Source organism: Grus americana, chromosome 9 (assembly GCF_028858705.1).
Source record: "Grus americana isolate bGruAme1 chromosome 9, bGruAme1.mat, whole genome shotgun sequence".
Taxonomy (NCBI): Eukaryota; Metazoa; Chordata; class Aves; order Gruiformes; family Gruidae; genus Grus; species Grus americana.
Window position 1 is genome coordinate 24,701,414 of NC_072860.1, and position 72,089 is coordinate 24,773,502.

Here is a 72,089-nt window from a genome sequence, read left to right on the forward strand (position 1 = left end):
ATTAAACATCTCCTTATTGAGAAAATAGCAGCTGAACATGCACTAGAAAATGCTAATTGGGCACTGCATTATCATGGTTTGAGCGGTAGAGAGACATCGATAAAATCCGCCAAACCGAGTGAATTATATTATTAGATTCCACAGTTCAATCAGGGCAATAGGCATCTTTCTTATTAGAAAATTTGGCTAAATCAATGAAACTGAGATTCATAATCCGTTGATTTAACTGCCTGTCTCTAAGGTATATGGAAAGCAACCACTGCTTTAATGTATGCAATCTGATCACGAAAGTATAGAAACATTTATTGAACTAGTAAAGTATGTACTTGAAAAGGGAATGACTTCTGTCTTAAATGGTATCTCGTAACATGAGGATCAATAAAACACTTATGCCGTATGAATCCTAAAGATGATTGTGTATCTCTGAGCTGTTTTCTAGCTGGTTTATGTTCTCAAGTTGGTGCAGACAACTGTACAGAAACACGGAAGACTATCATTTAAGTAAGTTTGTTTCCATCTCAGCATGATAAATGAAATCCCTTACTTGAATACATTTAAAGGGCAAGAAGGTCTTATCCACTATTTTGGAAGAGTGCGAGGTTGAAATGAGGATAAGATTTGATTTAATTTATATTTAATCTGTATTGTATATTGTGTGTGTGTATATATATATATAATTTGTAATGTTTATTTGTTTTGTATATCGCATTAACTTTGGATTTAATTTTGTCAAGAAGCAAGGAAGACAATTATCACACACTTGTTTAGTTTTATACCTGTGTTGGCAGCTGGGAGGCAGAATTCTCTGATGGGACTTGCAATTAGCAGTCTGAAGACGTAGCTCTTCTCAATTCTGCTGGTTATAGCATGTTTTGTGAAATCTCTTGGTAAGTTCCTTCTCTCTGTTTTCTTCTTCCACTTGTTTGGGGTTGGTTTTTAGTTTTTTTTTTTTTCATGATCTTTTCGTGTTTCTGGTCTCGATTGTAGGATTTTTGTGTGTGTGTGTGAGACATCCAGGAGGAATTGAAATATGAATAATTATCAGTTAAATATGAGTTGTTATAAACAGTTGTTCAGCAACTAAGTGTTCATTGTACTGCCTAAAGCTTCTGTCTTTATTAATAATATTTGGAATGGTTTCTCCATTGCATTTTACACTATATTCATGGATCAGAAAGATTTTGAAATGACTAAAGCTTTCCCATACAATTTGTGCACAGTTATGCACTGTTAATCCATGCTACAAAATTGGTGAAATATTCAGTTTATTTTTTACAGCAGTTGAATATAAATAATTTTCACTTGTGAATGGGATTTCTTCTCACTCTACAGATTTATTTTTTTTTATATAGCAAAAAGTTTTTTCTAGACTTCATGTACACTTATCATAATTGTAGTGGAAAAATACAGAATTATCTGGAAAGAATTAACATCAAAAGAAATTAAATAATAACCACAGTTCTTCATATTTTTTCTTTTTTTTTTTCTGTGCAGGAGCTGAACCCTGCAACTTTTAAATATGCATCTAAAGATGTCCATTGCTAATTTTATCAAGTGTAGGATGGGCTGAGAAAATCAACAAGCATTTGGGTTGTACAGTCTTTTTTTTCATGAATATGTTTTGGCTTCTGGGATGATTTACCGAGAGGACATATCAAGATAAGTGTTGCAATATATTTACATTGACAAGAAAACACTGTCAAGAAAATGACTTTTTTTATGTATGTGTCTATATATACAAACACACATATATATACACTTATATCTAAGTATATATACTTAAAAAATACATATGCATGAAAACAGTAAAACGTATGTGCTGCTTTGAATTGATGACATATGTAAGGATTATACGTGTATGCGTATAAGGGGTGTGTGCGTGTCTATGTAAATATATATTGTTTCTGAAAAGCTGCTTCTTACCTCTTATTCTTACCTCAATTCCCAGTATGCCTCTTCCATCTCAGTGTCTTAGTTTCTTGCCTCTTAACTTAATTTTCTATGTATCAGCGAGTTCTGCATCCCCGCAAAACAGTAGGCGAAGCAATGAAGCTCCATAAACACAACTGTTTCCTTTATCCTGATAGTTTAAAAAATTATCTCCTGCAGTAGACTGCCAGATTGAGACTGGGGCCATGCAATTACAGCCTAAAAGAGCCCACTAAATAACCATGAATAAACAATTTTTTGAACGTACTATGTAAATTATGTTTCCTCACCTCGACAAGTCCCTGCTCTGTTACTCTTTTTTTTTTTTAGAAAAGCTATTTTTAACAGGTTTTAACTTCCTTTCATTTGCCACTTCCCGGTAAGTCTATGAAGTACACAAGAACACACATAGGAGGATTTTTCTGGGTTTCTAATTCAGATTTTGACAGGAAGTAAAGACGTATGGTGTGGTTTGACTGCTATTAAGTCTTATTTTCTAGTATTTTTTGGGAAGCAGAGATCACCCAAGATCTTGGTCCCTCACCATCTAAAGCTTAGGAAAAGAGGAAAGGAAGTGCAGATCACGAAGGGAATCAACAAATAGCGCTCTCTTAATGTCTTGGCAAAATGTTCTCTTAATAACACGATTGTTGATAAATTATGAGAATGGTTGGGGGGTGTGTGTGTGTGTGTCATATTTTAGACTTCCTGCTCCAAGGGGAGCTGGAAATTCTCATTTTGAATGAAACAAAAACGTGTTATGCAGTGTGGCTGGGGGCCGGTTTCTTGACCTCCGATCATGTTTGCTACTTTGCTACTGATGCAGGACTGTGGGATATCTTTGCTAAGGTTTTGCCGTCAGTATCTGTAGAGATGTAATCTTCCACTGAGACGGGATTTTGCAAATGACTCTGGAAATAGATTTAAAATTAAAGGTAATATCATTCTGAAAGTTCAAATATTATGAGAGCTGCTCTTTAGATGTGGCCATAAATTCAGTATTCAAACCAGAGTTTCACACTGTTATTGATGTTTCTAGGTGAATGAATATAATAGCAAAAAATAGGGAATTATTCAAATTATTTTAAGATTGCTAAATATTTATCCTAGAGACAAACTGGGCATTAAACTGAAAGCTAAACACTTGAAATGCACTGCTAGATGTTGAAGCAAGTGTTGAAGCAGTTGGTTTGCCCACTTTTGCTATCATCTGCTATTTTAGAATCATCCTGCTCTTTGGAAGAATGGATATGAAGTAAAATAGGAATCAGCCGGATAACTAAGATCCACAGTATTTTGTTATTTGCTATTCAGTGCTTTTGCTGCTTACCGGAGTGGAGATCGACTATACCCCTGATTCAGGTAGGCACAACTTGTTAGTGATAGTGGTGACTGGCACTAGACCTGGATTAAAATTCCTGTGCTAAGGGTCTATAAGTTAAAGATGACCTCTCGAGTCATCTGCTGAAGGAAGTTATTTATTAAAAGCAGGAAAAGAACCATGTTCTTAGAGTCGTTATTTTAAGTAGTAGGAAACTGGGTTGAAATGTTTTTAAAGAACATTCTCACATCACCATTAACCATAACCATCCTCATTAACGCACATTAGCAATACACATTTCTGTTAGTTCAAATTATATTTTAATAGTCCTCTTACCTGAATGAATTTTGAGGTGACAGCTACACTTCCAAAACTGATTATATACTCCGATCTTTTACTTTCACCTACTGCTGTTGTTCTTTTCATCCCAGAACCAGCAATGTGAGTTCTCTTTGGGCAGGATGATCTTCCAGCCGTTCCTCTAATAGTTCCATCTTCTCTACTTGCCTCCTTTCCACTCGTTTCCTGTGTAGTTCTAAATCTCATCCATCCTTTAAAGTTCAGTTTGAGATCCTGAGAACTTTTTCTGCTTCTCTAGATTTGTATCCTCAAAAAGCGCTCTGCCACAGTCTGCTCCTCAGGTTTCCCTACTTCGCTTTCCTTTTTCTGCTCTGTTCTTCCTCTTTTCCATTTGATCCTCCTACCCTTGAGCTGAGCAGCAAATATCCTTATGATATTTACAGGAGAAGTAATATTTGGTTAGTTCTTTGTTTGGTATTTCCATTGGAAATATCACAAGCAGTCATGTTTCCATGATATTTCCATTGACATTAACTTCAGAACGACTTCCTTTAATCGGGCTTAGGGGAGAAGAAGCTTCATATTCATTGCCAGCTTTGTGTGTTTACTTTCTCACTTTTAAAATAATTTGGTAAATGAACAGGGAGGAAAAGATCACAATCAGTTGGCTTGTCTTTATTCAGATTGAAAACTAAAGCAAATGTAACTTCTGCAGCTACGTAATGTTATATACAGGAAGAATATAGTGAGGTGATTTAAATACTTATATATAGAAAAGCTTAAGCTGCTGAAAGAACACATTAAAGAGAAGATGTATGCTAAGGTTTGAAAACTAACAAATCATTTCATGCACCAGGAAATTTTAATTGTTGTCTAGATATGAGATGCCTTGTTTTAAGGCCTGAATTGTAGAGGATAATTATTCAGAGCTTTCTGAATAATTAGATTATTTCTTCTGGGGAAAGCAAAAATCATTAGTTATAATTTAACATTTTAGTCATAGATCTGTATTGTACTAGGAAGGCTTTTTTTTGTTTCTTTGGCTTTGGTGTGGTGGTTTTTTTTTTTTTTTTTTTTAGTAAAACAATGTATGAAATCTGAGTTGTTAGGGGAGCAGAAATGGAAAAGATGTGGTAGAAATCTTCCATGACCCATGCTGTTTTTGATTCAGTTACAGGAAAATGCTGACATGGTTATCCAGCTGTGTGCTGATCAGTGTAGTTCTCCAAGCGTGAGTCTCCTTGAACAGTGCCTGATTTTTGCAGCCTTGTACTCCACGTTTTTTGGACTGGGACTGATAGCTTGGTATTTGTGGACTTTTCTACCTGTGGTCCTTAACCATTCTTCTGAATCAAACCCCATGGTCTAACCACCCATCGCACTTTGCAGAGTCTCTTACAGTCAGGTCATTTCATGATGGCACGTAATAGTACGAATAAGAATGAGAAATAATCTGGGAACTTGTTACAGCTGGTAGTATTTAACTTTATTGATGGTAATCAGCATATATATGCCATAAATTCAACCAATATAAGGTATGTCACGGTGTTCTGAATAAGAATTCTTTTTTATTGTTAAACCACTTGAAATAAAATATCAAATTTAACAATGAGAAAGTTATCTTGCATTAGGACAAAATATTAGCTTTAATTCTGAACAAAAATTAAATAGGTTTTATTGGACAAGAAATGAGAGAAATTAACTTCTGCATTTAAAACGTACAGCTGCACTACGCCTGGAAGAATGGTTTTGTGGAGTTAGTCAGGAGACCTGGGTTCTGCTCTTGGCATTTTCCCAAAATTACTGAATTTCTGTCAGTCATTTAATCTCTATAGTTAAGTAAAATAACTTCACTACTTCACGGGAATATGAAATGAATATTATTTTAATGATTGTGGGGTGCCAGGAGTAATGTTGGCTGTACAAATATTTAGCTAAATCAATGCTTTAGGATGCGCATTTGCGTAAAACCATACTAGACAATTAGTTAGAGCCAGCCATACTGCCTGTTTTAGGCTCTGGGTAATATTTTACCTTAATTTACACCTGGCAGGAGTAATAGGCACAAATGCATTGGAAGTTGGGTGAAATCTCGCCCACTTTAAATGGAAGATGCATCTTATTGTAGCAGGTGCTCAGGCAGATACCAGTGAATCAAAATACTGAACCATATGGTCCCTTTGAAGTTCCTCAGATTCCTCTCATTGCCTTTGACATGTTTTTGATTACTTGTTTAGAAATACTAGTGTCCTGTGATGAACGGCATCTAGCTCACAACATAACCCTGTTTTTACTCCCAGCTTCCTAAAACATGAATTCAATATGATATAGAAAAAAATAGAATAGAAAGCAAGACTGAGGTCTTTTGCAGGAGTTTCTCCCTTCCCTTCCCTTCCCTTCCCTTCCCTTCCCTTCCCTTCCCTTCCCTTCCCTTCCCTTCCCTTCCCTTCCCTTCCCTTCCCTTCCCTTCCCTTCCCTTCCCTTCCCTTCCCTTCCCTTCCCTTCCCTTCCCTTCCCTTCCCTTCCCTTCCCTTCCCTTCCCTTCCCTTCCCTTCCCGCAGCTTTGGAATTTTGCTTTGACTTTTACCTAGTATTTTTGAAGCTCCTTAAAATCCTCAGAAGTCCAACAGTTCATGTGAATACCTAGCCATTGCCACGAACACTTGAAGGAGGCTGCTAAGGAGCAGAAACGCTGTTTTTCCAGAACACAGTTAGGAAAATCTCATTAGGTAGTCGGAAGATGAGGATCTTTATGAAGCCTGGATACTAAGGAGCTGTGAAAGCTTTGGCTGAAGATCCTTATGACTCTGAGATGCTTCTGCCTCTTTAGCAAACTAACTCTGCATCTTTTTATGCAAAACATGGTGTCTTTACATTAACATTCTGCAGTTCTTATATGCTTTTTAATCAATCTTTTAATGAGATGATAATTATGTTCCTATACATTTCATCTGACAGATCTGACTGAAATTGGCTAACAGTTCCAAAAATTCCTTAGGAACCCGCATGCAACCCACAGACCTTCTTTTCTGAGAAAAGTCAGCCATATTATTAGCTCATATTATTTTATGTCTTCTTTTTGCATCTCATTAATTCAGCCAACCTTAATGATGAAATAAGCCCTGATATTGCCTCTTTGAGACATGTTGCAGTGGCTTACCTGCTTCTTTTCTGTTGGCTGTCTTTCAGGCTTGTATTTTTAATGTTGCCATTAGCTAGCATGTTGAATAGTGAGAAGTTATAAATTCTGTGAATCAATTTTCAGGTAATCTATCCTGAGCGCTTCATTGAAAGCATAATATGATTCAGAATCAGAAAAAGCCTGTGAAAGTCATAGGATCATGTTTATTCATCAGAAACAGAAATGTCAGTAGCAGGAGGACTATTTTAAACACTCCACCTCTCTTGACAAAGTTGTGACAACCATCCCAGGTTCATGAAACCTGTGAACTCACAGAACAGCTTAATTAAAGACCAAGAGGATTTGTATTTGAGAGGAAGAAAAAGTAGTGATGGATCCAACTGAAAATCAGAGGTGTGGATAAGCTGAATGTAATGCTTTGACAAGATACACTGAATTTAATCCTTTATCTTTTGGTCAACCCTTGCAGTTGATCACTTTCCCCACCTCGCATGTCTGCACACAGGAGTGAGATTTTCATGTAATAACTCTCTCCTGTTTGATTTCTGTTTAGAACATCTGCAAACAGACAGTGTTGCTGCGGTAGAATCCTGCCCCTGGGATTACCTCTAGTAAAACTGAAGAGATCGAGGTCATCTGAAGAGCTTCCACTCTCTCTCTACCTCAGCTGGAAGGTACTTTGTAAACTAGTATCATATATTTTGAACCTTTGACTGGAAGGATGCCCAGCAAAAACCTTTGAGTGATCGGATTAGTTTACATTAGGATTTCTTTTCACAAAAAAAAAAAAAAAAAAAAAATGGTGCTGGAAGCTATAATTTAGGCATTTGTTTAATCAAAACAGTATTTCAATTTAAAATAATCTTTTGTCAGAAAATGAAGAAATGGCAAAAATAAAATTACAGAAGATGCAGTTTAAGGAGGGGAAGAAAAAAATAATCTAGCAGTGCGCTGTAACGGGATTTCCTTATCAACCACTTCCCAGATGCTGTAACTGTCATTTAGGCCATGCCAGTGGCTGGTCTCAGGCCAACCTAATACAAGTTCGTTCCACTTGTCACCCTTTCAATTTCCCAGCTGGACTCAGTTTTAAAGGGCGTATTGGCATTATCAAAGTAATCTTTAAGATATGTGTTGGTTTTCTTTTAAATCTGTTTTGTTTCTAAATCATATTAGTGCAAAAAATAAGGAAATACTGGAAAGATCAAAGGAATACTATTGTCTTTGTATGGTATCAGATGTCGTGCTCTGAACGGATTCTCTTCTTTCAAGACATGTGAAATGTCTTGTCCAACACGTGATGGTAGGAAGCACTTGTTTAAAGAGTGCTGGAGAATCCCTTTTGCAGTCAGAAACTCAAGTAATATATATCCCTGGTTATTAAAATAATACTCATTCAATTATCTGAAAAATGTCATTGCTTACTAACTTTAGAAGACCCTATTTTTATATTCAAAAATTTACACTCTAAAATAGTGGAAAATAATGAAAATAATTGAAAAGCAACAGCTGTCTAAGAAAATAAAGTTATATAAACAGCCAGGTAACAGAAGATATTCTCTGCTTTTCCATCTATCCTATCTCTTTTATAAATTCTGTCTAAAATTAATTTTATTTGGCTTTTTCTATGACCTTTTTGAAATTGCAGTGTTGGGGCGGCCTTGTTGGTAGTGAGGTTCTGTTCAGATAATATATTTGCTCTTCTTCAGTTCTTACTGAGATAATTAACGGAAATCTGTTGGTTACCCGGAGGCATTATTAGAGGTATTATTCACAAATATCAAGGCTTGCAGTCTAAAAGAGAAACTGAAAATAGTGCCGGAGACAGGAAGTGGCATTTGAAAAGAAATGATGAACAGAGTAGACTCCATGCAGCAATCATCAAGAAAATTGCTACTACCAGAGCAGTGCCGTGAAAGGATGTTCTGTGAACGCAACTAGAAAGGAACGATGTCCTCCATTTGTTCTTCCTGATAAGGTGAATGAGATGATGTTTAAACCAAAGACAGCTGGAGGAGTGGGCGTAATGAGATGGAGGTTACACCAGGGTGAGGAATATAACATTTAATTGCGGTAAAGTAGTCACATAAAAGCCAGCAGTCCAATAAAAGGTGGAAGGGAAGAGAAGCGCCTGCCTCCATTTAAACAAACGCCGATAAAAAGTAAACTCGCTATAGTCTGTGCTCTGTGCGTTACTCTGAAGTGCTGGGACGCGGGTGAAATCACAGCGCAAGGGGTTTGCTCGTCCTCAGACTTTCTTGCCCTTGTAAATATCGAGGAAAAACTTAAATTCCACAGAAATTAATGGAAAACTGGATTTAATTTCTATGGTTATTTGGGGTTCTATATTTTAGTCCATTCTGTATTGGAGTGAATGTTATAAATACAAGTCTTTAATCTTTCCCGCCTCTCTTGTTATTTCCCCTTTCTTTTCCTCTTTTTTCCTCTTGGATCCAAATGATCTGTTCCCATCCTTTATAAAATATCCCATTGTGCTAATTATTTTATAGCCGAAATAGGCTCCCAGTCTAGCTGACTGTGCAGCTACATAAATACTTCCACCTGCACAGTTCAAGCTGGTGAGAAGTAGTTGGAAAGGGAGGAGGATGCTGACCTCTTCAGCTGATGCAGGTGGTATTGCTGCTGAATTTCCAGCCATAAACTCACCCTCCCATAGCTTTCCTTCAGGCATTCCCTTTTTCCCCTTCCCTGGGCATCAATCTCTGATTCTTTCTGAAAACAGAACTTTTCTTGGCGAGAAAACAAATCATTGCTTGCTTTATTTTAACCTTTCTTGTCACTTTCCAGATCATGTAATGGTGTGAAATTCTATTATTTCATCTGTCTGTCCACGTATCAAATTATCTAGCTAAAGGGTGCTATTTTTTCTACTCTGTTGTATCATTATATTTTACCATTAAGTACCCTGAAGTCAGTAGAATTTTGCCAGTAAAATACCAGGGCTGGTGAATATTGGTGATATTTAGTCTCACTTTCACTTGACTAAATCTAAAGGAATTGAATTCCTACAAAACTAATAGGAAATCCGCTGGTTATCTCTACGGTATTGATTAGCATCTAATAAAAAATGTTCAACTCCAATTACTATTACTTTTAAGAGCTTTTTTTTCTTTTTACATTTTCAGTTTTCCTCTCCAAAAAGCATGAGAAATGTGAAATTAAGGTGCCACAAGTCAATTAAGGATTAATAGAATTATAGAGGTGTTTGATAGAAATATTACACAATTATTCATTATTAAATTTACAGGTGCAAATTCTGTTCCCATCAAAGAGGATACTTCAGCTTAATTAATTTTAATTTATGGAGTATGCTGGATGGCACTGCTTGAGCGGGCATATATTTGCTTAGCAGTATTACCTCCTCATGCCGCTCTGGAGGATGGCACTCTGAACGGTTTTACATTGTTGCACACAACTTTTTCACACAATACTGGCAACATTAATTTCAAAGCACTAGTCATATTAATCTGAAGGCACTCTTGGTTTTTTTGAGCAACTGTCTAAATCCACTTTGAAGACAAAAATCAATGTAGCCATTATCATATTTGAGCAACACATTATAAGCATGTGCCAATAGTTACCACAGAGTCAGATTCATATTGCCTTGATTGCATTTGAATACTACGTGTTCTCCTGAGAGCCTGTTTGGATTAGTTTTATGATAATTCTCATATCTTACACCTATGAAAGGTGAAATTCTCTGTAGCTGGGAAGGCTGATGCACCTTGTATTTGCCATAAGACAGCTCCTGTTTACTGAGTTGCACACAAACCACTGTACGGGGAGCAAGCCTTTTTTCAGCCCTGCTGATCATAAATTTCATAGAATATCTTCCCAAAGTAACCATCAGTCCTATGTATCAGGCGGCAGAATCTAATTTTGTCAGCAGCTTTCATGTTGCTGGTCCCTATCACATTACTCAGCACATAAGCTTTCCTTTATGTTCCGGAGCCATATGTGATCCCTCTTGATTTCTCCTTGGGTTTCAGGAGGATTTATTCTAGATGTGGGATAATGTGAGATGAGACTGAACTGAGATATGTTACAGATTATGGAGCAGAAGAGCATTTGAGGGATGTGTGGGTGGGAAAGGAGACACTTGTGTGCTGATTCTGAGCATTACTGTACCACACTTTAGTTTGAGATGTGTGGCAGTGTTGCCTATAGCAGATCATAATATAGACAGAGCATATGGCTCAATAGAAGTGCCTGCTTTCTTGAGAAGTGTTAGGGATTGTGGCTTCCCTGTCTTCAACTCCAGTTTATACGCAGCAGTGTTGCCCTCTGGGCAGAAGTTTGAAGACTGTAGCTGTGATTTTGTGTTGAGGGTCAGAAAGAGAGGAATGGCTCGATCTTTCTCGAGCTGTGCATTTTTATGTGCATGCTGGATGAGTGATTTTATTGTTATTTTAATGTTTATGCTTCCATTTGCTTTCTCATTGCATAAATAGCAGCAGATGAAAAGTCATTGAGTGACTGGAAGAGAAAAATATCTGTCTGGAGTGGACTCATCAGGGCAGAGTCAGAGAAGGTCAGTTCTCTGTCCCACTGATGAGGGCTGTTTAAAAAAGAGAATGCTATGTCTGGTGCAGAATGGACCATGATGAACAGACAGCAGATACAAGGAAAAGATTTTGAGGAGAAGTGTGGCTGTGTGCTTGCCAGTGCTTACACTAACCATCTCCTCTTGGCCCCCACTTGCAGACAGGATAACAGGTCAAATGGATCTTAGGCCATACCATTCCCATGTTTCATGATTTTTTCCTTCCTTGATATGGAATCTTTGCCATATCAACATATATTTATGTGTAGGGGGGTGTGTCTGTGTCCCAAGAGAAGACATGGTTCTGCATCTCTTCATAGTGCCAGTCCCTGTCTCTGTGTTCAGCCTTCTTGTGGACTGCTCTCGGACCATTGCGCTTGACTCTGTGCTGTTCCAAGGTGCGTTATGTAGGTAACGCTGGGAACTTTGGAGAGCGAAGGAAAGGATGCTCAGAAAACATCAGAGCTTTTATAACAAGTGCTAGTTACCTGGTAGCCAAGAACGATATTGGCCGGATGATGCTAAAATAGTGCTCTGTCAGTTCAGTGCGGCAGAAAACAAAGGTTTAAATTTGGCAAGTGTCCTGTTCAATGTACAAAATAAATTTGCATACAAAGTGGAGAGTAGAGTCATCAGAGATTCATTTTGGATACGAGAGAGCAGGAAGAAACTAGGGAAAAGCATTGGGACCTTGTCTTTGAGGAACTACTGGAATAATTACTGGAATAGGTGGATGGTACCAAATCCAGGGCAGTAGATACTGAATCTGAGTTACCTGAATATTTGTAGCTTTATAAAAATATTTGCCTCTTTTGTAGTTGAGGGGTGTACAGCTCTTCCAGATCCTCACATTGATGCTGATACAGAAACACAGAATTTTAGACTTAGCACATTTTCTTCACCAATCCAGCATTTTTCCCAAGTCAAAGGGTTGACTGAAGCAACTCTACTTTGATCTTAATACATTTAGTTTTTAAACTGTTTTTTTTGACTGGTTAGGAAAAAAATACTTATATGATTGCATTAATAATAATGATAGAATAATGAACAACTAATAGTAATAAAGATGAAGTGGTATTATCCAAAGATGTGCATTATTTCAGTACAACGTCTGTTGAATTCACAAGCTTTGCTTTTTGGTTGGCTTGAAGTTTTGCTGGGAGTAAGATACTTCGGGTCTACTTATCCTCCCACCAGACAGCTGACAGCAGCTTGAGCAGATGCTGAAGAGTCTTGTTCAAATACCTTCAGCTGGAAAGAGAGTGCCTTTTCCCTTTCCTCCTTCCCCCAAGCCCTAAGAGAAGTTTGAAAGTCCTAGAAAAGACCACAGAATGCCTAGAGTATTCTGCAGTCTAAAGTGTAGATGGAGACATATAGAAAAGCATCTGTTAGCTGGGAGAGAAGGAATTAAAAAAGGGTAGTACTTCTGTCCTTTGGCCAAAGTTCGTAGTTAGCGTTCTCTTCTGTGCTCACATCCTGTAAAAGTTTTAAGATGTGGTTGTCAGCCCAGATTCTCCCCTTCTTTCTGTCTGTCTGATTTGTCAGACGTTTAGCTCACCAGTTGTAAAAGTAAAAAAATCCAGCTATGAAGGAGAGCCTCACCGTGCTTATCTCACTGAGTATTTTTGTAACTCTGTTGGGATCGTGCTGTGGCAGTTGTTTGAATAATAGCATCAGGACGGCTGAGTCGGTGCCCCAGTTTCTGCCTTTCTCCGCTCCAAACCTAATGAATGATACTAAGCTCACAAAGGAGGGCAGATCTCGGGGCCCAAGGGCGGCGAGTTCGCTGGCTTAGGGGACTGTCATTGTTGCAGTTCGAAATGCTCTCGTATATCATGCTACTGGTAATTTGAAGTAGTGGATTTGCTACTGGCCAGTAGCAAACTGCTTTGGGTGTTGAATAGCGGCTTCTTATCTCCAGATTCACAGATGGGATTGTGGATGTCCCACTTCTGATGGTTAGCATTGAATAGGAAGTTTTGTAAATGATTCTTGGCAGGAGTACTCATTACATTTCTATTGAGATTTATCTCCACAGCTGAGTTTTCCTTTGCTTTTTTTCTCTCTGCCACGCAATTAAATGGGTGACCATCCTATGCAGAGGGAACTGCTTCTATTACAGATGAAAAGAACTGAGAGTGAAGCCAGCCACACACGACACTAGGTTTTAAGCCAGCTTTGTTTCAGTTTTTAGAAGAAATGAAAAAATGCATATCTGTTACATATTCCTGGTCTCTGAGATACCACACACAATATTTTCATAAAATACATGCTCATAAATGTATTGCATTCTTACATCAACCTTTTGGACTGGAAAAATGTTATTTCTCTAATAGGAAAAAATGTTCTCAGTGTCTAACATTAGGTAATGAGAGCATATCTGTTGCTTTGCTGACAGCAGTAAATATTTCCTGTAGTGTTCTTTATTGCCATTTTAATGGCAGTACTCCCAAAGCTGAGTAGACACTGCATGTTGTTGTACAAGAAACTATTCTGAGATACACACTATTGATTGGAGAGCACGGCTGTATTTGACAAGCTGATCGTAATGCGTCTGTGAATTCATATTTTCTTAAACTGTTTTGAAAAAATAAATATTTGGAAATAAATAAGAAAACCTGAATATAATTTAAACTATGTTTCTACTCATAGATGATGTATCCCTAATTTTTTTGCTAAGCAGAAATTTAAAAAATGAGAAATGTGACTCAGGAGAATGTTTTCAAAATCTTAGAGTATTCACTGTGGACTTTCCTGTTTTTTGTGGAGAATGGGGAAGTTTGCAGCCTGTTTTGGAGCACTGAATTTGTGGGTGTGGGATGTTTTTTCTTTTCTTCTCTTCTCTTCCCTCCATTTTTTTTTCTTTTCCTCATTTTTTTTTCTTTAAACTCAAATTGAAGTTCAACAAGTCCTTTCAAGACGCATTGCTTTATTTTGGAAAATTTTCTAAATCAAAAAAAGCCATTGTGCTGCTTTTCCTGTGAGATTTACAGCCACCAAAGTTATCACTACCTGTCTCATATCTTTCCACGACGTATGAAAAGAAGTTTGATGATGTTCTCTTGAGTTTGCTGCAAAGTGTTGGTTAACGATATTGGAATGAGTGTAACTGAAGCAGATGTTATGGCTTTGTCTGATACTACTAAATACTTACAAGTGGTTTTGATAGCCTATGGTATATTTAGCCAAAGGTTATACACATTGCCCATGGAAATCAACTGCTGTAAATAAAAGCAGACTACTAGCTTTTTCTGATCTTTTTTTTCCCCGTATTTATTATCCATTATGAATATGCAGCTTTGTAGTTAAAATATTTAATCTGCGCTGATCAGAAATCTGAACTCAGATGTGACTCATATGTAATTTGCCAATAGGTGGCATGAGTGCATTACCAAGGTTTACAGGTATAAACTGCAAATAACTGCTTATATTTAACTTTCTGAAGATGCAGCAGAAGGCAGCGTGTCTCATGTTAGCAGTCACCAGCTCCCAAACAGTAACAACTGGCTGAAATCTACAGTCTGTGATGCGTGCTGCCAACGATGAATGAAGTATTTTTGTTACAGAATTGAGAAAAAACAACAAAGTTAATGCACAATAGCAATACGAAACAGGAATGAAGTCAGCGCACAATAGCTATGCAAAAAAGGAATGACCTGAAATCAACCGCAACCACCACACAGCAGCGTGACCAAAAAGAAAAAAAAAAGGCATTTTCTTATCAATTAATAAACATTAATTTATGGCTTCTCTTAAACAAACAACAACAAAAAATAAATGAAGTTTATTTTAAATTATGTAAAACTTGAGAAGAAATGTGTCCTGAGCATAGGTAAGAGGAGTTTATTAAGAGGAGCCTCCTCTGTTGGCCCTGAGCAACCCCCACCCTGAAGATCCAGCAATCAAAGCAGCTCGCTGTCCCCTTGTGCCCTGCGCCTCAGTGCAACACTGACCTGAAGCCAGTCGTTTCCAATTGGCACACAGATTTCTAGGTTTGTATGTAGAATTAGGAAAGCACTCATTTGTAACTAATATAAGCAGCATGAAATATTTGCCTTTTCTGTGTGTGGTTCCCCCCCCCCCCCCCCCCCCCGAACTTTCTCAAGTGCTTGCTGGCTGTGATTTATCCAGGTTGGATAACTTTCTAGATATGATTTATGGGTCGAAGAACAGTTATGAGACTGCAAAAATTCTCATTTGAAATTCTTCACCCTGTATTGTACAAGTGGTCAATTAGATGATTATAACTATCCCTCTGCCTTTGAAGCCTTTGAATTGATTTGTGGTATAACAATGTGAGCAAAGTGTCTGGGAAGTGCCCATATAATGATTTTGATCCTTGCCTGGATGCTCCATTTCCTCACAGACCAGGTATTCATCTGGTATTTGTTGATTCGCAATGTGTGAGTGTGATAGGAAATTCTGTGAATTAGAAAAGACGCAGGTATTTCTTAGCCCACTTTTGTCACATTTGCAAACTGATAACCTACAGAATGGCAGCATCCAGTCTTCTAAATGTGTGTGTTCTCTTTTTCCATCTTGGAATCTAAGTATCAGGATAGGATTCAACTTCTCATGGGAGTTTCATACAATACGCCTTAGAGGACAGGCCGTTAGGCGCTATTTAAGATTTGAATTTTATTTTAATCGCACTTTTTTTTTGAGGCAACAAGGTCTAGAGTCCTGCTGCTTTGCATGAAGGTCTTCCTGTCCATTCTCTTTACTCAGAATTGGTATTACTGATCCGGTGATTATAAATTACTCAGTCCATTGGCTACTTGCAGGTTGTTGTAGGGTAGGAGGGCTTGGCATGGATGGGGCTGTTTAGGCTAAGGATTAAGATCTGTGTTAGTCATACAACACACAGAAGCTGGATCTTTGTTTCTAACTGCATTTTCCTATGCCTTTAGGGAGGGACAAGACGCTGCAGCAGAAGGATGTTGCTTAGGTGTTTCCATTCCCTTGTTTCCTTCAAATCGTACAGATCCCAGACTCTAAAAATCACCAAATAATTGGTGTCCACCAGTCTGAAAAGGTGAGTTAGGCATATACTGTCAAGGCTTCACGTTTGTGACTGCTCTATATTGAACTTTTCCCACAAAATGAGTATAACAGCCTAGAAATACAGCGTCTGAAAATATTTCATCAAAGGCTGAATATATGAGAGAAAAGAGACTGAATAGGTTACCGGTAGTACCCGATAGGGTTTTGACAGCCGCATGGGTTTGAGTTGAGAGGTGTATTTCAAAAGCACTAATCCCTAGTCTTTGCTTTTGTGAGACCAAGAGTTTTTCCACTTGCAATCGCTGGACAATGATCTCTCTCGTACGTTCTCAACACTGTCTTATTACGTTGTCTTTGAGAAGAGAATGGCACACCGGTTTAGACACAGATGGCTATGGGTGTTGTCCGTAGGTAGTTTGTGTCCAAATGTTGCTAACATTAGAGTAGACTGAAATAGAAAAAAATGCCCACAAGGAGTTTAGAAATGTTTCCTTAACACAGACAAAATTTCAGTCTCCATGTGACAGAAATAATAGCACTGTAAGGAATACGAATTAGCATCATTCATCTCAGCGAAACGCTGATTTTTGAAGGCTAAGCACTGACTTCAATTTTTTTTCTATATTTTGTCAGTTAAACATGAGGATTTTCAGAGATAGTTTTGAAAAAGGAAATGTTCATGAAGTTTTTAATCAAAAAATAATTAAAACTGATCATTATTCTGGGCTTGTGGTCAGTATTTAGTATTAAAGACTTGCAGCTTTTGCTCTCCTACCCCTAAAAGCCTAGCAGCAGGGGCAAGAGAGCAGAGAAGTAGATGGTTCTGCAGAGCACTGTGTTTTCTCTAATGTACCATGCAAAATGAACATTAATGAGACATTGCTGGTTCAACTAACATTTTGACTTATTGAGATTGATTTTTTCCTTTTTTTTTTTTTTTTTAATCATTCAAATTTCGTCCTTGGAAACTATCTATGACTTGGTTTTATTTCATTTTTAGGTAAAGTGGTTTTAACTATAGGATGCACGGTTTCCACAGCTAGTACCACTGAAGTAAGAGAGCTCTATAATCCATAGAACCTGAAATGTTCTTTTAGTTTTTTGCTCAACATAAAAGCTTATGTCACTTGAGTTCAGCAAGAGTTAGTTAAAGACAGGACATGTCAGGATATATTTTGTAATAATAGCATCTGTTTTTATGGAGCCAAAATGTAATATCTTTGGAGGACTATCTAAATTGGTGGTAAAACTGTGTTCAACTTCCTCCTTTAACCAAAATTCTTTGTTCTTCATCGTGTCCGATGCGGAAAAGTTAAATATGCATCATAAATTGATTCCTTTGGCTACAGAGTAGAATAATTCTGTTGTGTTTATTTCAGTCCTTGTCTCAGATAACAGCTTCTCGTTAGCAAAGAGAAATGGTGCTGTGTGCTGGGGAGGGAGAGATGTTGTTGGTCCCAGCTTCTGCAGGGGCGTAAGATCTGAAAGCAGATGGCTTTGTGCTGCCTAACAGAAGGCTGCGCTCCACTGGGATTTGAGTGATGTGGGGAATTTGTGGGCCAAGCTTGGGTTTTCTTCAATGGGCAAAGCAGATTAATCTCAGTTGCCAGATGCCGAAGAATCTTGGAGGGCTTCCTTCATACCTGCTCGGATGTCCCATCCAAGGGACCATCTGCCTCCAAAAGAGAACTCAAACCTCAGTGTTGACTATGTTGAGGATTATATCTGGCCTTTTACAATATGTAGTGGACAGAAGAAATTTGGGATCTTCTGTTTCCCATGTAGTAAGCACTTAGACTGTCGATCTAGGCATAATGGCAAGCTGGTGTTTTGAATGATATCAGTAAATGGACTTTTATTTGATTTTTCCAACCTTTCCATCAACTTTGCTATTTTCCTTCATAAGAAGTTCATGTAATTTCATAATGTAGAGAATAAAAGGCAATATGTGAAATACTCCATCTCTTAATGATACTGGAACTTTGCGCTGATGCATTTTACTGTACCTCTTGCAATTACTTTAATTTTGCTGTTTGCATGAGCTTGACCCCTACCTGTTGCTAGGTGATGTAGTGTGGATGACTTCAACAGCGGAGTTATGTCCGTTTATACCACCCGAATCCCTGGCCCATGGATCAACCCCGTTCATGCAGTGGAAAAACACTGGCACGAGCCCCGTACTGTAGGTTTGGCCTGCAGACACTAAAGGCAATACTAAGACACTCCCAGAAAAATCAATGCCCGGGAGACAAAACTTAAGTCCCACAATCTTCTGTGCTGGTCACCTTCCTCAGAAGGGATGATGCGAGTTGGTCCAGCACCCACCACAGGGCGCAGGCTGACCTGGACCGCAGTGCCCAGCATCTCCAGGGAGCGCTGGGGCCACGACCGAATGGGAAGCGGCTCCCTGCGAGAAAACAGTGGCATAGCATGACCTGGTGCTTGGGAAAACAAAGCAAAGCAGGGATTTTATTTGTCTAGGCTAAGCCTCCTGCTGCAAATTTATAGGCTTTTTAACTTGCTGTGCTACCTGTCAGTCTGAACAGATGCACAGCCTTCAGGCTCTCGGAGCTTGCCAGCAACTGGCGTCCTGCTGGGAACTGTAGGAGGACTTTCAGTATGAAGCAGGGCAACCTAATAATAGCGCAAGAATACATTGAAACCAATGCTTGCACAAAGAAGTAGAAAAGGGTAACCCGTAGTTCTGCTTTTTTTCAGCCAGCAGAAGGATGTGTGGGGGGAAAACCACAGGCCATTGACTTCAGTGCTTGCTTGGCAGCAGGATGCTGAATACCTTGGCCAGAATAACCAGATGTTTGAGTTTCCCCAAAGCTGGGAGAAGCCCTAGATATGTAAAAATAACCTTTTCTAAGCAGGCATGCTTCTCAGGCTGTTGAAAATTTACTGGGTCTAATTTACTATTTGAGTAAAAACAGAGGGATAGCAAAGTATACCTGTATGAAACATGCATTTTTATTTTCCTTGGTGTTATAACTGTTATTTTCAGAGTTCTTTACCTTAAAGGTTCCTGGGGGTTCAATTCAGCTGCCCAGTGATAAGCCACGTGTTATTTGAATGAGGGACGCTGCATGGGGCTGACGGATACGACGTGGGGCTGTTGATAGACCCTTTATTTCTTTCTGATACTTTAGCGGGAGTCCTACCTCTGTGATACCATAGGACATCTGATGTGGCAATAAAGGTGCCTGTGTCAGCAGCCAAACTGAGCCCTGGTATTCCATAATGAAAGGGTGGCTAGAGCGTAGGAGGCAGCGACACTGGGCTGAGAAGCATCCTTCCGATGCGATGTGCTTGGCAGCTGTAGTAACCAAATAATTATTTTTTGTTCAGGACATGGCTGGGGGGTACGGTTGCTCTAAACTTTCATTTTTTTTGCCAAAAATGACTTCTTTTTAGGAAAAAAAAAAAAAAAAGAGGTAATGTTGAGATGAGAATTGACAAGATGAGAAAAGAGAAATCATTATTAATATAAGCTAAAGAACACTTATAATTTTGGCATTTCAAGGAATAATGGGAATTCTTGATCAGAAATGCCATCTGCCAAGAATTTCCCTTAGCTGGTTATGGTAAATTGAGCAATGGTAAATTGTTCTTTATATTTATTTCTGTTTCTGGAATGAAACCCACAAATTATTCACTTGTAAAGATTATTCATAAATCTCTCAAAGCTGTTCCTGCTCCTTCTCACCTCCTAACGTCCTATGTATTGGGAAAGGACTAGAAAAAGTTTATTTTTCCAGAACTGGGGGAAAAGTCCTGTCTCCTGTGAGGCGGAGTGGGAATGAAAATACAGCTTTGGGCAGAGGAGCATTGAGATCAAGTCCAACAATCCCCCCCCCCATCCATGCTGATGGGTTTCCAGGAGACAAACCGTTTAGGAAAACATCACTAAGAGTGCTCAAAGTTAGTCTTGGACTGCAGTTTTCTCCTTTTGGGAATTTTGGTCAGGAATTGATGAAATTTTTTGAGGAAAATGTCCTAAAAGGCCTATAATGTCAAGAGTGAGAAAGTACGTGCTGACACTGTTTTGAGTTTCAAGACATGCGTGTTCCCATCTTCCCTGGTGGGAGCCAGGTCTTCCTACAGCCTCTAACAGCAGTTTTGTGCTATTAAAGACAACTTTTTTTTTTTTTTTTTTAAAGTTACTAATGCTACTTCCTGCGGCTTTCTCTCAGACCAGAGAATTGGATTTGGTTAAAAATATCCCCCCATATGCTTGTGAGGGGGAAAAACCATCATCTCTTCAGTATTTTCAAGGCCAATTAATTTTTTAATTAACAAAAGTATACTTGAAAATATAAAACATTCATTTATGGAAATTGGTCTGTTTCCAGTTATTGCTGGATTAGTTTGGCAAGTTGTATTTTTAAAAGTAGAAAATGAAATTCTCATGCAGAAAGATAAATTGTTTAACTTCCATGCAAGTCTTTAAACTAATTCTTTTTACTTTAGATTTTGATGTATTTTGTTGTGTTTAGATATGTGCCATATATACTGTTGTGATTAAAAAGTAGAATTAATTTGAAATACAATTTCATTATGGCTTTCAGTGCTTGATTCAAAATAACTGATAATTTCCATCAATTTTTTAGGCATTTTTCCTAAATGGATATTAGTTTGACTCCTGCAAAATAATCAGGCACGATCTCAATAACAGGAATGTGCAAGCACATGCTTGTTGTCTGAAGCTGAAATAATAGAAAAGTCTTTAGTGATGTTTTAGTTCACTTGTAAATTGAACGAATAATGAAAGTGTTTTGCAATTTGCAAACGTTCATGTATTTTTTTCTAGAATTTGCTTTATATATATTGTTACTAGTGTAGAAAAAAATGGTTTAACTTATGCTACCAATATTCATGTCAAAACTAATTGACATTCATAGGCAGATAATTTTATGCTTCTTTGAACATGGTCTGTAGGATCACCCCACGGATATTATATTAATTTCACTTTTTGGAAATTACTTTTTCTATAAAAACTCTTACAGTGACTTCACAGTAGTGATAGTCTTAAAATTTCCAACTTTTTTTTGGTTGCAGAGCAATCATTGAGCTGTGTGAAACAGGTCATGTTACAAAGAAGAAACCAGGAGGTTTCTACTTGAAACAGGTTTTGGGAAAAATGAAGTTGTATTTCATATGAAGAGCATCCTAGTTCTTTTCAGAGGGATTTTGATGCGTTGAATATCTGATGTATTTTCCCCAGTTTGGTTTCTTGGATTTAAACATTTAGACAAAAGGAAAGAGAAAAAGTAGTTCGCATTTAAGTTAAAAAGGGGAAAGAAAAAAATTTAAAAAATCTAGATCCTGAAACAAACGCATAGTCAATAAGACAAAAAAATAAACTGCTAAAATTTGGAAAGATTTCACATTCTATTAATAACCCTTGGATTTATAGATTCCTCTGAAAAGAACTCTGGTACTGTGCTGTTTTTGTAAATGTATGTCACAAAAATCTTATCAACTTATTTTCAGCATGATAGTAAAAAAAAACCCCACCAAAACCTAAACCAAAACACCCAAATCCTGTTGTATTTAATGAAAGATGCTTAAATTGTAGCAGAGTCATTCCTTCACTGCATTTGCAATGTCATATTTATCACATCATCTTTATTGTTTTGTAATTAAGGATTCATTGCGGTTTCCACTGTACATCCAGTTGTTCAGGAGTTCATAATTCAGCCCACTTAATTTGTAACATGCTGAAACTTGGGAAATAAATTGTCTCTCTGTATGCAGTTTTTAGTGGGGTTTTTAATGGCTTCCATTGATTAAGCCTTTTTAAGCTATGGTGGTGAAAAAAACCCCCACAAAGGGCCAGATCTAAGAAGTATGGAGGTGACAAAAGTGTGTTAACTACAAGGAATGGAATTCAAAATCACAACCTGAGCCCCTGGCTGGGACACTGCTTGTCTCTAGAAATGCTTTTTCTTTTTTTTTTTTTTTTTTTTTTCTATTGTTCTATTGTTCTATTATTTTTCTATTTATTATTTTCCTATTATTTTTCTCTTTCTTCTTCTTTCTTCTTCTTCTTCCTTCTTCTTCTTCTTCTTCTTCCTTTTCCTTCTTCCTCATAGCCTTCCCAATCGTTATCTTTGCTCCAGAAAAATGTAGGACTGTGTATCTTTGTGCAGTGGCACCCGGGTCTCTGAAGGACTGGATCTGACCCTGCTTAGACTGGGATGTATCAGCATGAACAGGCCTACGGAGGAAAACTCTGTGAGTAATTTATAATAAAAAGATGCCCGTTCCGGTAAAGGGAAGATCTGGTTTAAATCTCCCTTTGTAGTCTGAGGGATATGAATTTCTCTCTTGCAGTTTTAGAAGAACATTTAATTCTGAGGCTATAGACGACGCTGGTACAAAGATAGGGAAGTTCCCTACGCAGCTGGTGCTGAAACTGCACCGCGTATGGGAGTTGATGAGAGCAGGAAGAGATGGGCGAGCAGGGAGAGCCTGACTTGATAATCTAGTAGTTACGGACACAGCACACAGCTGGCTGGGGAAGTCAAGGGTTTCATAGTTGCCTGCGGTACACCGGTGTATTCTTTTAGGGACTTAATGTGTATAGATAATCTAGACTTATATTTTCATGTGATTGATGTGATTGCCAAATAGCTACCTGCGCAGCCAGGAGCCTTGATGAACTTTCTTTAAGCTCTTGTCATACAAAAAGTTTGGAGCAGAAAGAAGAACATTGCACATCTCCGCCTGCCAAACGTATCCTTGGCAAGCTGTCCCTTGAACAATCCTGACTTGTTTCCATTTAATTAATGAACACTTTCCTGCTTTGTGATTATTGTCCTTGCCTGAAGTTGTTCCCATTATAGAGATGAATAAATAGTTCTCGACATTAGTTTCTACCTGCTTTGTAATTTGTTACACCGTCAGGGACCTGTAACTTGTCCTTGCTTTTAGTCCCTACTAATTCTGCCTCATCTTGTTTCTTTATTTTTCTCTCTTATATGATTTCTGTTTTGTCCTTCACAGTTAACAAAAATTAAAAATCTTATCACTGGCATTCTTTTATTGCTATTACAAATATCTTTCATCTCTCTTCTTTGTCGTGGAATGCATTTCCTTGGTTGAGGCAGGAGGTCTCTTCTCTCCTCATTCCAGTGGCTGTGTCAGGAGCTGCTTGTGCCACATAAACACGTGAAAGGATGAACGTAAATCATCGCAGACATTTCCTGAGTACAGGAAAGGAATCATCTTCTCATTCTCCCATTTTGCTGAGAATTTTAGATCTGTTTGCACCCCCGTTACTTCGCTTTGAATGTTTCCAGTGAAGTTACACTGTAAAGCCTTTGGCAAGTGGAGGTCTCGAGTATGGCGTGAGCAGGCTTTGTGTGTTTCAGACGTACTAGAAAAAAATATCAAAACCAGCGTGTGATTTATGTGACTCTTCAGCACGAGGAATAACAGAGAGAGTGGGGGGACTTCTGCACTGGCTGGAGCGTGTTCCTGGGGATCCTTCAGTGAGCAGTTGCCAACAGCAGCCAGCAGAACCGTGCGGTATTTTCCATTTGTAGATTATCAATAAATGGCTGCTGTATTCAATAGATAAATTATTCACAAAGAAAACAGCAGGTTCTAATCATCTCCAAATTAATGCCTTCCTGGCATTCGGTGTACTGGCTAACACAGAATAATTGCCTTGGCACATGCCACGCTGTCCTAGGAATTTCACAAGTCCCAGGCTATCCTATAATAGCTGTTACCCACAAGGGAATACAAATTCCCCGCCTTTTTGGTAACCGGTGCTTTAAACTGTGCATCAGCATGACTTACTAACGTAACGGGTAGCTTTCTGTCGGCATGCGTTATTGTAGGGGTAACGTATCCTGGGTTTGCCTCTCCAGTTGCGCTACATCGTCCTAAGCAAACCGTCAGCCTGGCGTTCACAGCTGCTCTCAGCGTGTTGCCATAAATGATAGATGAGTACCACATTCTCCGGTTTTGAGTGCAACGCAAGTTCAGTACTTCTGGGCTTGTTTACATGTCCCTTTGAAAACTATCAAGATATTACTGAAGTGGGTGAATTGGTTCAAATAAAAAAAAAAAAAAAAAAAAGAATAAAGACAAGTATTCCCAGCAGGAGCTTTCTTTCACATTTGATTTGAATGTTTGAATATGGATACGTCGGTAGGTTTGTTTTTGTTTATTCTGTGCACATAATTCATTCCTCTTTAGTCTGAATACATTATTTTAGACTAGCAGGGACAGTGAAAGTAGAACTTGTTGGACATTTAAAGCTTCAGTGAGACAAAAACAGGTCATGTTAAGTAAATATGTGTACTGTGTACACTTTCTCTGCAGGGCTGGTTGCAGTTTTCATAATACTGAAATACTGTGAGTAACAGGAAAGCGTAGCTGTGAGTTATCGGAAATTAGAACAACTTTTGTCCAAACATCTTCAAATCATCTGACTGAGCTGAGATTCAAAATCTGCAGATGACTCGTCTTATAACGGAGTTTAAGCCCACACTGGGTCTGGAAAATTACACTGAGGTCTGAATTTTCCATTTTGAGCCCGTCTCCTTTTGGGAACAGGCTTGTTGGTCCTAGCATACACTAACAGATTGCAGTGCTACGGTGGCTGTTTGAAGCCTAATTTATCTTTTTTGAATAAAAATGTCTTTAGAAGAGGGAGACTAGCTGTTCCTTTCTCTTCTGGATACAGCAGTTTTGTCAGTGCAAACAATTTCTGTTCACTCAAATATTAAGGAAATAGTGGTTAAACAAAGTAAAAATTCCTGTTGTTTTGACAGAGACAAAATATTAATATACTTTCAAAAAAGACTTGATCGTAAGAGGGTAATAAAATAAGATTATTAATTCAGCTGTTTCTGTGAGGAAATTGGTTTTTTTTGGGGAGTGGCTTTCATGAGAGGTTGGTCTAATCTCCTCCAAGTTTTGCTTGTGTCAAAAATTAGGTGTGAAGATCCAGTGATTGCTCTGTCACTGTATTCCAGCCTGCATTTCTCCATTGCTTTATGGAATCCATTTTGCCTTGAAATAGTACATGTTTTTAATGTCTAAAATCATATTTCTGATGTTGATGGTTAGAGGATTCCCAGAGGAATGCAGTGTTCTTTGGAAGATGGAAATATATTTAGTTTTTTGTTAGGGGAACTTTGGTATAGCTTCAAAACATATTGATAATAGTTGTTAAAATCTTCACAGTACATAGACAAGATCCTGTGCCTCTTAATAAAGTCTAGTATACAAAGAGAGTAAAGGATGGAAAGTATACTGTTCCTAGTCTAATGTATAGTCTGGTTTGCAAAAATGGTAATGTCTTAACTGAGGAATTGAAAATTCAGTACGATTTTTTTTTTAATCATTTATTTATAAAATTAGGTAATGGATTTTGAGTACAGAGGTTTTAATATAATTTATTGCTTTGATTTCAGAAGTGTTAGAAATGTCTTATTTTTTTCATTCCTAATTTTAATTACTAATTTTAGTTAGTTAATCCTCACTTTAGTAATTATCTGTGTAGAATTTAAACCCATCTTCTTAAGTGTTGCTGTGGTATTTTTGACAATATATGGCATTAAAACATTTCCATAGTCATCTCAGGTGATGTCATGAAATATTGGGATTTGAAATGAAACTGTGACAAGGGAACAAAAACTTTAAGGAAACTGTTCTGTCACCTTTATGTTATTCCTTAGCACTTTTGTTGCAGAGCCATAGGTAAAACTCCAAGCTTGTACATGCAAGGAAAGTGTCTTTTTAACTGAACTTTCTGATGTCCTCTCAGCCTGTATTTTTAATAAATTCTTTCCATGTTATTTCAGTTTATTTCTTATGAACTATTGTATTCTTTTTTTTTTTTGAAGCCCAGAATTTCTTGTTTTTCTTTTTTAAAAAGAAAAAAAGAAAGAGAGAGAGAGAGAAGCACCAAACTGCTGTTTATGTGGAAACTATGCAAAGTGAACAGCAGACAGCTGAACGCTCCATTAATCTCTGCTCTTCTTTTAAATTTATTACTCCTCCCAAAATCAGTGGACTGAGGTCTTTTACCCAGCGTAAGGATCGTTGCATAAATCTAAGCATGATGAGACCTCAAGTTTGGTTTCATGCTACTTTTATAGTCGGAGCTAAAGTCAACTTTTGTTCTGAGAGAGTTCCTGGTCCATAGCGGGGTAAGTGAGAAGACAGGAGCAGTAGATCAAAAAAGTTAAGCTTTTTACAGATCTGCTGGTTTGATAGTTCATTGCAAACTAAATGGAGCCCACCAAGCTTTATTGAGTGCTTCCTACATCAATTCGATATCTCACAGATGAACTGGAACCTCAGAAAGATATCTAATAATAGTTTAAGGATTTCAAAGTGAGAGACAGTCTGCAGCAGCCCTTCACTATTAGTTACCCTTACCATCAAAAATATATAGTTTGGCTCACATTTATGTCGATACAAGTTTTGGTCTATGAGGTTTTCCATTCCTTTTTTTGTTAGCTTTAAGCAATCCGCAGTCAGAAATCTTAACCTTCATGGAATATGAACTTGTGTGGTTCATTAGAAATAAAATAAGGTGCCGATTATTTCTCTTAGTAGCTGTTTTTATTGTAGCCAAATTTTTAAACCACCAAAACAGGCACTGGCAGGAGAGAAATTGTAAGAGTTATACTAATAGCTTATTTGGAGTTTGATGCGACTTGATTGCTTGTCACATGAAAAAAATATTAATTGTCATTACCATCATAACAGGTCTTCAGATTTTGAAGCAAATAAAACACTATCTGACAGACACAAAGCAGAGCTGAATTTCAACAGAATTGCCTGTAACATTTTAGTATATTCATGTATAAATTCTTAGGCCAGTCTTGCCTCTGCTGAGTTTGATGTGTGGAGTCCCACTGACCCCACAGTGAAGGAAAATGAGTTGAGCATTAGAAATCACGTGTCGAGCACACAGGGAAATTCATCTGCTGTTTATACTGTAACATGGACCAAATCATTTACAGGTGATGGGTATTCAAAAAGAGAGACAAATCTGATCTGGAGACATGTTGCTTTTCTTCTAAGATTTATTTTTTTTTATGCATTGGGGAAAAATGACTGAAATGAGCAATAGTATTAACTAGAATTAGTCACAAAGAGTTGCAATTCAAGTTGTGCGATTGGTGTTTTAATCTTGCTGTGCCACTGCGTGAGTTCAGTCAGGCTGTTTCATCACACGGTGAATTTGGCGTGTGCTTCAGTGGAAGGAAGAGTCACCTGTGTGGGACAGTTCATGCATGCATTTTTTTTTTCCTGGAAACTGCCTCTTGATCAGAATTTAAATTTAGAGAACACAAATAATCTGAAGAGGCAGATTAAGAAGGGACGCTGAATGAGACCCAGTTCTTTTTGTCCAAGGTGAAGGTAAAAAGGGGCTCTCCCACTCTCCACTGGTGGAACGTGTGAGGAGCGGTGGGAGCCGAAGCCGGGGTTTGCTGTACCCGGTTCGGGAGATGCGGTAAGTGTCGGAGAACCGAGGAAGTTGGGGGAGCAGACTGCTCGGTGCCTCAGTGCATCCGTGCTTCTTAGGGGCAGAGTTAGTCTGGCTTGGAGTACTTTATCGTGAGTGTCGAAATAACAGCACAGTTTTCTGAAGTCACCCATTTTTAATCAGTGGATATTCTTTAAAAACAATTGTGAAAACAGCGGTGAAAAAGAAGCCAGTTAAATCCTCTGCTGTGACTGATTTTACTGATGCCTAGAACCAACCAGAGCTTTACAGTCTCTCTTATCAGTGAATAATTCATGTCCTATGAGTGAAAAACCCAACAAAACTAAACCAAGATATGCAAATATCTGTCTTAAGACTTTAACAGCTCATCTTTTGGATACAACTATTATAAAGTCATTGGGAGGAAGAAGCTCATACATAAAAATGAATGTTGCCATGCAACAAGTGCTAAAGAAAGAACCACAAGATTTAAGCCTTAATTAATTTTCTGCAGCAGCTGGGAATGTTCAGGAATAAGGAAGTTCAGGAGCACCAGTGTTAATTAAGGCTCATTTGCTACAAATCTGTGGCTTGAGGTTGATGACTTTGATGTCTGAGGTGGTATAAAGTCCAACCGATGCTTTTTCATGATCGTAACATGTAAGGGCGTGCTCTCCCATGAAACTTCCTTAGCATCAAATAAAACATGTACGTAGGCTACAGGCTCCAAGTGTTTGAGTTTGTAGGAGCTTAGTCCTCTCTGAGGTCTCCATCACCCCTGTTCAGTTCTGTGAGACCCACAAAAGCAGATGGCCTGAGGTCCTGTGCAGACTTTGGGCTCCACATGGATGAAACACACCACTGTAAGGGCTGCTGTTCGTCAGAGGGCATAGCTGAAGGGAGATTTGTAAATGCTGATGTCATAGCAGCTAAAAATAATACCCGTGTTGTTTACTGTTTAGGTGACAGAATCCTCTGCTTCTCTGACTTGCGAGAACTAATTTGCCAGGCTGCACTGCATTAGGCAGAGATTGGCATGGTGGCAAAGGAAGAGATTTCAAAAGACACAAATTAAACCTGTTACGTCATATTTTTGTGGTTCGGTTCCCTGTAGATAAAACTTGATGGATCCATTGGGCGAAAGGAAAGCAAAACAGAGCCTGTTGGTGGAAGTCTCAGATATTGTGGTGAGCTGATGGCCAGAAAAGCACGTAAGTATGAACATGAATACCTTTTGTTCAGCTATATGTTCTCAGCTTCTTAAACTCCTACAGTGAGAAGCTGAAGCATGCGTGACCATCACGGTCCTATTGTTTCCCCATAAAATTGATTTAATACATATAAACGGAGATTCTGGATATTGGTGGCATTCTTATTATTGCAATTAGATCACACCTTCCTGTGGCATGTTGTTTTCCTCATTGAAGGAATTAATCTTTGCCTGACAGAATACAAATGATTAAGAAGAGCTGAGTTCTCTCCGAGCTGCTGAAACGACTGCTAATTTTTGAGCACTTTTCAAATGATCCGTGGAAAAGATGAACATAAAGGTTAGCAAAGATATGCTCCATGGCTGCAATGCAAAGGGCAGGTTTCTAGTCTAGCAGATGCTGAAGCAAGTAGAAACATCCCATTTCAGAAGCTGACACAATTATGGATTAGGTAGGATTAGAGAGCATTCAGTTCATTTCTCTCTTTCTCTCTCCTTTGCCAGCTGTTACAAAACCTCCCTGGTTTCAGGTGTCTGGGGGAAGTATCGCTGAACTCGGATGGCAGTGGACAGAGCGTGGCTGAGCCACTGTTGCTTTTGACCTTCACTGCACCTTTAAGCCCTGGAAGTAGTCTGTACCTTTAAATGATTTTTGTGTTTGCTGTCACCAAACATGATGCTTGCTTGCTGAAAAAGGATAGAAACTGTGCTTCCTTATCTTACACAACGGGAAACAATATTAGCCCTGATAACGCACCCACTTACACTGCTATCTTTTTCAGTATCAAATTTTGCCCGTCGTATTTACAGTAACAAAATGTATTACATGCTGCTATGTTGACTGTGACTTTAGAGGAAGTTTGAACAGTAATCGCCAGGGGTACAATTCACTTGGATACGATTCACAACATACAGTTCAGAGATTAATAGATAACATAAAATGAAATTACAGATCAATGTGGCAAAGGATCATTCTAATGTGTTTGTAATCATTTTCTCATCCATTGGCTGTGCTATCTCTCTTACATATTGGCAGGGCTGCTTATCTAGAGGTACTGCAGCAACTCTGAACGTTTTATCACCTCCTTTAAAAGTGGAGTCAATTACAGCTCCAGATTAAAATAGTGATGTACTTCAGGGAGTGAAAATGATATCCTGTTATGTGTTTTCTGAAATTGCTGGTAGGGCCTAGCTGGTGAGTCATAACTCAAAACTTAATGAAATTAATAGAATGGCTTTGCAGCAGATCTCATCTTGGGGCGGGGGAGGACGCAGCTTCCTCCTGCACTGAGAACCTGCGGCAGCAAAACCAGTAACTTCACCTGCAAGAGGAGGAGGGTCTGTGGCGTGTGCGTGTGTGTGTACGTGTATGTGTAGGAGAGAGTCCGAGCTACCTGTGTAATAACACAAAACCCAAGAAATCACAATGAGAAGAGGGTGCGATTATTCTTTTTCCCTTTGTAGAGACAGAGAAGACCAGCGTGCACCTCTCGCGGTTGAGGTTCGTTCTTTCTGCTTTCTTGCAGGTCCCCCTCTGCTGCTTTGCAAAGGAGCTGTTTACCAAGAGGAGCTGCAACTAGTCTTGTGGGGGGTGTGGGCAAAAAGCCCTCAGGTGAGTATGAGCACTGATGACATGGACAGGGCCTAAATTCAAGAACCGCAAGAAGGACGGAGAATCAATCTGCTGGACATCATAGATGTTCAACCTGTAAACTAAACAAAAATTATGGGAAAAATGAGAAGAGCTATACATCTTACTCTGCAAGCCAGTTACTCTCATTAAAACCGAATATTTTTATTGCCTACTGCACAAATATAACTGCTCTACAAAGAGAAGACAGAAGGAAAACATGTTAATGACCTTCAAATATGTAGAAGGTTGTTACAGAGAGGAGGGGAAATCTGGTTTTCATTTCAAGGTAGACTGGGCAAGAGGCACTGAACTCTAACTGCTGTAGAGACATTTTAGATAGATGTTAGGAAGACTTTTCTAGTGGTCAAAGAACATATCTAGAGGGATAGTTTGACTTGGAAATGTGACACTTTTATTCCTTTTTAATTTTCTCTATGTCCTTTTGCATAGCGCTGTGATATACTAAGTAGTCATCCTAAAAATAGGTCCTTCAGCAATTTCACAAAACCCTCTGTATTTAAGGATGGATGTGCTTGGACATCTTTATGTCCCAGCGTAAGCAGATTAAAAAAGAAGATCCTTAACATCAGGTAATGTGTGAAAGGGGGAAAATGGCTGTTGGTTAGGGTCTTTTCAAAATACAGGATTCTGAATGTTTTGTTTTGAATTTCAGGGTTCTCAATACTTTACTGCAAAGTTCTTGATAGACTCTTATCCTTCCTGTCCCTGCATAAGGAAGAAAGACATCTGTGCTCGTTTAAATATACAAAGGTTCATATGCTTTTTTCTCCCTCTGAATCTTGGTTCTTGCTCCTTTAGTTTTTTTCTCCAGGAGTGATTCCAATTCAATCCACATTCAAGTTACATGGTGGCAACTGAAGTTATTGGCCATAGCTTAACATAAAGATAAAAAAGTGTTTTCTTGCAAAGGAGGTCAGAGATAATAAAAGGCAAAATTGAACTGTAAATGCTACTGTAAGAGGACCAGGGTGTGGGATGAGACGGCAAAGTGAAGGATCGATGCAAAATGTAGTTTCACAGCCCCTAAAAATGTAGTCTGAGGTTAGAGGTGTAACTCGTATTTGAAAGTCTGTTACAGTGACAAGAGTTACATAAAATGTTATATTCTAAGGCCTTTCAATGAAGTGCAAGCTCATTTTTAGATCTTGCCAGATTATTCAGATTTCACTTAGCATGACAGTCTCTGAACTAAGATTACCTTCACTTGATCTGTATGACTCAGAAAGAAGACATATAAAAATAGGATTCTAAATTTTGAGAGCCAAGCTAAATTCTGATGAAATTAGGTGGAGGAATACTGCCTGAAGACCTCAATCTGGAATAACGAGAGTGAAGCGGTTTTGCAGAGGCTATGAGATTATAGATTTAAGTAGTTAGTAATGTGCATTCTGCGTTATGTCTTTTTTAAAAAATAAGATTTATATAAATCTTTTATATTCATATATCTTTTATCTCTGTCTCTTTTTTATATATATTTATTACTAAATGTAGTATAGGTATCTAAGTTGCACTTATGTCAAAATGCAAAGCAAGAGAATGAAAAAAGAAAAAAAAAATAAATTGGTTATGAATCTTCTTCGTGAACAGTGTACCAACTACATCAGGAGAAATATATATATCCAGGGATGTATGATTTCTTTAAATCTAGGTGAAAAAGTGTTGCCCTGAATTGTTCATTACTGATGTTTCCATTTTCTCCTTTATGAATTTATTATAAAGGAGAGGTCCTCTTCTTCAGGATAAGGTTTGGGAAAATATAAATAGGAGCTGTCTGTGTCTTTTCCAGAATGGGTTTAAGAACAGTATTAATCATTATGCTCATTGCAAAACTTAAATAAACTTAAATAAATCTAATAACAAAATTTTGGTAAAAGACTTTGTACCTTGGAACTGGGGAGAGTATTTGGCTATATTTGTATTTAGGATTATTAAATCTCAATCAGCTAGAGTCCCCGAAAATCCATCTAAGGTGAGAATCATAGAATCATAGGATGGTTTGGGTTGGAAGGGACCTTAAAGATCATCTCGTTCCAACCCCCCTGCTGCGGGCAGGGACACCCTCCACTAGACCACGTTGCCCACAGCCCCATCCCGTGTCCCAGTGAGACAGAGAAGAGGCTCAGCAGAGCTTTGCCTGTGAACGTGATGTCCAGCGGAGGGAAGGCCATCAGACTGTCAGGGAAGGCGAGAGGCAAACCCACCTTCTGGGTTAAATTTGCTGCCTCTGTTCCTTCTGTCGGCTCCTGGGAGCTGCTGAACTCAGAGGAAGGCATGAAGGGTGGAGTCGGTCAAGGCATGAGATGGGAATTGGAGTTGGATGAAAGGGGCTGAGCTGAACAGGGAGATCCAAACTAGAGACTGGCCTGGGCGGGCAGAATATTGAGATGGATAAAGAATTGGGAAGAGCAGGGAAGGAGTGAAGAGTGTGGCCTGGCCACATGCGAAGTTAAATTGTTTAAAGTTACATGACAGACACGTGCCTGTTTTGAGCTAATTCACCACCCTGCAAAAGTACTAAGTCAGTTCAGAAAGCAGTGCATGTTTTGGGCAAAGTACACTGATTGAATACTTTAGTCCTGGGGCTGTTTCCTGTTTTTTAGACCTGGCAGGTTTTGCTGGCCTGAGCACTTGCTGTTGTGTTTTATTGAGCAGTATAGATATATAATTTAGTTGCATCTCTTTTTGTTGTGTGTTGTGACCCTGCGCTTGTTTTTTCCTTTTTTTTTTTTTTTTCTTTTTTGTTTGTTTTCCCCCAGGATATAACACAGATCAATTTTTGGCATTTGGCTTTCATCAGTATTTCAGTGTCATGAGTATTTCAGCGGAGCTTGAAAAACCAATGGGATCATATATGGTGCAGGGAAATGAGTTGGCAGACTCTCAAGGTAATTAGGCAGCAATGCAGAGACCAGTTTTTCCTTCTAAACTGTTGACTGGTATGGATCTGAGAAAGGGGACTGTTATCTTTGCAATTTATCAAAGAAGCTTTGGCAACCTAATTATTATCAGCCATTGGCTGCTGCTCATGCCATAGCAGGTGTAGGGTAGACAATAAGGCTAAATGGGTTACAGAGGTTTGGCTTCATTCTAGGCTTAGCTTTGCTCCCACAAAATTCAGCAAGAGCTTTGCCATTGGCGTGGAAGGAAGACAAGGACCTTTTATCCTTAGGGGCCTCAGTAGAAGATGCGGAGTACCGTTACCTTCTATTGTTGACATTTGTGCTGCATCCGCTGCGTGGACCCGTATTCACACCTTTGGAGGAGGATCAGGAATCCAGCTTCTTTCTGTGGGAGATGAAGAGATACTATGCAGTTGTTAGGCATTAATTTTAGAAGTTTGACTTTTCAGTATCACCTACCTTCCAACACTCACTTACTAGTTTTCCTGTTTTATTACATGATCCCTTTTGCTTTCATTGCAGTGAAATTAACACTTATCAGCCCAGAACTTCGTTGTACTTATCTTGTATCTACCTGCAGCCCAATTTCTGTCTTGCAATTTATGTCAGAAGTCATTGCTGACTGCTGCGGTCATAGACGTCTGACTGCCATTGCGTTGCAGGATCTCACATCCCGTTGCCTTTTTAAGCTGAGTTCTGACTTTTAAATTGTACTGATAAAACAGAAAGAGCATAAGTCTTACGGCAGTCGAGTACACGGACTGTTTGAGTATACTTTTATGGAGTTATTCTAACTGCAGTGTCTTGTTGGCAAATCTTGACACTTAGGTTTGATGTGTGGCACTAGGATGAACTTTTAGTACACTGCTAGGATCTTATCCTTTAGGCTTGTTTGCAGGAAAAAGCGTCTTGCTGCTATTTGTTGTGATAAGTTGGAAATCTTTAGCACCAGACTGCGTTTTCAGAACTTTTCTACTCTAATACACCTCTGATGGAGAGAAGAAAAATTGGCATCTGCCATGCCAGTCTATGGGAATATGTACCCAAACCCCATCTGAGATTTGATTTGAATCTTTATACACAGGAAAAGCACCTTGCACCAGTTTTTTCCCCTTCTATTACTCACAATTATTAGTATTTCTCAAACGATGATTTACTGTTTGTGTTTCTCAAAGTTCAGGAAAATAAATTCAGGAAAATTTTGTTCCAGAGGAATTTAAAACTGCTTGAGAGAGTCTTAAGATCATGCAAGCATCAAGTTAGCATTTCTGGTGGGAATAAGAGCTATGTAATCTGCCCAGCTTAACACGCTAGGAAACTTGAGCCAGTCTTTATGCACCATGCTTTCTTCTAGGGAATATATAAAAGAACATATGAAGATCTGAGGGTGCTCAGATTTATACGTTGTGCGTACAGCTCCAGACTGAACTGGGACGGTGACTGGAGCCAGAGAGATGGCTCCAGACCTAAAGAGCTTTGCCTTTTCTGAGGTTCAGGTGAGCAGAGCTGGGATGGCAGCTGAGCTGTAAAGCTTTCTGAGCAAGGTGTATACGTACGTACAGGAATGCACGGATGTGGCAGCACTGGTGCATGGAACCTTTTCCCAGTTATGAACTAGGAGCTGGAGCTGAATATGTATTTTTTCAGTGAGATCCCTAAACGGGCATTGTGTGATGGATTAATTCAGGGAAGTCCTGTGGCCTGTGCTCCGCTGGAGGCTAGTAGATCCCAGCTGTTGCTTTTACCTTGTAGTCTATGCGTGGATGATGTCTCTGAGAGTACGAACAAGAGAGAAATATAGATGAATAACTCCAATGTACAAGATCTTGCTATTTTCCCCCAAAATAATTTAACTCATTCCATTTGGAGAATCTCTGCATGATGTCAGAGAGAGTGCAAAGTCTATTGCATGCGACCGAGCTGCTGCTCTTTCTTTTCTTTTTCATAAAATGAATAAACTATACCCATGAGTTTCATTTAACATTATAATTTCTCTTCTCCTTGAAAAACTTTTGATAAGTAGCTTAATAGAAAAACACTGCGGAGTTAGGTTTTGGGGTTTTTTTTTCTTTAAATTTTTTTTAACAGAAGCCTCTATCCCAAAGGAAAGAATTTGTAGTCTGGTAATTCACTTTAGTCTGATGTTTAATTAATTTTGATTTCATTTGCTCAATTTCAGGGAATCTAAAGTGTTTTGCAGGAAGAAATAGATGGAGAAATGAAAACTATTCAGCTTGCTTGTGGTTTTGTTATTCCAATAGACTGATAGTTTGAATGCTTTGCAGGACTAGTGACCTCATAGAGCGAGTCAGCACAGAGTCAGTGCACTTTGGCTGCAGTGAGCTGAAACCCGAATTTTTTCATTAGTGCATGTCATTATTCACTGCCTTTGCCTGAAGCAGAGAAGCAGAAGACAAAATCAAACTAGCAAACCCCCACTTCTTTACACAGAAATACTTAACCTGGCCCCAGACGTTTCCTTTGTAGATCATAATTCCTAAACAGGACGAAAGCAGTAATCAGTAGTCGTTTCCAAGTGACTGCACCAGCCTTCACCTGATTGCTGTTGGAGCGAAAGGAAGAGGAAAGAGCCTCGGTCTCTCCCTGGATCAGCTCCGGGGTTTGGCAAGCACATGGAAAGTGGGAGCCTTAGAAAATGTGTGAACAAAACAGAAGGCGGCTCTCTACCTTCTGAGCGGTCTGCTGTATGCAGAGGCTGAAAGAGAGGAATTTTTCTGCTGTCTCTCTTTTTCCCTTCAGCTGTTTAGCCTGTCAGTCCCATGATACGTACAGACTTCGCAGGCAGGACTTAGCATTAACTGCGATCTGAGCCTGGACCAGGGACCCTTCACCTCACTGAGGGTAAATTGAATTTCTTCCCCTTCCTACAGCTTTATACGTGAACCGGGGTCTTAGATGATAAACTTCAATGATGAGGATAAAAAGCAGATGCTCTTTTGCCAATGCCTCCTTTTAATCTTTTGGGAATGCAGTTTAGTACATGTGAAGATAATGAATTTATCTGTGCTGAACACATATCATCAAAATAGAAAATCTCTAGTTATAACTTGTTTTTAAGCAACAGCAATGAAACAACCCTTCATTTATCTTGACTGTTCCCGTGCTGCTATAAGGGCTGGTAACCTATGGAGAGTTCCACGTCAGAGCAAACCGATGAAAAAGGCTGCATTAACCATTTAAGACATTTAAGAATGTAATTTTACTGTCATTTTCAAGACCTTCTGAAAGGAATACGTTAAATCCATTGATGAACACTACCAAACACTGACCCCCATATCAGAAAAATATGCTTTTAAATGTACCAAAGATTGATAATTCTTCCTGTGCTTTGTATGTCAGAATATCTGAAACTAAAACATAGTGCTCAGAGGAAATATCTCACCAGCTGAGCAACAAACTCAAAATGAAACTACCTGCAGAACTGTTAGTTTTACGTTATTTATTTGAAAGTATGGCTAAATGCCTTACAGGGTAATGCAGTTTAGACATGCGCGTAGCTACTGCTTCAATACCTTGCTTCCACGCACTCTGCATCTCGCTGCACCCAGCCTGATGGGAATTCGGTTTTGTGGGGTAATGATTAGTCACATCTGAGTAGAAGCTGTTCTGAAAATTACGTTCTTTCTTTTTCTCTTTTTTTTTTTTTTTATTTTTTCATAGGCACTTTCTACCTGTGCCCTTGCAGTTGACAGGAGTTGGATGCAGACTTTAATGGGACAAGGGATGGGCTACCGATGGGCAGCTCTGGTCTTTTGAACAGCCTCGTATCCCTATTTGAAGTACTTCAGGGACACCAGGCAGGTTTATCTTCGTTGCAGAGCCATGCCAAATTTTTTTGTAGGGAAAGCAGAGGCAGCTGCTGGAAATACCCTCGATGACCCTCAGTTTTGCAACCAGAATTGTGAATTTCTTTAACTAGTCTGGAGTACCCTGACAGGGCAGGAATCTGAAGCTGTCCTGTACTCCTCGTGCAGGGCTGCTCTGACCTTTTCTAGCAGTCTTTATGCCGTTTCTGTTCTGTCTTTGCTTCTTGATTACAGCTTCCTGTTCCGTGGGGAAGCTGTCGGCCAGAATACAAAGCATTAACGCATTCAGAGTAGAGGGGTTTATGTCAATGAATACCCTGGAAACTCCAAAGCAGAGAGTTTGTTCTCGTGGCAATAACTGCAAGAACTGGAGTGGTGTGAATGAGAATGAGGCGAGTCACTCACACGTGAGCTTAACTTTCCCAGACAAAAGCCTGAAATTAGAACTTTGATCCAAACCCCTTTGAGTCCTCACTGTGAAACGTCTTGGTCTCAGCGGGACGGATGTTTAAGGTGTGATCCCTGGCAGCGGTGCGTACGGTCAGCATACTTACACCATTGTTATTGTATAGGAGGGATTGTACAAACGGGCTGATGTAACGTTAGTGTGGGAATAACAAAAATGTCATTAAGGACTGCAGTAAATGGCTTGTGAATTACAGCAAAAGTTGTGTTTGGCAGAATTATGAACTATGGATGAGCATATACAGGTGGGACCCAGCAATCCATCAGTAAGACATGTTTCCCAATCCCTAATGCCAGGAGGCCTGGCATTATGCAGCTAATAAAATGAGAGAGACAGGGGTACGTGAATGCCCACGTTGCAAAGCGTACTCTGCATGTCTACGATTAATGGCACTTGTGAATTACGGAGTGATGACAAACACCATCACTATCGCAAGGGAGACCAGAGGGTTCGTTCTGGGCAGATAAAATAAATTACGTAGTTGTACACAACTCCTTAGATCTTCTTAGCCAATGGCCTCAGGCAACTAAATGAGCCAGAAACTGAGCTCTCCACAAGCATTTAAATAGCAACTGTTCACATGCATGCACAAGCAATTACTTGGTGTTGAAATAAGAAAAGAAAATTGAATATAAAATCTGTTGGGTAGGGAATAACACTGTATTTGTTTCCTGGCCAGTCAGGGACTTTGCTAAGCACAATTCCAAAGTTCAGATAAAAAAAACAAGTTTGAAAAAGAGAATAAAAATGCCAAGAAATTTCAGATACTTGATTACGTTGTGGCACAGTATAAGCACTAGCTTGCGTATATACATGCCGTCCAAGATGATTGAGTATTGTGTGTTGCAAAAAGTAAAAGAACCATTAATTTACTATCTGTACCTAACTACCCGTAAGAGACCCTGCAATGTTAAGCAGACCAATACCTTAACAAACCTGGAATTAGCGCGTTGGGGTTTCCGCATGCACTGGCTACCTAGGCAGGGCATACAAGTGAATGATGGCGTAATTGGATGAATCACTCAATAATTTGAATAGCAAAAAGCTGCAAGGCACATCCTTGACTGAGGCATTTTCTAAATATAAAAATGGGCTCCATTTCTTAGACAAATAATTTTAAATACCTGATACAACTTCAACAGTATCACTATGATTAGTTTTTAATTTCTTATCGGAGTTTGGTAGAAATGCAAACTTTTAAAAGATCACTGCAAACGTTAACATTTCTAAACAACGTTAGTGGGTTATTTTCCCAATAGGTTGCTTCTAATTCCCTAATTTTTTTTTTCTGCAGTGTCAGAGCACATATGAAATGAAAATTCATTAGAAAGAAACTCTGAGAGTTATAATATTATCAAGTTAAGTAGGTTCAGAATGTTAAATGTGTTGAGGGACTACAAATCTAAAGGAGGGATTTTGAGGGATGGTTATGTCTCTACTCCTTCCTGGGCTACAACTTCTAAATACCTCTAGAGATTTGCATCTTTAAATGGAAACTGTTAATCTCAAGTTGTCCAGCTCCAGATATTTTTTTTTATTTTTTTTTTTAAAATGTACTTAAACACCTCATGGCAATTTCAAATGCAATTAGATCCCATTAAATTCCAGAAAGTTTATATATATAAATAGGTACCTATCTGTAGTGAAAGGTCTTAAAAAGTCTGGTTCTAGTGAAGGGTGGACTGATGTTTCAACAAAGAACAGTCTTTTTTTTTCTTATTTTTTATTTTACTGTGATTTCTTTGTGCAAGCTGAGTAAATGATGTTGGCATCTGGGGGAACTGCAGTGCTGTAGGACGATGAAATCCTTCCCTGACTGGTAACAGGGCGGCCAGGGCTGTCTGCGTGTCGCTGGGAGGTGCTGGGGGCACAGCTGGGCTTTGGCCCCTGGCGTCCTGCGGGTGAAGTCAAAGGCGATTCGTGCCTTCGCTGCAGGAGAAGGCTCTTCCTCCTGCATGGAGGAAAGGTGCAAGGAAGTTCCTCCCTTGTGAAACATCAGCAAGATGCTGAGAAACTGAGATGATGTCATAAGATTATAATGCAAAGTAAGATTTTAGAAGATTGCTTAAAATTCACCAGTTTGTAGGTGGCTCCTTTATTCTCACTGTTTTGTTTTGTGTTTGTTTGGCTGGCTGGCTGGTTGGTTTTTTTAAATTGTGATAATAGATGGTACAAAGTTATCTAAACAAATTCAAATCTGTAACATACTGGATCAGTGCATGGTGTTTGCATTAACTCACGAGTCTCCATGTGCAACTGTTATTGTGAGTTTGTGGGTAGCGCAGTGTGTTCCAAACACAGGCGCACGCAGACACCGTTCTTTCCTTTGGATTTTACTTTTGGTTCTCATCTGCCTGGTTTTTTACTTCATCTAAAATAAGATGACTATGAACAGAAAGTGCATATTTGCTTTCTAGATATAGAAAAGATATTAAAGATTTTTTTCTATTTATTGAAGTTTTCTAAAGTGTTACAGTAAGATTTCCAGATGGTGAAAGCAACATAACTTGTAAGCTGGTTTTTAAAAAAAAAATAATTATTTTTGTATCATGATCTATAAGCTTACAGACTTTGAACTGATACGTAAACCAGCAGGCTCTTACCGTGTTTTAAAGTTGTGAATTTAGCTGGACCAGAGCCTTTTTCTGTAGTAGTGTTGCTATTTGCAGTGTCACCAAACCCCTGTAGAGATGCGCTGGCATATGTGTTAAGTAACCTTTTATTCTTGGGGAATTTTCATTCAGTGGTAAGATTTTTAATAGGGTGCAATTAAAAGTCAATCAATAGTATTCCGTGTGCGTAGTGCTGACTTTCAGAAATGTAAGTAAATATATGGCATATTTTTCTTTGTTAATGTGTGAGCATCTTCAGTTGGAATAGCTACTTTCACTTGCCAGCTACAGGATCAATAAATATGTTTAATGTGTATTTCAGAATGTGCAAACCAGCAGAAAGCTTGCTGTTAAACAGCTTATTTTCAGAGCTACCGTACCCCAGGAACCTGCTGATGTTTACTGAGATTTTTCTATCTGATATTCTGTTACTGAAAAATCCTGGTTTTATAAAGATAGGTATCTTGGGGAAGACATAGGTGATTTGTGTGTTTATTGAATCACTCTGAGCAGCAGCAAGGAAAGGCATTTTAAATAAGAATGAAAATAGCGGATGTATTATCCATGATTATCTTTCATTGCTTCTCTTAACTTGTCCGCTTTTCTTCCATGATAAAAACTGTTTCTGAGTGAGGGGAATTTAAGAGGTATTTCCAATGAAATTTGTTGATATGTGCTCATCTGTCAAAACTGAATTGCTGATTACAGCTGGTTTATTCTGATTTGTTTCTCCAGTCAACCACCTTGAAAGAATATTTCATGCAGTTGACAGATTGGTTATTTTTTAATTAAAAAAAAATAAAACAAAATCAAGTTCTCTTAAATTTCATCAATTCAAATTCTTGAAAAGGAATATTAAAATTATTTCGAAGTGGGGTTTTTGTGTTTTGTTCCCCCCACCCCAATTTATGGGAGATTTTGTGTACCCAATTTTTATCTTAATATTTGTAACATTCCAGTGTTTGTGGGTTGGTAAGGTATTTCATGTTCATCTTCAGTGCACACAGCCATTGTGCTTCTTGGTGTTCAAAGGAAATTAGTAATTTATTGTTAACAAGACAAAATTTATGATCAGAAATGTGTCTATCTTTTTTATTTGGATAAAGATGTTGATGCATGAGCAATTCTGGAGAAAGTCGGCAGCGCTGGGATCTGCACTGAGTGACTGATATCATACGCTTTTGAGGGCTTAAATATCTTCCTCAAGAATTATAGGGCAGCAGGAGGATTGTTGCTAAATTCTTGTATACCTGAAACTTTGTCTAATAAATGGAAGTAGAATAGATGAAGTTCATTAAAACGAGAGGGAATATCTAAATTGAGATTCCACAATGAGATTGATGAAATTTTTTTCCCTATGTTATGGCCTTGGAGCGATTCCTTATATACAATGGTGTGACTGCACTGGAAAACAATTCGATATTGAGGTGCTTAGCCTTTTAATAGTTATAATTTTTGACGCTGATTTATATAGAGCTGCAGCTGGTTTTAAAAATCACCGAACGTACTTGGATGCTGGCGGTGTCCCCCTCACTCGTACACCCTGCCACCATTGCACGAAGGTGCCAGGATGAAACGCAGAGCGACATTTGCAGCCAGTATGTTTCCATTCGCTGACCTTAAAACAATTTAAGCCAGCGGTTTCTGCCATTACGGAATTTAGTGTGCTCTGTTCCTGGGGAGGAACATCACATCCATCGAGCACAACACTATAAAACCCAGTGCACAAGTACACTCATGATAATCTAGAGAATGCTCCAGCATGTTATCCCTTTTATTTTCCTGCCACAAAAATAAAGGGCAAGCCTTAAATCCGACCGAACTATAATGTAAAAGCTGAGCAACTGTCAGTTTTATTTTGGCTGGCTTCCCTGTAGAATTGCTAAGACGCGAAGCAAACCAAAGGGCCACCGCGTGGGAAGTATGTGGAGTTCGAGGGCTCCCTTTATGTCTGCTGCCGTTACCGAAGTCAAAATGCACCTTAATTTCATTCCCCTGCCTTCTCTGCAATGCTGTTTCCGAACTACCGCACATATGCACGGTGTGCTGCTCAGTGTGACCCTGCAAAGGGCAGCAGAGCTTAGGAGCTGTACGCTGAAAGGACAATAATGATCCACCACAGGAAGAAGTGTTACTTTTTAATTATTATTATTTTTTTTTTTTATTTCAGCAGCTCTTAATTCTCTCTTTTTTTTTTTTTTCCAGTTCTTCATTTTCCTCGTCTGGGAGGAGCAGTTCTTTGTGTTATGATCAAAGGGGGAAAGAGGATGTCTGATAATACGAGGACTTCCAGAGTGTGCCAACGTGAGTAGAGGAAAAGAGGGGGAGGAAGGAAAAGTGAGTTTTACAAGTATTTTATTTTCAAGAAATAGGGTTTGTTGCAAGAAAACATTGGTGTACGCTTGAACTGAGAAGCCAAACACTCTGAAATCATGCTGTTCTGCTTTTATACCGTGGGAAAGTGTAATTGTTCTTTCACAGTCATCTAGTTTTTTAAAACTCCAAAGTTTGTCAGAGTAGTTACCTTCGTTTCCATTCCTTTTGCGATGAATTCCATGGTATAAAGGAAATTTAAAAACCCCCAAAACTGTGGAGGATAAATCTCTGGGAAATAATAACTGATTAAAGATGGCAAGTCTTATCCTTGAGAGTAGGAGGTGTTAATGAGACACAGAAGTGATTTTGTTCCTCTCTACCAATGAAGGATTCGTCTCAGCAGAAGAGCTCAAATGATGACATTTATACCATCTGCCATGGAAGCTGGGACTTTCCGCTGTCACTTCCATGATGGAATCACCTAACGGATTTTACCCAGTTTTCAGTAACCCAGACAGGATACAGAGCTGGACTTGGCAGCTCATGCTTACCTTAATAAGAAAAAAATAATAAATGGAAACCTCGAGTGCTTTCTAGCAGTGCAAAGAGACAGCAGGTCACTCCTGAGCTGCAGATTAATTTAGACACGTAGCCAGGACTTCTTTCCTACTTCTTACAAAAAGTTTATTTCTCATCATCTCAGCTTTGAAAGGCCTAAGAAATCGGGACTTAGAATATTTTCTTTTTGTTGTTGTTATCTTTTTATGAAGATAAAAGTATTCCTTTTTGACATGGAGGACAACATTAGGGATTTTAGATTTCCTTTTTTAACTCTCTTTTATCAAAAATATTGAATGTCTTGCTTTATTTTTTTTTTTTTCTCATGTTCAGCAGAGCTTGCAAATGCCTACATCTCTTGGGGCAACAGCAATATTTGTATAAGAAGGGTAGAAAGCTGGATGGAAATTTGTTAACCGTGTGCTGATTTTTAATTTTTTTTTTTATTTTTGTGAAAACAAATCCTATTGTGTGGGTTGCTTCCATAACAGTCTCTTCTCCAGTGTTCCTACAACATATATTAATTAGGGTCCTCACCATGCTCTCACGCTCTGTTAGGTTGTTGATAACTTCTACGGGAGGGGTCTTGCCAAATGACTACAATCAAGCTCCTACCTCTGTACAGCCTAAGACAATTCCTCCCTTCATCCACAGCGATTATGACTATTGAATAGGAAACCAACCGGTTACGCTGAGCTCCTACTGTAAGTGAGATTCAAAAGTAGAGAAATTACATTATATATACCATTAACAGTCTTGATTCTAAGTCTTTTCCTTTCTTTCTTCTTTGGGTTCAGCTTTCTTGCATTTTGTGAGGTCCGCAGTAGCATCTGTACGACGGGGCGATGGCGAAGGGGCTGTTCAGAGGGTGATTGGTGTCGCCTTGCCTGACAACCATCTCACAACAGGGATAGTTTCATTCTGCTGCGATCTAGTGATGTCTGCTCGCTCTGGAGTGCTGTACCCTACCTGTTATGTTATTTTTCTGCTATACCAAAAAAAATGTGGAGGTATTAGAGCTTTTTTTTTTTTTTTTAAAAAGCAGCTCAAACGTTCAAACATCTTCCTCTGAAGTGAGTAAAGCAACCTGGTTAGCAGGTTGCCGTGCAAGGTGCTACAGCTGAACTGGATGGTGGGAAGTTTGTACGGAACGAAGTGCTGGAATTGGCGGTGCCCTTTGAAGCTAACAGCATCCCTGCCTCTGCTTTGGTTCTCCCTGCGAGTGGGAGAAACCATAGTATCCATTTGGGGAAGCATTGCAGAAGCGTTTTCATGCTTGCAAACCCCACTGATCCTTCAGTAACCTCCTCCTCCTCCTCAGCCTTTGCCCCAGTCCTTGTTACTCTACGTTCTCTCACATTAAATTACATGAACTACTTGTGGGAGCTGAGAGACTGCAACCGGCTGGCCCTTCCCTGCCCGTGTCTGTTTGCGTGGTACGTTCAGTTTGCAGGAACTCTTTGCAGAGCTGTATGTCCCAGCCTCAATTAAGCGTTGCTTTGCCTGGCCAGGTTTGGATCAGAGTCCACTCTCTTGTTGCCTATTGAGACATGTCGAATTTGCATCTGGATCAAGAACTATCGAATGGAGGCTGCTCAGATTGTAAATAACAATGAGCTACATGTAGTATATTATTTTAATTAATTAATTGAATTATATTTTAAAAAATGACCAGTATATGCAGAGCATTGGACTAAAACGTATGTTCAAACATAAGTACTAAAAGCTATATTTTGAAATCCATATATTGACTCCTAAGTACATGACCCAGTTTCCTCTGCGTGTGCTGTGCATGGCCTGTGTTTCCGAGTCAGAATTTCATTTAAACTAGAAATAAGAAAAGCTGGTCCTTAATAATTTTAAATTATTTTATTATAAAATACGAAGGAGAAGATAAAAAAATCCTTTTTTCCTTTCTGTACCCATCATCCCCCAGAACTAAATGTATGAAAATTTACCTACTAAGAAAGAATAGGCATCTAAATTAAGAGTAAAGTTTTTTACTTGGTTTCAGGTTGCAATAAAATGTCATACTCTTAGCGGAGGTGTTATGGGTCACTTGCTTAGCTCGGAAAAACATGGTATCTAATTGAATATGTCACTTAGTGTGCTGTAATTGTCTCTCTCCTTGCCACGGAGGGGCCAGGGAGCGGGACGTAATGTAGTAGACTTAGTCACCCCTTGGGTTTAACTGCACAGCTCGAACTTGAGAGATAAGGGATGTCGGTGGGTGGTACGTGCTGTTTCTCTTGGTTATCTCTGTGTAAGTTACATGATAGTCAAATCATTAAGAAAAAAAGGGTATTTCTGAGATTAGTGCCTTTTGGTAAATCATGAAAAATAGCATAGCATTGTTACTGAGGCAAAGTCAATGATTCTTTGCCTTCCAGGACTTTGATATCAGAATAGATAAAAAAGACAGAATGAAAAGGAGCACCTAGATGCTGGGAGTGCAGGCAATCAATCTTTGCATCGTCTGTGTTAGGCCTTTAATGTAGCTCCCCAGTCTCTCTGGGATTTCCCCTGTAGAAATGAGGTGAAATTAGGTGTCTCCAGGAGCAGTCCGCATCGCCTAGAATAGGCTATTATTCCAAATAACCTTTTCAAAACACCCAGTTGCTCTCCATTCGTCGTAAGGAAGCCCAAGGAGACTAGCAGGTGAGCTAAGTTAGGTGCCTAGACTTAAATCAACTCAGTCTCCATAAAACTATGATGATGCAACTCCGCAAACGTGAACAAGGTGTCCTTGAAGATGCCATGTGCCCAGAAGACTAACAAGATGTAAAACAGGCCATATTCAAGGTTTCTCTCTCGTCTGCATGTCAAAGATCAGCCAGATGTAGTGACACAGACTGCTTCAAGGACCTTGAAGTCCAGCTATTTTATTGCTCTTTCTTCCATGCGTAATAGCAGAATCATGGACTCTAGCTAAATTTTATGATCTGCTTTTAAAATGTAACTTTGAAATTCATGCTGGTTTCTGTTGCAGTACTGAAATACACCCTTTCTTTAATGCTTTATAGTTAAAAAGTAGTTATATTTATTCCTAGAGATGGTATTATTTGGAAAGAAAATGAATACTTTTTTTTAATATCAGTCTGCAAAATTCTTTTGGAATGACAGGTAGTACTTAAAAGGACAGGGTTTTTTTCCCCCCTTTTTTCTAGCGCAATGAAAAAATCAGAATTACACTCAGATTCTAAAGAAACTGAAACCAAATATTATAAAAGCTGAAAAACATGATCAACAGACAAAACAAAACCTGTTTAGTAAAAGACCCCCAAAGTACGTAAAAAATGAAATCCTCCTCCTATTGATGTTAAACAAATATAGGTCATCGTTTCAACTATTATTTTGTAAAGCTTTGATGCAGTGAGGTTGGGTTGCTTTTTGAGAAGAAAAGAAGTGACTATTCCACTCCAGTGGTAAGAAACAACAGATATAGGTAGGATATCGTTTTTTCATGCAGAATAACATGTTTTTGAAAAACATACCACTGGTGTAGATGTAAAGAGAGGAGGGAAACATCTTAAGCATGCCATAAACTCAACATACTGTCAATCCGATAAGCTGCAGCAGTTTTGCTGTTCATTTTTATTAAATGCACTTTATTAGGATCTTCATGCTTCAGAGATATGTAAAGCATATCATATTCGTAGTTTCAGTCTTCTAATTGACTCTGATATTTTTTTTCCTCGAGAAGTCTTCATTAAAGGGAAATGATTTTGCAGTCGATACCTTATGATTCGTTATAATGCAAGTAACATTTAGCACATCTTGTAGACTGTCTGAAGAATTCCCACAAGCTTCCTAGCAAATGTCATCTTACTTCTGAATTGAGTGAAGCACTGCCTTCCTTTTGCTTTCCTGCAATTTGTCATGCTTCATACTTGGCTAAATCTGCCAATTTTCATTGTCCTCACTGACAACAGCTGTCAGCATGCCATTTATGTCTTCAAAACTCTTGGTGGCAGCATCCTCTAAGTTACAGGATTGAAATGCAACCTGAGCAACTTTGAGATTTAGATCCTTCTGACTTGCTGTATCATGCTCAGAAATAGCACCACAAAATCCCTTAATTGCCCTAGAAAGGAAGAACACAGCTGGATGTTACAAAGTGGCCAACAGGTCCAATAAAGTCATCATTATTTCCTACACCGCTTTGAAGAACTCGTGTTGACAGTGACGGAATTAAAATCATTCGGAGAAGCAGACGTGTAATGAATCTAATCACTGTGAAAAGACAGGGTGCAGGCCAGCTAAGTAATTTTCTTCTTTTGTTAGCCACAGAGCTGAGTAGATGCTTTCCTTTGTACGTTCTCATTTATTGCGAACTCATGACTGCTTTTGAGTTCTTCCCAAAACTAAGAGCTGGGAATCTATAAGATACAAATTGTGGACAATTCCCAGTTTTAAGAACAGGGTTGGGGATAATTTGTAATCTGCCATGAGAGAAGTTCCACTCTTTTATGATTAACCTTTCAACTGGGGAGTTGGGTTTGGTTTTGGTGGCACGGGTTTTTAATTTCAGGAGATTAAGAAATTCCTTCTGAATTGCAGCCGCTCATTGAGTTTGCATCTGCCGTAGATATGGATATATTGTAATTCAGTCACCATTTATCCAGGCTCACAGCCACCGTGCTAAAGAGTTGGATAAGTTATTGCCATCGTCCTCGTCTGTTGTTTGTTAGGTGAGAGAACTCCAGGGAGGGTTTTAGTTTCTCAAAGCTATCTCAGTCAGAATTTTCTTTTAAAACAATTTAAAATGTTGATTATTCTGGTCATTAATTTTATAAAACCCAAAATATTTGACTTAGTAATTAGGAGAAGTAGTTCCAGTTTGAGGCATATTTCTAGTACTCATTATTTATTATTATTGTTACTGTTTACTGTCGTTTTATGGATATGATAATTTTCATTTAGATTTTTCAGTTCTATGAATTCAGAAGACACTGAAAAATTATTTTTCTATATTTTAAAATGAAAACATTTCTAAACATTATGATATTTAATATTGTAAATAAGAAAACAAAGGTCCTTGAAATCTATTAAAGTAAAAAAAACCCGAACCAATTACATTGAAGATTAATGTCAAATAATGCTTATTATTTGAAATAGCCGAAAAATAACTGCTGTCTTTCCCTGCCTAAACTTGAATATTCACATTCAAGGAGGATGATATAGTGGTTCAAGTGCTGCATTGGATATTTGGGATGCTTTTAGCTTTTGCAGAAAAACCAACCGAGTCTGTGAACTCATCCACCTGACAGCTGCTAAGGAGCTGGTGAGGGTTCAGTGACGGTATAAACCGTTTGCTGGCAATCCTTCTTCTTGCTGAGATGCTTTGGGTCTTCTCCTGTGCTAAGGAAAACGTGGCTGGCTCTTGGTAGCTCTAGAGAGAGTCATGAACAGTCTATGACCTTTTTAACCTAAATTCCCCTGGGTGTTTTTGAGGAAGAGGAAGGAAAGGAGGGGGATGTGTATTAACGTGCATTACTGGGTTTACGACTCCGGATGTTCTAGTCCTCCGTAGTTGATTGTGATTACTTATTAGATGCTTCGTGCAGAAGGGTTTTACTGTGTCTGACTGTTATGGCGGCACTATACACTCAGCTTGTACTTAGCAACTTAAAAAAAAAATAAAAAAATCAAGTGACTATAGTCTGAATCAGTAAGCCCCCCATCGGTTAGACTGGGTGTCTGGAGATAACAGCCCTGGAGCTATTAGCTTAGCCTGCCGGTGAGTTTGCTGCAGGGTAGTGTTTTAGCAGCACTTTTCCTGGATGAAGAGTTTATAGTGCTGTTGGGCTCAAGTTGCTTTGGGCTGCAGGTGCACTTCCACCCTTAGGCAATCTAGCTTGTTGTTCAACTTTCTTTTCTACTGAAAGGTATTTGGAGGACTGTTTTTTTTGCCAGTGTAGCTGTGGAGGGTGGAATGGTCACCAGAAGTGGTCAGGCATGGTGTGAGGAGTCTGTGGCTCTCGGGAATGGTTTGCCCTAGCAAGCGGTGTTGAGCTGTATTGATAGATGATGATTTTGCACTGAGCAGGGAAGGTAATTTTGCTCAGGTAGGGTGGTAGAGTGATACAGAAGCTTCCATAATAGTTTGCCCATAACTTTTTAGAGTTGTCAATCTGGATGTTTTCTACTAATTTTGAGTACAGTCTATCTTGGCAACACCGTTATAGAATAGTTTAACAGTTGGTCTTACTGTGGTTAGGTCTTAGAGAGCAACAGAACAGATCTAAAATAACTATCTCTCTACTAACACCTTTCTGCAATGCTTTCCGGCTGTGACATCTGTATGAATACCCAGTAGCACTCCCTTACACGTCCATAGACATGGCTACATTTCAGCGACGGCCACCTGAGTTAACTTTTAACTGATCACCCAGATTTAGCTTGGCTCAAAAAGTTCTGTAAGAGCTGCTGGCTAGTTGCTTATTTACTTAGTTTTCAGGCAGGTTTGGAGCTCTGCTGTTGAAAGTACCCGAGACAGCAAATTCAGCAGTGCTCAGGTGCTTCCATCCAAGCTGCAGCCTCTGTGTTGTAGTAGCCAGATCCTGAAGTGCTGGTGATCGGAGAGGTGCACCTGGTGATAAATTGAACTGTCTTCTGGCTGGTGTTTGGGTAAGAACAGAACCACACCATCACTGGAAATGGTCTTTAATTTTTTTAAATTTCATTTATTCACCAATGCAGCCACGAAAGCGATGTGTTTTATCTGTAGGCAATGTCTGTTATCTGCAGACGATGTGGTTTTCTCTCGCCTCAGAAAAGTATCATTAGCTCATGCTACAGCAGCTTGCGCTTTTGTTTTTTGATACTTCCAGTTATCAGCCAAAAAAAGAAGACTAGCATGCATAATGTAGTGGAACACATGAAGGCCAAACACGAAGTTACCCCAAATCACAATGTATCCTATGTAGCCTTCCCTCACTGCTGTTAAAAGGAGAGATAATACCTTCCTCGTCTCGGGGACTGAGGTAACGGGCCTATCACCTTGGCGTCTGTGTCCTGCTGTGCGTCCCAGGGTATACTAATCTCTGCATTTAGCTCTCCTCTCACATGCATTTATGAAAGAGCACAGATGGGTAAGAGTTTTTATCCACATTTCTTGGTGGTTTAGTGTAGTTGCACTGGGAGGAGTAATTATTTCTATCAGCAAGATTGTGACAGCCACCACATATTATGGAAATTTTCTTCATTGAAACTTCAACATTTTTTTCCTTTTGTTTGATTCTCATAGCAACACAAAGGATAGTTTAGAAATATAATTGCAATCTCTAGAAGAAATATAACCAGGCTGACTATGAAGCTGAATCACATTAGAGCACTGGGAATAGAGCCACCTATGAAAGAAAATGAGCAGAAAGAAAATCACAGCTTGAGCAGTTGTCATTTGTCAAGAAAGGGGAATCTGCGCTGAACCACCAACAACCGGCCACCCAGGAGAAAAGTTGTTTTGACAGTGATGGCTTGTAGCCTGCCAGTGTTGGAAAACTCATGAGGTAGTTCTTTAACAGCAACGATTACTTCATTATCGAGCACATGGCGCATAGTTACGCTGCTTAACTGCATTTCTCTAGCACGTTTTATCTCGTACGGGATTGGGTTAACCGGTTGTGCGGAGTGCTAATACAATTGAGCTCTCAGTTAAGACCTTGAACAACCAGCATAACCTTTCCTAAACTCAAGGGTTCGACTTGTAAAACATCTGTGCTTTGCTGCCAAACAATAAACCTGGCTGCTTGTGAGGAATTGCAAATGAGGTATTGATACACTTATAATGTTCTCCAGAAAATCTTTGTAAGAGTTCGAGTTACTTTCTTTAATGAATGCATTAATTCACGACACAAATCTTTCAATGCCTCATCCTTTCTCAACATTGTGCTCGCTGAATCACAATTATGTATATTACACTTTCAGATATTTTTATATTATCCTTTTTTGGCCTTGCATACATGCAATCTGTAGTAACATATAATAACTGCTTGCAGAAAGTATTAATAGTAATTTGTATTTCTATATCTAGTAATAATAGTGTTGTAATTTTTTTTCTTTTTTTAGTTGAACCTCATAAAAGTCTGGTGAGAAATCCTAATTAGTATTTTACTGGATTAAGACACACACAAGTTCACTTTTGAATCCTGTTCTTCACATACGCTTTATAAATCTAAAACTTTTATATTGACTAACCCTCACTGACCCAACAGTCCCTGTCAGCGTCTCTTTCTTGCCTCTGTGTTGTGAAGAAATCTAAAAGTCATATAAGGGTATTTTGAAAATATGAGATAAATGTAAACCTACAGCAATATGGGATAGAAAAATATGTGTGCGTTCATATTCCAGTATTGCTGCAGTACAAAAATATTAGTCCAAGACACCCCAGAAATAAATGTAGATCATCTTAACTGCAACTGAGAGCCTTACATTTAAAAACAAAGCATATTTTAGATTGGAAAGAGACAAATGTAACCTTCTGGCATTTGAGACTGGGATAATTATCTTTTATTAGTATTTAATTGTAGTGCGTGAGCATAGAGATATTACCTAGAACTAATTACTGGGTAAAACCAGAGGTATGATTTGTTGAATGCTTTTTATATCTAAAGATTCAAAATAATTGGCTTATCTATGAAAATATGCATTTGCCTATGGAGTAGAATTTAAATGTTTACTTCTTAATTTTAGTAAGGACTAGTTTAAACATTATTTAAACATTGGTAGATATTTTCTTACAAAATCTTGAGTGCATCATCAAATCCTTAACGTGGAAAAAGCTACGCTGAAAGGGTGGGCTCTGTATTTATGTCCACGTAGGGAATAACAAGAAGGTTTCCAAATTAATAATGTCCTTACTGGGTTTGATCATCCTGAAATCATTTAGGCCATGAGACAGAGCTGGTGAAGAGCACTTTTACAGTGTTAAAGTAGACTTAACCACTTTCTTTAAGAACTCTCTAATGTCAAGATGGAAGGAGTGAATTTTTTTCCCCTAGACACAGAGTGAATGTTTCAACCCTGATAATTGATGGAGAACTTCATCAAAAGGGACAGTTCCTGTGGTGCTGTCCCATGCTAATCCCAGCTGCTGCTATTTCTGCCAGTGCTGGTTCATCCTCACTGTTTTTGTGATTGCTACAGGGACGGTGTGTCTGTAAGTGGGAAAGGTGGGCAAATTTCTTGTGAGAGGTAGGGAGGTGCTCTCATAGCAGCTCCTAGACTTGTGGATCATGTACGGGAGTCTGAGAGCATTGGGAAGAGATGGTATTACAGGGTTAAGCATATGTGTTATGTATGATAATCATACATGTTATGTACGCCAAGAAGCAAGAGCAGAGATGCAGGGTTTGTGGGGAGAGGTAGTAATTTTTTAATTAGAATGGCTGACATGATGGAAAAATTGATGAGCTTTTGAGCTTCATGTTCCTTTATCTGGTCCTGAGAGCAGATTGATTCTTTTCCATCAATATATTTTTTTCTAAAAGAAAAAATACTGCCTCTTCTGATCATTTTAAATGTGATTTTTAAATTTTTTTTTTTTAAGCTCAAAGTGCTTTATTTTGTGAGACCTAAACTGGGAAAATAGCAAAATTTATTTCTCTGTGTGATGGTAGAGCTTGATTTATTTAGAGTGAATTATAACAATCTGAAATTCTGTACCTGATCTGAAATGGTATCATATACCATAGCTTATCTAATTTTCAAACTGTACATTAACAGTTAATTAATCGCGGTATCATGTAATTACTTTAGGAGTTGTCATATCTCCATGAAGTGCTGAGGCCTCGCCGTAGACAAATTTGATGATAACTCCTGTTGTGATCATCCGTTTTCTTGTCTTTGCCGCTGTCTAGATGGAAAGTGTAGAAGCAGGGAAGAGAGGGAGGAGCGCTGGTGGAAAGAGGTGACAGTGACACTTCTCTATGAAACAGTCGCCATTTGTGTCAGACACTCAACGCCGCGTGCTCGAGCTGCAGTCGCCTCTGACCTCCCCATACGTCAAAGCAAGCAGCTCATGTTCGACTCTTTCTTGGTAAAGTGTGTGTCCTTCACTGGACTTGGGATGCTCGGTTCTGTGTAAGGACTTCTGCGCTGTCTTAGGTATCCTGGGTCCGACTTCTTTTTTTTCCTTTTGAGGCAGAGGTTGGAGGAGGGAGGGGGGTGAGTGGCCGCATCTCTGAACTCCATTACAAATGGCGCAAATTGTTGGCTTAGGTCCTTCTCTTGCCATTGTCGCATGTGTTGGTGAGTAGTTAAATCACAGATTTGGGTGCCATCTGGGGACTTGGAATCATATCCTTTTCAGTGAACCGAGTCAAAACTGGTTTTAAGATACTGTTCACTCGGGCAGAAGTCACCACGCTGTTGTCGTCACTCGTACCTTTAAGGCTGTTTCAGCCATTATTATTATTGATATTTTTTAATTAAAATGTTTTATATTAAGAAATACTTAAGGATTTTCATCTAGAGGATGAGTAGGTAGCATTTCAGAGCTCTTAATTGCTCTCAGCTGCATTATGTGCAAGTGAAGCAGAGCTTGACTGAACTGAGCTGGCAGTAGTCAAGAAAAGTGATGTGATGCCCAGAACACCGTGATGTTGACCAAGATATGAATTTCTGCAGCAGGTGACTGGGAGGAAATGAGTTTCAGGGAACAAAGTAAATTTCTTAAACTGATTGGAAATACTGATCTGAAAGACACCTTTAAAGATGCCTACGTGACATTAAACCAAAGCAGCGTTTTACTGTTAAGTCCCTGAAGTCCTCTGAAAGAAAATCTGCCTGAAAATCTATGGAAATTGGCAGGATATGACCAGAAATAAAATATATCAATTTGATATTGCAGTGTAAATGACATTGATTTGCAGAATTCTGACACTGACAAAACACAAAAACGAGAAGGAAAAATGAAAAATTACTTTTAAGAACCAAATTTTCTCGTATTTACTTGTGATCACCTGTGACGAAGAAAATGAGCGTTTTCATTTCTGGGAGTTATTCTAGACAGAGGTAAAGTAGTGGAAAATGTGTGTTTGAATGAGGTATCAGTGCTTTCGCTACTGGCACTTCGTTATTGCAGCCACTCATTACAGGCCAATAAACTAGGAGCACAGGGAAATCTAAGCAGAGAGGAGTGGCAAGTCAATAACAGGTAGCAGTTATTGTTCAAATGATTTAAGGCAAAAAACTCTGTTATGGAGTGTTTCGTGGGCAGAACTTGGTGAGTATCTTGCATCACACAGTTTATATTTTAAACATCTAGCAGAACTACTATGCTACTATACAGAAAGTAGAAAACTACCACTGTGCAAAAGTGGAAAATACCTGCTATTGTGCTGATGGAGCTGTCAGGGGACGCTTGCTGGAAAAATTAGCTGTGAACTTGGTTCAGTTGAGATCGGCGAAGTTATGCTGACATAAGCTGGAGAAAGAGAGTTGTGAATTCAGTCTCAGATATTTCAGTAGAAAATCTTAGGGATTGTGAGAGAGGTGTGCTTTCAGGTAAGAATTTAATATTTTATACAGTGATTTTTAATATTGGTGTGGCCACTCGCAAAAATATCATAAAAGTTATGCTAGAGAATTCCGCTTGCATCTGCTTTCTTATTTTAACCTCTTGAGCATTTAATTATTTCTTGTAAAATTACTTTGATAGCTACTCTTACACCAGAATAAGCTTCAGTTGATGGCTGCTTAGGACCGAGAGGTTAAGACCTGTCAAGCAGTAAGTGATACAGACTCCAGTCTCTTTGGGGTAGGAAAGGAACTGAATATAGGTACTCTTGTGCCTCCAACTAACCTAACTATTGAGCAGCCAAGCAAATGGAAGATGACATTTACTCCCCCAGCTTCTTTTTTTTTTTTTTTTCTTTTTGCTAGCTGAGGAAAAGAAATCCTAGTCAATTAGGATGTTATGAGATCTTTACGCTAGGGACCTCGGTGGGTACGATGAGTTAGGGACCTTGATTGATAAGGCAAGGGAATTGCGGGGTTTGGTTTTGGTTGGGTTTGGTTTTCTGGTTTATGTTTGTGGACTTTTTTTTTTTTTCTTTCTTCAACCCTGTTGCCTGTGTCCTTTCATTAATTTCTCCAAGTCAGACCAGAATTCAGTATATTTAAAATTTCACTTTTTGAAATATGAGTATCATTAAAAGTCACTTTTAAAATTAAGGCAACCTCTTTTGAAAAATTTACCCTGGGACAAGTGTCAGGAAGAATTAAGCTTTGCAGGCAAAGTGTGCTGAAATGCACAGTCATTTTGGGAAACACTTTTCTTTGGTAGCACAGAAAATGCAGACACAGAGATAACAGTTGATTGCTTTTCACTGAGGAATAAAGTTTAGTTTTTCAAATTCCTTGGTCGCTGCTAGCTTCATTAAAGATTTTTTTTAGTGAGCAAATGCAGCTAACAGTGCTATGATTCTTAGTTAAGTGGAAGTTATTAAAACAGTTGTCTTGAAGTTTTTGTAAAAAACAAAAGATGTAAATAATTGAGGTTTTATATAAGTTAGGAGTAGTAAGTGTAGGAAAATATTCTATCTTAATAATAGGCTTAACAAGGGAAGGCAATAAATCATTTCTAATTACTAGTCTTGTCGATTATATGTTTCCTCATTCTAATCTTCCAAATTGCATCCTAAGCTCAGACTTCTTTGTAAATGAGATTGCTTTTCTTCTTCTTCCGTTTTGTAGGATGTGTCACACTGCAGAAAGACATGCATGTCCATCAAAATCACTTTCCTGCTTTTGGATCGCGATCAACATTTTGTTGAAAAAGATGGAGGACTTTCTACAGCCATCTGGAATATTGCTGTTGTACGGCTGGCTTCAGTTCTTTTAGGGAAAAAAAAAAAAAAGGATAAAATGGATTCTTGGTGAGGTCAGTCTACCAGATTAAATGTTAATTATTTTTGTGTGTCTGTCATTCAGTTTCCATATTTAAAAAGAGGATTATTGAAAAGTTAAATCTCTGAGGATGGTGCAGAAAAACCTGAGGTAGAGTTGCTGAAAGGTGCGTCTCCTTCCATCATTTTAGGAGAGCACCTAGTACACAAAACGAAATAAATAACGGTAACTTTCTTTTCCTGAAAATCAAATCGGATCTTTTATTTTTCACTAACCTTAGGGGCTAGTGAACAAGTAGTGGAGGAGAGCTTGAGATCTCTGTCTTACTCCTTCCAGCGTGTGCTCCACAATGCTTACCTTGCTGATCTGTCTGAACACAGTGGGGAAGAGGGATAAAAATACCCAGTGATCCAACATATTGGGAAACTCTACGGCTCAGAAGTAGGATACGTAGCCAAAATCAAGTGGTCTTATGATTCAGCTTCTTGTCTAACTGCTATGTTATCACTTAAACACAGCATACTGATTAAAAAAAAGAAAAAAACCCCGAACGTTTAAGGCAGTACTGTGCTTAGGAACAATATTTCTGAGTCACACAGCTTGCTTAGTGCTTCTCTGAGCACCTATACCCAGGAGTTTACATAAAAGCAGGCTTTAGTTTTGAGCGCATGCAATGTGATACCTTTAAATTTCTCCAAGTTGTTTACTGCAAAATTGGCAGAAAGTTTGGCCCAGTAGTACATATAGTTACAAGAAGAAACAAAAGCCCTGTTTTTTTGCAACCCTAGCCCCTGCAGGCAGTCACTTGCTGACATAAGTAGTCTCAATGAAGTAATTTTTTTTTTTTTTTTAAATTGTTTAAAGTGATTTTAGCTCTGGCGAGAGCAAGGCGACAGCAGTTAGGTAAGAGTGTTCTCCCCGCCGTCACAGGCTCGAGCTGTCCGTCGCTGTGCGTGGGAGCGCGGGGCTGCGGCTCCCACCCTGACCTTGCCAATCTTGACAGGAGTTGCAGGACTGTGGACACCTGGTCCTTAGGAGCCGCACTTGGACCATAAGCTGCTTTCACATGAGTCATTGTGCAGCCATCAGAGTGGTAATGACTTCTGGTTTTAATTATGTGTTTTAAAATCGCGGGGTTGTTCTCTGCAGCTGTTAGCACTTGCTAGCTTTTGATAGTTTTGGTTTCAGACGGTCCGTCGGTAGTGTGTTGTCACAAGATGAGGACCTCACCGATGTCTGCAGGAGGCTGCTGTTGGCAGTTTTTCTGACTCAATAACACTAGTTTAGTGTAATGAGAACCGAATTGCCATCACTTTTGCACTGAGCTTAAATTTTTAATTTTTTTTGTCTGCTATTGTTCATGAAAGTCATGTACCTGCGTGCAGCTCCAGAAAATGAGTCTGGAAAACCCGTAACAGCTGCACTATAGTACCCTGTAGCTGTACTCTGTACTCTGTTTATGGGAACCCAATATATATTTGCTACAGTACCATGCCACATATTCCTTTAAAAGGTGATTCTTTTGGGGTTAATGCAGCGGCTCTGGTGTGTTGTGCAACCATGTGGGTATTGGGGATGAAGTTTGGTGGTCGGTCTCTGCTCCTTTCAGCTGGCAAGAGATGGAAGCACTAGAGAGGCAGCACACCAGACACCGGGGGAAAGAGCAACTTGCTCGCAGTTGATGATACCTCTGGCCAGCACCCAGAACGGTACTGATGAGCTCTGCAAGAGCTGTCTCCAGCCCTCCCCAGCTGTGGAGATGGCTGTTGTGTCCGGCCTTAAGGGAAGGAAAAAGTAAAGAGTGGAAAATTAGAATGTCATGGAGGATAATTGATCCTGAACTAGTTTTAATTTAATTTTTTTTAATTAAGGGTTTAGGGTAGCACAAGAAGACGACGGTAAGCAAGTAACAATGCCTCATGACTTGCAGGTGATTTAGGGAATATACTTTTCAAACTATGAAATTATGGGTAGAATACACATTGATTTATTATTTCTGTGCAATAGATTGAGTCTATCTGTGGTGTAGTGGCTTAACAGATATTCAAATCAGACATTTGGAGGGGTTTATTTTATTGATTTCACTTAATTTATGTTTTTAAATCAGAAATGGGATCAGGTTTCTGGGGAAAAAATGATTTTGAGAAGGTTCTTGTAAAGAGGTTTAATGAAGCTAAAGCTATGATGGGAGAAGCTGGGAACCATAGCATACAGTGTGTTAGGAAAATCAGAAAATCTCTTTCCTTTTCATATTTAAAAGAACTGTTACGCACATCTTTGGCTCTGACTTTGTTCACACAATTGCCTTAATGCAGCTCGTAATTGTGCTGAAAGAATTTGCAGCAACGTTTCTAAAGCATTTTCTCATTGATATGATGCGAGTCTCCAGTCATGCCAATAAAACCCAAAATAATCAGTTGAAATATTTGCCATTTTCCCTCCGAGCTACTGTGACTAGATGTCTTTTAACAGCCTAATGTAAATATCACAGGTAAAGCCTACAGTCTGGGCAGGTATAGATAGTATGAGGACACTGGGGATTTAACATTGTCTCCATTTACGTTATTCTATGCTCAATATTCAAAACATTGTTTTGGAAGGAATTTTAACCTTTGGCTTAGTATGATATTATGGAATTACATCAGTTGACCAGGAATAATTTTGAAGCAGTGACCATTTGTTTTAGACGTCTCACCCATTACTCTAAGTCTCATTATCTTGTAACCAAAAAGTATGTTTTAAAGAACAGCGGTACGTTACAATAAGGCATTCTTAAGAACACGGGCCTACAAACAACTTGCCATAAAGTGAGGAAAGGTGGAAATTTACTGACCGAGCATATCGATTGCTTCGCTTTAAGAGCCTCTGGGCAGAATCTTGCCCCTTGTACTGTCGGAGCAGTAACCTACACTTCTTTCATTGTGTTGAGGGTATGTAAGGGCATGAGTCAAGTGGAATAGTTGGGATTAGTTCTCACGGTGACTTACTTTCTGGGAACTCTGCTGTTTGCTTGTTCTCGGTGGCACTTTCTCTTCCACAAAGTTTTGGGAGTGTCTGACCTGAAACACATGTGAACAGTAGTCCAAAAGTAATAATTCTTCCTATACAAAGACCCATGCAGTAACATGGAGTAGGTGTTTAAAGCAGGTATCCTTGGACAGCCCTTCTAATGACTATGTAAAGTTGCGTTTCTTCAACTCACGTGAGTGTTTGTGACTGGAGTTCATGTTCTTTTAGGGAACGGAGAAGGAAATAGGTTGTGAAAAGTCAGTGGTCCTGACACGACTTGTGGTGAAAACTAGGTGGCAATGGAAGTTTGTTGGACCTGGTGTGCTATGGCAGTGCAAACAGTTTCCCTACCACAAGAAATCTTGAGGCAAACTATGCTGAAAGTAAATTCTGAAGGTAACTGCTGTCTGGAGCCAGAGACTCTTTGCTCTGAAAATGTGTAAAACTTCCCGAGAATGGGTGTACAACAATGGAAAGAAATGCATCTCGTTTTACAAACTTTTTTTGGCTGAGCAGCTGGAGTTTTCCTGGGTTATCTTGTTCCCGTGTGCGTAGTCTCAGAAAGGTGTAACAATTTGTGTGCTCCTGTCTGTGCTATGAAGCTCTGGGCAAAATGCCTCCAGCGCTCCCCTGGGACAGTGGTACTCCATGTGCTGCCCTAAAGGCCCATGAATTATTTGCTCACCTATTTTGAATAATCACAGCTTCAGCAAATGGGACTCTGTATAAAGCTGATGACATTGAAGTATTTCATATAACCTAATAGTTTCATTCTTTGATTGTCTCAACATTTTGAATTAAAATTGTCTTTATTTAACTACCATTTAAAAGTTGTCTTAGTGTGGGAACATGAGAAAGAACATCTTTGCGGATATTTGTCAGTAAAATTCACACTAAAAGACTGATCAGAGCACAATCTGAGAAAGTAAAACTAGGTTTTGAGGGAGGGTTCCTTTCCTTTTTTAATCAGGGCAAGTTAAGTGCTAGGACTTGCAAGTCTAAAAACAAATTAAGCAAATCACAGGAGTAAGAAAATGCAATGTGAAATTGCTGTCAGCACAACATACATGTTATTCACATAAATCTCTAGCACTCCTTTCAGTGCTCAGTAAAAAAAAAAAAAAAAAAAAAAAAGAGTCGTAATGAGAATATAATAATCAACTAAGGCATCAGCTTCATAATACACCAGATACATGACTTTTTTGTTTCACATGGTATTTAGTACTGATCAGAATAACACAGATAGAACTCAACATAATAACTAGATCTCTTCTCTTTAGTGTCCTGGACTCTTACATTTGGCAGAACAATTTCACCACAAATGGTATTTTAACTCTGGCTGATTCCCATTTTAATTGAAGTCTAAATTTTCTAACTAAGCCATCATTATAGCAAGTTCACTGAAGTGCATTTCCATTATGTGAATTGCAGCATTCTGGGGGTGCCCGGCTCAATGGAGAATGATAAAATCAATGTCCAAACTCTTGTTTTATTACCTTGAAGAGGGGGAAAGATTCACAAATAAAGCAAACTTGATAACATGGCCTAAGTAATAGAATCATATCATGGAAAAAGGAGGGGAGGGGAGGTTCCTTGAGACTGTTTAGCTTGCCTTTTACGTAGAACTGGATGAAGAGGGAGAACTGTTACAAAAGTGGAGTAAGTTGACACAACTGGCCTTTGTAACAGAGGCCACAATGGATTTAAGATCTCTGAACTGTCAACTGTATCATGGAATTTTTGGAAGGTGTCCAGTTATTATTTATCCAAATTCATCCTAAAGACTTCATCTACTATTGGTGAATATTTTCTGGTGTGTCCAAGTGTTTTTCATTTATGACTAAGTTTTGATTGTTTGATCATTAACAACAGATTGTGTCCACACAGGTGTCTCCTTAATAGGCCAGATACTTGACTGGAGAATTCAGGTAATATACAATTTAAAAGTATCCTGGGTATGGAGAGAGATGAGCTGTTCTTTGCTTTTTTTCACTTTTAATGCCTTGGCTTCACGTCTGCCCTTGTCTGTATTTTCTGCACACTGTTATACTTTTAATGGGTACAAAGTTGTAGATCTCAGACTGACATTTCCTCAGCTAGATGATGTTACTTGCTCAACTTCACACCATTTCTACTGATCTTTTTCTTCAAGAGAAAAAGGGAAACACCATTTGATATTGCATTTGAACTCAGACTTTGACCTAGAGCTCTGGAGAAGCAAGGACTCTTATCTGCCTGAGTAAAGAGCTGATATCATCAGGGAGCGAAAAAGATTTACTCTCGTTACCTTTTATTCTTTCCCTCTTTTCTTTTATCTGTGTTTGCATTGGTATCATTAATGTGGAACAGAAGTTTCTATAATCTCCATTTTTCTCATGGGGATAATGCAGGGGGAGCTTTCAAGAATTTAGATTGCGTTATTGCAAGGCACTATAGCATCCAGGGGCACACACACGATGCTGGTACAGGGGTACGGGTGATGTTGCCATAGCTCTATAGGTTGAACTAGGTAGTTCTGCAAACACTTGTCTGATGCTATAACTGCTTGACAAAGAAAGTGGTGATGGCTTTATTACAACCTGTTACATGTAACCTGTCAGTTGTATAATGCTGCTGTACTGTCTTGTTTAGGCTGTACTCGCTTTCTGGTGCAAATCAATTCTAGAAATTCTTGTTAACAAATTCATCCCTCCTGATATACTTGAAGGTCTTTTGATGACCTCTTATGCTGCATTGTATGTTGGAGACACTCTGGAACTTGCCTGTGCGGACTAAGCTTGTTACAGCCCTGAAATCCAAACAGTGACTTCAACCCCAATTACTTCTTAGGTTGAATGTCTGTTATTCCAGAATGTGGGTTCTGGTTAGGCACTTTGAGTCTTGCATATAAATTGCATATATGGCCATCTGTGTGGTGGTAACAGATAACGGCGGAGTGTCTTGTGTTCCTCATGTGCCCAGATTATAGCCTTCGTGGCAAATTTGCTCTTTTGCACGTTAATATAACTCCAGAGTTTTAAACACTGTAATTTCGTTATTACCATTAGACTAACGAAGTATAACTTCAGATCTTACTTTTTGCGAATGAGAAATTTCACTTGCAGTGGCACTCACCTCTCTGTCCTAACCGAAGCAATTACATTGAGTTATACTTCATATGTATAGCCACTCAATTACTTCCAGAAGGCAGCTGCAAAAGTCATCGTCTTATGCCAGAGTAATCTATATAATGCAGCTCTACTGTATATATTAGCTCTTGCTCTTTTCTGTAGCAATACCAGCTCTATCAGCCTCTTTACTTTGGGTTTCTCTGCCTAAAGCTTCTCAAAACTGTAAAGCTTCGAGAAGAAGGGCTCACTAATTGGGTGTATTGTAAGTGGAGAAAAAATCTCATTAAAATCGAGGAGTTATTTGTGGATGTTGAAAAAGAAAATAAACCTTTGTAGCTGGAGTTCACTGCATCATTATTTTAATTTATATGTGGCTTGGACTCACATACAAAGGGCAGTCTGGGTCATGCCTACAGGAACTTAATGGTAGCTGTTGCTGTTTAATCAAGAAAGGAGAAGATGCACTGACAGTGGACACACACACACACACACACATATATATATATTTGCTGTGTCAGAGAGCTGGTTACAAGATCCAGAATTCCCCAAGGGTCTTGGCATAGACATTTTTTTTAATACGTGAGGAAAGTTGGTCAGTTTGAGATAATTTTTTTATTACTGAAGTATCACAGGCATCCAGATGGAGTTTAAGAAAACATATTAGCACATGTGTATGTTGGAGCACGAAAGGAGTGAAATTGGGAATAATTCCAGACCAAGTATCTTTCAATACCTGTGTTCAACTCTTCTGTGACCTTATAGTTTGAGTGTGAATATTTTCCTATGCAAAGGGTGAAAATCAAATATGACTAAAGGTTGAATAAGACTTCAGATAGGTTTAGAAAAAAGATAAATAGGAGAATAACTACGAATCAACTGTAAATCTTTGAATTATAGTGCTCCTAGATTTCTTTACCTTTCTCTGCAGGTCTCTTGGATTCCCATTCCCTTTTTTCTCATACAAAAATACATATTTGAGTTATACTTATTAGGTGAGTTGACTCACATTCCAAAGACCTTTCTGTGGTGGCTCCTGAGAGAAGTTAAGTGCGAATATCAGCTTTATCACAAAGAACTTGCAGGAGAGCAGCACTTTTTTCCAGAACAAAATTGTATTAGTTTCAGGAAGGTGGCTACTTTTGATACCATGAGGATTCAGTGAGGAAACATTTTTCAAGAGGTAAGTGTACATTTAATATGTGCGTTCGGAGTGTCTTCAGATATTGTTTTAAAAATGAAAATCCCAACAGCGCAATATGATTCTATATTTCCCCCTTGTACTCCGTTTTACAGGGTGTGCTCAGCCACTCACAACAAGCGCAGAGGTCATGTCATTAGCCTGTCATTTCGTGGCCGGGAGACACAAAAGTGGTTTAAGGATGTGATCTTTGTGGGTGGGAAATTATGTCCTTGGTTCTGCTCTGAGGAAACTCGTTTTTACTGGACAAATGAGACAGAGCAGTGCGTGTGATTTTAACTGAAGGTTGTTCTAGTTATTTTTCCTTAATTTTGTTGGGTTTTGTTTGCTTGATTTTTTTCAGTGGGAATGCAATTGATTTGGTAGAAAATGTTGCACTAATATCTAGATATATTTTGTAGGAAAATAAATGCCAAAATAAAATTAGGGATTACTTAGCTCTTGAACCTAGTTCACATAATATTCTAAATAGTAGTTCTACCACTGAAATAGAGACTGTAATTAACTAAACTCTGCAATTAAACGTAACTAAAAGGAAGAAACCTCCACCAGACGGCAAACCTCATTTACATGTTTCATAAATAATAATAATAATAATAATAATAATAATAATATATATTTATTATAGAACTGATTGTTATCCTTGCATTAAGAAATACTTTGGTCTGCAGTATACCAAGGAAGAAGTAAAGAAATAAAGACTACTCTCAGGGTTCGAGGACAAGACTCTTCTCTCCATGAGATTTGAACTTCTTTAGAAGAGAGATTAGGAAGGTTTTACTTGTCTTACCCCTCTACGGATAACTTAGAGGTTTCTTGAAAAACAATTACCTGATGTTCTGTACAGCCTACTGTGACCCTTTGTTTCTTTTTGTTGACTAGTACTGAAGTGTGATCATAAGTTCTTTAGACGTGATATGAAGAGCATTGAAGTCAAGAAGATCCCGGATCAGAACCTTACTAAAAACAATCACTAGAGCATCCATCAATCAATGGTCCAAATGCTACTCTTAATGATAGTGACACTGCATTGTTACTTAGTGCTTATATTACCATATATTTCTTTTCAGAAGAGCAAGAAGAGATACTTCTCAGTGAAGTTACTTATCATTGAAAACTCCTGTAATGTTGTGTTCTGTTCTTTCTCTTTACACCACCTACCTTCGGTCTAAAAGATGGAAATATATTCATCCAGTATAGCTGAGCACAGCTCCAGAGATTTTAAGAGTATCTTGTCTAACAAAAGCTGATGAGAGAGAAAACTTTTGTTTGCATTGTTTAAGGCCAGAAGAGAGTACGGAGCCTGACCTTCTGTAAATGTCAAACCTTAACAGCTCCTGAATTGTTCTTTGCTTCTAACAGAAAACAGGCGGTCGTTCCTGTTGCTGTTAGAATTGTTATGACTGCTGATGGGTTGTCCCAATAATTCATTAACTTAGTTATATGCACTTCCAGACTAATTTGCTATCTTCAGCCTCCATCTAATTTTTCTATTGTATGACAAAATTATGTTGTTAATATTTTGTTCTCAAAATTCCTGTAGCGTTCTATGCAGATGCCACTGTAGAAATAGTGGAAGTTTGTGAATAAAATGGTAGACATTCACATACTACAACCTTTTCAGAAATTTGAAAATGGATACACGTAATTCATGTGCATTAAACAATTACATAATTTTGACAAATATAATTTGTGATCATACAGGCCGGAACACAAAGCCAGCAGATATTTAAATGCAATTAATCCTTCAAATAACTTTTGACAAGTAGATTAAAAAATTTGCAGTCTGATTCTGTATTAGGTCTTTCCAATTATTCATTGATGTAAACATCACAGCACCTGTAGCGTAAGCGGTACCCGCTGGTCATGCAGTGTGTATGAGCGTATGCTGTACCACCTGTGTGGTCCATTGCATTTCCAAACTAGCAGAGGTGGTGGGTTCCTGACTCTCAATTATATGCCCAGCAGTTTGTAACTCTGAAAATAGGACATGATTCTGAAAGATGGAGTAACAGAGAGAACAATATTGAAAATGTACATGGATGAATTGTTCTTTCTGAGGGCAGTCATGAAACACTTGGTAATATTCAACCAGTCAGACCGCACCACTGATTTAACCATCCATAAGCTGTAATTAAGCTACACAAGCTGACAGGCAGTGCATTTCTATAAGTTTATTGCACATCTCAGATGCCTTTGAGATAATCAGGCTTTCAGACTGCTCTCTCGTTTTACTCTGAGCCCATAGATTCAGAATCGATTTGACTTTCAGCAGTTCCTTACCTCTGCCAGGTGCAATTATATTTCCATTCTTTGCAAACAAAAGAAAACCCCAAAGTATTTAAGGTTTCTTTTTTGGTCTCAGAATCAAACTGGTTTATGCGGCAGCAAAAGAAACAGTCTTGAAAGCCACTGCATGAATCTGTGACATTCAAGGAAAGGAAGTTAAATACGGCTGGTGTTATACATTTCCCAGACTTTCAATATAAAGATGTGTTTTCGAGGAGGAATACTGCTGACATACACTCCAACTCATGCATTTCTTTTCTTCTCTCTCTCTTTTTTTTTTTTTTTTTTTTTTTCAATATAGAGCCCTTCATCGAGAGCATCGTATAATGCTTTATAGGAAGTGTGAATTACAAGCTGTGGATAGTAGCTTGACTACTGCATTAAAGAAGCTTTGAAGTTGAGAGCTGGAATTTAGGGAGGACATAAAAAAGGGGAATGGGCTGGCAGTGTAGCAGCTCAGGCGTGGGTAAATCCTTTCCTGGTAGGGTCAAGCTGGGATCTGTGCTGGCGATATTCCCCTTGTGATGGAAGATCTGGGAGAGAAACAAGAATCTGGAGTCGTGGCGATCCCCTGCTTTTTTGCCACCTGAGTGAGGTAAGTGTGGAGGGAACGGGTGCATCCGGAAGCAGGAGTGGAGCAGAGTGAGTGCTGTAACCACAAGGAAGGTTTCAAAGCACTTTGAAGCTGTAACTCTCCTGGACCTAAGCATGGTATAGCAGAAATGATGGGAAAGTCGATGGTGATGGAAAATTGTCTTTTCAAACACTTGGAAATTAGAGTGGGAGACAGGTAGATTTTGGAAAAAGCTAACAAAAAAAAAAAAAGCCTAGGGCTTTTAGAAGACTTCAAAGTCTCTTGCAGGTTACTTCTGAGTTATGGAAAAGACAAACAATTTTGAGAATGTTTCTTTAAGTTTACTTCTTCACCAGATAAAGAACATGTTACCGTACATACTGATTTTAGGACTGCTCTGATCAGAGACTGAAAACCATCATAGAACATTTTGTATTCCCGAAATCATCTTATAAGGGACCAAGACTTATTTTCACTTCTTAAATTACTGTGCCTTGTATGCAAGACTAAATAATGCAGCTGGCTTAAGGAGGAACTCCAAAAATGTGGATGTACATTAACAAGTTCTAGATGAACCTGTTACTTTTACAGGGTGCTGGGTATGGTGTTATTACTGTCCCAGATCTGTGGCTTTTTCAGTATGAAGTGGAATAAATGTCTTATATTTTCACATATTTTTCTTCTATAATTATTTTGCTTTGAAGACTAAGAATTAATGTAGCTAAAGGAAAAAAAAAAAAAAAACCAAACCAGTCAGCTAGTAATGCTTTGCTTTTCTAGTTAAATGAATTTTCATAGAGCACAAGCTTGCAAGGTGAATAGTAAAATTTCTTAAGAAAATCTGAACAGCTAACAAGCATAAGAGAGCATTTAGATGGTTATTTGGAGTTATATTTATCAGAAGGAAAGAAGTTTCCCATTTAATATATTGACAGGGACAGTAAGCAGACCAAAGGTCCGAACACAGAATCAACAAATAGAGGCCTCAATGATGTCTGCAACATAAATGCTAGAAGGGACAATCTGTTTAGTTATGCTTTTGAGCACACTTTAAATCTAATTTTAGTGCACAATAAAAATGAATGCTCTGCTTTCCAAATGCATCTGCTGAGCTTGAGTTTCCATACCAGATGGCTTTATATTATGTTAAAACTCAACATACAGTATGATAGCATTCATCGGATCTGCTGAAAGTGACCTTGCATTTTCTGTATGAGCACAAAATATGACATTTATTAATTTTGACATGCAAAAATGTTGGTCTTCCTACTTTGTTGTCATATTCTGTTTTACCTGAATTTAAGGGTTAGTTGGTTTTTTATGGTCAGAAGCGTGTGGTGTTTCTTCTTTAAAGATTGATTCAGAGACAAGCCATAAGAAAATTGCATATAAACCTTGTACAATATATACAACGTATATATTACTAAATACTGTGCACATCCAGGCCTCCAATTATGTCTCCGAACTTTGAATTTTTGAATTTGCATCTGGCTGATGTTCATCTGTTCCTGAGCTTCCTCCACCCTTGTGCTATGTCATTGCCTCCACGCAAGCTCTGACTGAAGGTGTTGCCATGCTGACGTTAAACCGGTGCAGCAATGCTTTTGGATGGGAATCAGCTGGTCTCCCTGGAGCTCTGGTGGCTTGACCTCAGTTTTTTCTGCAAAGACTCTGTGGACAGAGCAGTGCCTAAAATTAAGCTGTGAGTAAAGCCTGGACTCTACCTTACAGGTGAAACCTTCGTGAAAAATGAAATGTCACCCTGTCATTGACATTTGTATGATTTGTGCCACTTCCTACACTGAAAAATCTGCAGTCCTGCAGAGCCGTAGCTGTGCAAGGTGTGAGCAACATGCTCCCTTTTTGATTGTTTTTCTGGCATCTGCCTCAGAATGGCAAATGACTGTTCAAGCTGCATGGCAGCTGTGAATCTCTAATTATATATTTATTTTCATAGCCCTGTCCTCAGAAGCTTGGCCCTGTTTTAAAAGCAGGGTCATAAAAGTTATAAGCATGGTAACCTGCTAAGGTCAAGGGATGCTTCTGAGCACATGTGAATGTAGACCTGGTTGTCTTTGCATTCCTTTGTGGCTACCAGGTGCTGATAGCAATTCATTTTACCTGACCTTTAGGCATTAAGTCTGCAGCGCCAGGATGAAGTGCTGCTCTGGTTTCCCTTTGATTCTGCTATCACTTGAACCGTATTTGTCTCCTACAGGTCATACAGACTACCTATTTCTTGATGATTTTACTGATTTGCACTTACTTAATCAGGCTGTTTATTAATCTGAAAATTTGGTTGCTACTTTTTTTGTCTCAGTTATCAACAATCATTGGTATGTTAATCCTCACAGCATTTCTGAAAGGTGGAAGAAATGTATAATACTTTATACCAAGGCTCGAGAGATAAAAACCCCTCACTTGTCACCAAGCGCACAGGAATCTGTTTGGGACAGAGTGCTCAAAGTCTAGGACAGTTTCCTAACTACTGAATCATCCGTTTTCCTTCTAGCAGCAGAATATTATTTTGTACATTAATATAAGGTATATAAACTATGTACATTTTAATCTTATTTGTTTAGTGTGACTCAAAACTTGTTCTCTCATTATTTTTCAAGTGTTTTCCACTGTTAAGTCAATGTTTACTCCTAATTAAAGCTGTGATTATAGTTGAGCTACTGAAATTATTCTCTTAGCTTAATAATAGGTATATTTTAGAAAGAGAAGTAATGTACAAAAAAATTGGGGAACGACTATATGCAGTGACTCATTAAAAGTTGTTTTATATCTCTGCACACCAGATTTCATTAAAAATTTGGACCCAAAAGATTAATTTCCTCAATGTCCTTTTGAAAGCCCCTGTGACAGCGTTTGCTTCTGACTTTCCCTGTTGAACTTAGTCACTGAATTAGTGAAGACGTAGCAGGCTGTCTCTGTGAGCACCTCGTACCTTCCTGACACGAAGCACAAGTGAAACAGAGACAGTAGTGATTGAGACTGGCAGTTTGTTGGCTGGTTTTTGGTCATGTTTCACTGAAGTAAACATCATTTGATAGCTTCTAACACTTTTAGCCAGGAACTTTTCTGTTAGTTTTGGCAGCAACTTGTCTTTTTCATTTTACTCTGGTACCTTATCTAGGTTATGTCACTGTTACTTATTTAGTAACTTAAAATTCACCTAGAGACACGCACGATATTCTGAACTGCTAACGCGCCCTGCTATGCCTTAATCTAAAGGTTGATAGGCTTAGTCATGGTCATGTCCAAAGAGATGGACATCTCTAGAGGTTCCATTTTCTTTTCCTTGTTTTCCTTGGTCAACTGCTTAAAAATATTGAAAGATGCTTGAAGTTTTCTTTGTAAGCAATCTTCACCTTCCTACAGGCTACTTGTTAAAGCGCAGATGGAATAGTAAGAATCCCAACGGCAGGAACTGTAGAAAATCTTGTTCATTGAGTGAAAAATGTTGAGCACCCCTAGAATAAGATGTTAGTCACTATATTGTAATTGTATTCTATATTGTATATATTGTATTTGGACTAATTCAAAAGTTTCTTGGATGTATTTTCTCTCCTTTCCATTGCATGCATAAATTTTGTCAAAAAAAAAAATCTTGTCTACACAGCATTCTCATAGAACAGGGAAAGTTGAATGATGCTCGATAACAAGCACAAATATTTTTAGACTTCAAAACCAAAGAAACTGCAATTTCTTAAATGACAGCAGTGACCATGTTCAATTTTAGGCTAGACTTGTTGGTTTTTAAGAGAACTATTAAGTGCAAGTACATTTTTGTAACAATAATGGCAAAAAGAAAGACAAGTTTACAAGAAAAATGGTTTGACTGAGTTGCAGCCTTATTCATTAATACATCAGGATGGATGTTGATAGACACTGAGGATGAGAGGCACAAGGAAGAGGGAGGTCCTCTCTGTATCGGGTTTTAGGAACCCCAGGCCCTTTCATTCACCACCTTCAAGGGCTGCTTTCCGTTCAGGTACGCTGTTTCCCAGGGTGCCTGGCCAGAGAAATGCGGGTGTGTAAGTGTTTTGCATGCTCAGGAAGGTGGGTGTATTTCTGAGGCTCAAATTCACAGCTATTTCTGTAACTGGTAAAAATGGTTAAATTTTTGAATTAAAGAATTATTCACCTTTTTCAATGGTATTTTCAGTTTTGGAAGTGGAAAACTTGCAGTATTCTAACTCCTGTTTGCCTGGCTATCCCATTTCAAGTGAATCATTTCATCGATTCGCTGGTGCGTGGGAGATCCATCTACTGTCACTCCAGCTGTTCCTCTGTGGTGAAATTAAATGCAATAGTTCGATGTTTTCTACAGCTACATTTCATTTGGTTATTTTAGGTCAGTCTCTCTAGACTAATGCAGTATGTGAGAGGGAATTCTTCTTTTTGTTAGTTTGCAGCACCTGGCCGCTATTCTGGGTTTGATCTCAGACACGAAAGCTTTTGTGATTTCAATGGAGAAAGAAGGCATGGGGGATGCAATCATTGCTCACCTCCCTCGCTCCAGTGAATGGGAGAGAGTGAAGCTGAGGTGCTGTGTCCTCTGCTGATACAGCACAGTCATACAAAAGTGATGTCAGAGATGGCTCAGAGCGCCTCATCAGTGTAATCAAAATTGAATTTTGGTGCCATGTGACGGAGGGGATATGGCCAGGCTATTTCAGCCTCAGGAAGGGGGGAAGCTGGGGGAGGATGGATCTGCAATGGGAAGAGCTTCCTGCTGGCTGCAGTTGCCTGGGTAGATGGGAGGTGTAGCAGCAACGATTGGTGGTGTAGAGACAAACTGCTTCTCCAGCAGTAACGATTGCCTGAGGCTATAATTGTTTTCAGTGACAGCCTCTGTGGTCTTCTGGGGCACCGGCGTGGGCAAAGTCACCAACAGAGCCATTACAACTTTGCAGCTCCCTGGAAATTGCAGTCTAGGGCTGTGCTGGGCCCTGCTTGGCCGAGTTGTCGCTCCGGGATCTCTGAAAGACTCCTGGCTGGCAATGCAAACTTTCCCTGAGGTGTCAGTAGGAACTAGTCAGTCTTTTATACTGATTCCAGCAGACAGAGAAACCGGAGAAAAAGGTATACAATTTTGCTCTTAATTGACATTTGTCTTCATCCGCTACTGGCAGCCTTAAATGAGCTTCTTGTGTAGGCATTCAGGTTTGTATCCAAAAGACTTCTGTTAGATGCCCTCTGGAGATCTTGTACTGATTCAGGATCAGTTTAATTTATTCAATGGATTTTTGTTTGTATGACACAGAAAACAATTTTACTCTCTTATTTTTAAAATTAGACTTAGTGGTTTTGACTTCTTTGTATGTTCTGATGTTGTTATTGAATTACTGTTTTACCATACTTTGTCCGGTATTTATGAAAGATTGTGTATCATTGAATACACAATAGTAATAATAAGTAATACAGTTTCTGAGAATTTTCATGCATGGCTGTGAAACATAAAAAGTCATCTTATTATTGATGTGTTACTATTAATATTGATGTCATAACACAGTGTTGCATCAATTGTAATAAATTGCTCAGATAAGGAAAGTAAACAGAAGATGTTCCCAGTAAAGTAATTCAAACCTTACATACAGAACAGCAGTGGCAAAGTCAAGCAAGGAGACTTTACAATGACATTTTACTGAATAACTAAAATTTTATTGACTTATGTTCCACATGATGGAGCATTAAGCAGTCCCCCACACCCTAATTCCTTTCTCAATGGCAGCAAGAATGACCTGCAATTCCCATCAAATCATGTTTCCTTTGTGCTGTATC

General features: G+C 38.7%; 2 long non-coding RNA genes across 2 annotated transcripts; both read left to right on the plus strand.

The window, feature by feature from the left end:
* Positions 1-1,505: 1,505 nt before the first annotated feature.
* Positions 1,506-28,937, plus strand: LOC129210042 (uncharacterized). Its single transcript, XR_008578290.1, has 3 exons — positions 1,506-3,291; positions 7,246-7,366; positions 28,839-28,937. It is a non-coding gene; the product is annotated as an uncharacterized LOC129210042 (long non-coding RNA).
* A 13,663-nt stretch (positions 28,938-42,600) lies between these two features.
* On the plus strand, positions 42,601-44,344 carry LOC129210041 (uncharacterized). The gene is made up of 3 exons (XR_008578289.1): positions 42,601-42,697; positions 43,826-43,971; positions 44,065-44,344. It is a non-coding gene; the product is annotated as an uncharacterized LOC129210041 (long non-coding RNA).
* The last annotated feature ends 27,745 nt before the right edge of the window (positions 44,345-72,089 follow it).